The following is a 69,171-nucleotide window of genomic DNA, read 5'->3' as shown; positions in this document are numbered from 1 at the left end:
AGTTACTTTTTGGCTTCATACTGCCCCCGAAGGATCAGCCAGACTCAAAGTCATTGCTCTGTGCAACGTGACAGAGATTCCATCCACTGCCAGGCGTTTGGCTGCGAGGCTCATCCCCTTTTCTGGAGAGGTTGCTCTGACCTGGCACCAGCTCTTGCTGGCCATTTTGCCAGGGACATCAAAGGAAATCTTCTCTTCCACCTGAGGCCCTGCAGATGGCATCCAGGAGGCCCACAAGGGTGTCTCGTGGTGCAGGCATTCCTGTGCACATGTAACCTGAACACAGAGGTGCAGGACTCATCTAGGGTGATGGGATCCTGGGAAGCTCGTGCTCTACCTCCCCATTTGAGCTCTAATCCCTTCATTAGCAATGCCTTTCACCTGGTCTATTTCTAATGCTGGTCATTCTCTGCCTGTCTTTGGAATTCAACAGCCTTCAACCTGGGTGCCTGTTGATGAAGCAAGTTAAGTTTGTCTTGGAGCCTTTGAAGGAGGAGAAAGGTGTGGTACAAATGAAAGAACAAGTTCAAATCCTTTCTCATGTCAGAGGGATTTTCTACAAACAGATCCTGAAATTTCACATTGTCCCTAGGAGGATGAGGATACACGTGGATTCCTAACAGGACAAAGGAGTCATGTAACTCTCTTTTCTTTGCTTTTAATGTGCTAGTATGATCCATGTGTTTTGCCCTCCCAGGGACCAATGCACCCACCCTGTTCTGAAAGCGAAGCTGATTGAATGGCATGACCTTGGCCAGCCTGTGCAGTTGGGCTCAGGTTCAGGACTTCAGTTAGCTAATGCAGTTTGTTGCCCGTGAGACTGTTTGGTTTTCCTTCGGTTGATGTAGGAACACTGCAGGTAAGATTATTCATGGAAAATGTAGCACAGTAGCTCAAAAAGAACAAATGATACTTTTTGTCACGAAGGAAGCCTACAGTGATATTTTAGTCATTAGCTATTCACTCCTAGATGTGGGTTTCTTGATGCCTGAGGCTCCAACCTGCACGCATACTTGTTGAACACAGACAGCGTGCCTGCAGAGGCTGAGGACAGCTCCATGAAGACTCACTGACAGAAGCTCTGTTTCTGCTGTCCCTCTCTCGCACGTGAACATGCAGGATAACACATGGTTAATGCCAGTAAAGCTTTGATATTTTCTGTAATTATTTTGTTCCATTGCTCAAGTTCCCGTGGCACAGCCCGGGAGCGGCCCCCCGGGTCCCCAGTGGCCACCTGAGCAGTTGGCTGCGGTAGCCACCAGGTGTCAACGTTCTTCTGCAGAGCCTGCGCCTCCCTCCGCCGGGCGAGCTGCGGGCTCCTTCCTCTGTGAGAGGATGCAAAACTTCCAGTGTGGGGCTAGTGAGGCTGTGCTGTGGAGGGAGTGTTTCTGCAAACGTCGATTACACTCAGAAGCTGTGTAAAGGAGGTCCTGCTGTGGGACCAGGACCTTGGAGGGGGACGAGGAGGCAATGTTGGGACAGCAGCAGCTCCCCCAGACCCCAGGCACAACGAAGCCCTGGGCTGTGGGCAGGTGCTGGTGGGAGCAGCGGCTGCGTGGGAGCGTAACTTCTGAGGCAGCAGTTTCTGAGAGAACGGACAAAGAGGCAAGATACTCCAGGTCTGAAGCAGTGGATTAGGCCCACAGACAATGCGTGCACGTGCTGGAGGAGCCGATGCCCACAAACTGCTCATAATCTCCCCAAACAGCCTGACATTAAACACAATCTAATCGGGGCCACAGCAGGTGCAGTCAGACCGAGTATTGTCACCAGTGACAGCAAGGGATGCCTCACCGACGGATAACGCTCGGCCATCCTGCTGCATGGAAAAACGCTCATTCGAGTGGGAGGCAGCTGGGCTGGGGGCACGCAGCCGGCCCCCTCGCCATCCCACGGGAACGTGCTGTCACCTGGGGACCCCTTCCAGCGAGATAACTGCCCTGCATTTGTTTCTTTTGTGTGAAACAAACTGAAATGGCCTCACCACCTGCCACTCCGCACAAAGAAGGGAGAGCCACCAGGGACTGCTGATCCATCTCAAAGAAGGCTGATAAAGTGATGAGTACGGGCTGCCCTGGGTACCAAAACCTCTGGGCTGGGTCTGTGTTTGGGGTCCTCTGGCTCATCCCCTCCCTCTTCTGTGGGCCTTGATCCCTCTGCCTCTTCTGCCCCCTTTATGTCAAATGAGAGAAGGGCATTTCCAGTGCTGGGCACATAAATTAGTGGTGTGACATGCTATGAGGTGACATGTTATGAAAGCAGAAGTGTTTCCCTACCCCAGATGTGTTTTACAATATTTTTGGTGATTTAGGTTATTGGGTATTTTTAAGACTGCTGTAGGACTGCACGCCACTCAGCAGGCAGGAAGCAGGCGTTTCCGGCAGAGAACAACCTCCCTCCCTCTCATCGTGCTAACACAGGCAAAGTTACCTAGGACAGTGCGTGCACATGCGGGTAATGCCAAAGCCCAGCAATGAGTTAACTGCTAAGACAGCAGGTGTTGCTTGAGCTAGAGGAATGTGTGCAGCAGACCTTGGACTCATGGTGGTGGAAGAAAGCCAAAGAGCTATTAATACTATTGGTTTCCTGTTGTTTAATTGTACAAACCTGCAACCTTCCTTAATGTCCCTCTAGATGATGGCTACAGACTTTTCATTTTCCTTGGAAATTTTTACAAAAAGAAATTTGCCTTGTTTTCAATCGTAGCTGACCAGTTAGCTCTGATATGGACTTCTAAAACCCTCAACAGGACGGTGTTTGGGGACAGGGTTGCTCCCTGGCCCATCCTTTTGCTCCAGCAAACTCCTCGGAAGAAGGCTCAGGACCTTGAAATGGGTATGTACAGTGTAGAGCTAGCAAACCTAAGATTTTAGGTTTCTATTAGTGAGCATGCAGCGTGAGACACGCTACATAAGTGTGCATACATACGTGTTTGTGTCTATGTGTGTGTGCAGCTTGCACACGCGTGTTGTCAGCGTGCAGCCCAGGCAGCTGTGCAGCACTGCCAGGGTGTCGCAGTGCACTGTGCGTCCCTGCGCATGGGGATGCTGATGGCTTGAGCTTGCATGAGCTCAGCATCATGCGTGCACTGGCAGGCTTGGGCAGGGCTGGGGAGCACCCATGAGGAGCTCAGAGGGGCAGGAGTACGACCATGCCGTGCCCATGGCCCCAGGCTCATGAGGGATGCAAGAACAGCCGCATCCTTCCAGGGGTGCTGGGCTGCACCATGCCACAGGCCAGAAGGGTCCCAGGGCGCTGGCACCATCCAAGGAAGCACCGAGGGCAAGGGAATTGCCCTGGCCAGAGGCCACCCGAGTGAGCAAGCAGTCAGATGGCGGTACTGAGGTGCTGCCCCACAGCTGCGTATATTTTGCTGTTTGTTTGCACACACACTGGGCTTGGCATCGCCCTGTGGCACTCCACGAGCATTCTTCAGCTCCCACCTCACACTGTGACAGAAACACTAAACAGTGCACAGTGCAGACGCATGAATTATTTCCCACAATGAGCTCACCAGTGGTGTAAGGGTGACCCTACAGAGAGGCTGTAAGTCTTCCTTGTAACCTCCTGGTGTCCGTAACTCAGGACAAAGCAGGTGTCATTGCAATTGCTAGGGTTACGCTTGCTCACGATGTGTTTCCCGTGAGACCTGGCACAGGAGTCAGCTCAGCTGCCATGTGTGCAAGTTATTCAGTACCGTCAGGTAGCAGACTCACAGAAGAGGTAGCAAAAGTTGGAACATTAGGGAAATGGAAATGGTGATAATAGTAACTGTCTTTCCTAGGGAGGGATGATTTTCCAACCTTGTGCCATGGGTGGTAAATTAAACAGAGCTCTCGACAGCCAGTACATTTCAAGGAATTTATGTCTCCTAACCATCTGTAAAAATAACGTTTCCTTAAAATGATTCCTAAAGAAAAAGGATGTGTAAAAGAGAAAAGCTTGTAAGAGGTCTAGGGGATTTATTTGAATTTGTTTTTTATTAGCTGTTTATCATAAATATGAGTTTGCCAGTATTTTAAATATTCTGGGTTGAGTTTTATATCAATGCAGGCTGAGTTTAATGTGAAGTGCACATGCACTTCTCCCATATCTTATCAAAAATTTTGATCAAAGTTATTTCTGCTTTTTATTTCACTCATCATAGGGTTTGGGTGTCCATCATCACTGCTCTTGGAAGGCTTTTCACACATCCTGATAAGCCCAAGACATTTTTCTGACAATGTGTTTCTGTTCTGTTTCCTCATCAGCCCTGTTCCCTCTGCTGCACGCTGCCCCAGGGCTGAGACCCCCCGAACACCAATAAATAGGCTGCACAAGCACTGCAGCCCCAGTCTGGGTGATAGACTGCTCGTTGCTGTGTGGCTAGGGTTTTGTTCAGTGGCGATCTTTATGGCAACAGAAAAGGATGTCTTCAGCACAGCAAGTAGTGTTATTATACAAGCTAAATGGAATTTGTATAACCTTGACTCATCTTCTGTAGGCTTTGGTGGTGATGAATCAGATGTCCTTCCTCCAGCAGGAGATAGCAGGCACCAGCAGTGAAAGTTTGGGGTTGCTTGAAAGGCTCACAGGCTGTGCAGGCTGCAAATCAGCAAGCCTCCTTTATTTTTGCTTTTATTTTTGCTTCAGTTGTAGGAAGAACATAACAAGCTGTTTAAAATCAGCAACCACAGCCAGCCTAAGCAGCTGGTGGCATCCTCGTCCACAAAGACAGTAGAGAGCAGTGTGGAAACAGCCATAGCCGTGGTGGCATTGCAGTCTGCAGGGCTTAGACACAGGGGTGAACACACCCAGCGCTGCTAAGCCTGCCCAGACCCACAGGACAGCGGCCAGGTCCCCTGAGCATGCTGTTAGCAGGGCAACAGCAAGGAGGGCGAGCCGGGGAGTGCTGTACCTGACACTTTACTACTGCTACAGTAACACTCTCTCTTGCCCTGTGTTAAGCTCCAGCCTTTTCCTCACAGGGCTGGGTAAATGCAGGTGAACATACAGCATTCAAATAGCTGTTGATAGCACCATCTGCAAAAGGCTAATGGCTCATTCATTAAGCAGTGGGAGCCAGCACAGCCACAGTCTAATCAGATATTGTATGATGAATAATTCAGAAATAATCCTCGTATACTTGAATAAATATCAGGAGAAGGGAGGAAAAAAAACCATACATATGGCACGTTAAGGGAACAAAACAGACATTTTTCAATGTCCTATGCTGATGAGCTTCGTTATACTGGATGTTAATCATGCAGGTGGCTAATGCCTGAAGAGAAAGCTGACTGAGGGGTTTCTGGCCCAGCATTTGGAAGGTGTTAGTAAGCGGAAAAAACCATGGTGCTCATGGGAAAATCCATTAGTCTTGCATTTTGTAATTTGCATGTGGTCCCGTTGTGTAATTTGCTGGTAACACAGGTGGAGAATTGAGTCTGTGAGGCGATAGCTGGGAAAACCCGGGCCTGGCCTTCTGCAGTGCTCTCCTGTGCTGCTGGCAAATCACTTGGATCACCCAGCTCCTGCACACACACAGGCACCCCCACCCCTTTCACTGTAATGTTTTACCCTTAAATGACTGTTTTTTTATTGTTGTTATTTTGTTGGGGTTTGTTGTTGTTGTTGTTTGTTTTGTTTTGTTTTTTGGTCACTGTATATGTGCAATAGGGGTTCTTAGATATGTGTGTATCTTGAGCAAAATCCTTTTTTCTGGCTGAGAAGATGCTTGAGACTGCACACTATAGTGCGCATCTATTTGCAGGAAAACTACTCATGTTTGCTGTGAATAAAACTCACTTCAGCCCTGGAACTGGACAGCAGACACGAGGCAGCCTGGGCACCGGGTCAGGACTCAGAAGAGCCCTGGGGCTGGCCGGTGGCCTCCTCCTGGTAGCTCCGGGAGCCTGGAGGGAGGGCGAGGTGAGACTGAGCCTCAGCCCTGCATCAGTGCAGCAGCCTCCAAGGCAGACAGGTGCCATGGCACCCGACAGACGTGGCACATGGCAATTTTGGCTTTTACGGTGCCCAAAGCTAGCCAAACAGAGTCATAGAATCATAGAATATCCCAAGTCAGAAGGGACCCATAAGGACCATCAAGCCCAAGTCCTGGCTCCATGCAGGACCGCCCAAAAACCAGACCCTGTGTCTGAGAGCGCTGTCCAAACGCTCCTGGAGCTCCGGCAGCTTGGTGCCACCACCACTGCCCCAGGGAGCCTGTGCCAGAGTCTACAGATGTGGCTGCAGGTTTGTGCCTTTCTGTTGTGCATTGTCTGTTCACTAGAGTGAGAGGCATTTTCCATTGAAAATCGTCCTAGATTTTAATTTTTACTTAACTCCAGCATTAGCTAAGATGCATTTTGAGCCTGGCTATAGATTTCTCCTTTCCAAAGTCCTTCATCTTACATTGTATGAGATCACTTTCTTTTAATAAATCTGATCTTCCCAAAAGCAATCCTCGACCTTTTAGTCCAAAACATAACAGGAGACTTGTTTTAATAAGCAGTGAATGAAATTGAATTCTTTGCCCAGAAAATATGTAAAGAATTGTAATATGAGCATCTGAAAAAGAAAAGTTTAGTTGCAACATTTATGCTTTTAATACTAAATGTTTAAGTATAGTCCTTAATGAAAAGTAGTGCCATTGCATTCTAAGAAGTGACAAAAGGAAACTCTATGTATCACAGAACAAGAAATGTACATTTTTGCTGTGCTCTTGGGGATAATATGCTACAGGAAAACTTTAAGCTGGAAACCTAAAGAAACAACTCAAGTGACAGATAGTATTATGTTTTTGCCAAATGTTGTAGAACTATTAGAAAGAAAATAAATTTAGGATTTAGGATTTAGGATTGAAAATGTGGAGTTTATATTCTACCCTTCTTGGTTAAAGTAAGAATGTTTCACTAGCCAGGAGGGAAACGTTTTGTTACTGACTAAAATAACAAACAAAGCTGGGAGAGCACAAGAAAAAGGCATCATTTATTCTGACATTTAAAAAAATGCAAATTGACTTTGTCTTTATTGTGTAAATCCACCTGCAAAATCATCTTTGGACCCATTACATTTGTGATGTACAAAAGCTATACTTCATGCTATTTATATATGATAAAATTAAAACTGCTTCCAATACAGAAAGTGGAAATAATACTCCAGGTTTTGGAGTTATGGATTTCAAGAGCCCTACAACTTTTACAAAGTTAGGTAATAAAGAAGTTGTTATTGCACACACCATCAGCATTCACTGCAGCATCAAGAGAAAATAGAATTTCTTCCACCACTGGTTCCAAGGATTCTGTGGTATGGTGTCTGCGGGGGAAGAGAACAGGACCTCTGCTCCAGACACTCATCACCTGAAGCAGAAGATCAAGTCTTACTCTAATCTAGATGTCAATGCTGCCTGCAGCCAGAGCCCCTCGCCACTGATGGCATGGGCTCTCGCAGCCCCTCTCCCTCCTCTGAGCCGTGCCGTGATGGGGGCCTTCTCCTTCCTTCCCCATCGCAGAGGGACTGTGGCACTGCACCATTGCAGGATAATAAAGGGCAGCGAGAGGAAGGACTTTGGGGTGGAAGCTTCAAGGTAGGAACTGCGCAAAGTGGGGAACCGAGCCTCTCCTCTCTGACTGCCCAGGTGATGTCCCTGTACAGACCAGCTGCAGAGGCAGGACAGAGGGGCTCCAGGTACCACCTCTGGAAATGCCACTGTAACCTAAAATCACCCGCTGTCCCCGACAGCCAACTGAAAAAGCTTTTCCTGCAGAGGCATCATGTTCTTGAGGTGAGCTGGGGACTCTCCCTCAGATCTACGATGCATGGTCAACATGCTGAAAAAAGTGCTGAAGCCTCACAAAACAAAACGGTACTGTGGGGACACTTGCATTGCAGTTTTCTCTTATTTTGTCTGCTTGAACAAAAAGGCTACTGGAGAAGGGCTGTCAGCTTGGCACCGCTTGTAAGTGATACTTTAAATTCTCTTAATTTTATTATTTGAGAGTTAAATATTTTGGGTGCCACACTTTTTCTTCCACGGAGATGTCAAAGACACCTGGTTGGAAAGAAAACAAGTAGATCTGTCTGAAAGACAGCACACACGGGGACCTTTATGCCATGTATAAACTGTGAAAGCAATTAACGTTTTAGGTATTAATATAAAAGTAGTAGTAGCAGCTGCCTTCTTCTTTATACTATTATGCAAGCAGACCACAGAAATCCAGTGTAAGAAAACAGACTGTGTTTTTCACCTCTTTATCAGTTTATTGGTTAATCAGGGGGAAAAAATGTTAGAAGTATTACAGCCTGGTTCTACACGTCACTTGCAGAATGAGCCCTAGGCTTGTGCGAGCTGAATTTTGTGGCCCTTCCTGAACATTATAACTAGTGCAGAACACAAATCTATTTATTTTTAATATAATTTATCAATTTATGATATTCAAATCCTACAAACTTGTTGGACTCGCCAATTGCCACAGCTGGTAATGTAGCAGTTTGCTGGGATTTGGTTAAGACTGAAAACAAGTTAGAACTGGTATGTGATGAAGTCCCACCTGCTGGGGCGCGAGCGGCCCGGCCAACAATGCCTGCACACAGAGCTTCTGGCAGGGCATCTGCCCATGAGAGGCTGCTTTAGGAACAGTGCGGTAGCTCTTGGTGACTTGCTGCGTTACCAACGGCCTTATAAGAGGTCTTAATACAACACCATTGTTTCAAATAGGATATGTTGTTATTCATATACTCTATGAAAAGTCAATTTATATCATAAACTGGATATGGGTGTTGCTGATTCCCTGCACTTACAGCCATTGCTATCACCCAACAAAGGGATTCACACGGGACACTTTAAATTCCAGGAATCGTGCTGCGCACTTGTGAAAACGACAGAAAGAGGGGAAATTTCATTTCGACGAAAATTTCATTTAAATTAAAAATTGCAACAATGGAGTGACGTCAGGCTGCCTTGCAGCAAACGAAAAGCAGCTTGTCACAGAGATGGCAGCCGAAAAGCGCAGGCCGTCTTCAGGAGGGGCTGCGAAAACTCGTGTTAATCTTGGTTACCGTGAGACGCAGCAGCTGCGCCACGGGAGAGCCGCGGGCTGCGCTCCGCTCCCTGCAGCAGCGCGCACCAATGGCTCCCCGGCGCCAGCAGGCGGGGGGCCCGCAGGTGCCGCGCGCTCCGCCGGGCACGGGGCCGGCGTGCGAGGGGCGCCCGCGGCGTGCGGCCGGGCAGGGCGCGCTCCGCAGCCCCGCGGGCACGAGGCCCGAGCGGCCGGGCCGGGCCGCGCCGCTCCTTCGCCCCGGGCCGCGCGCCAGCCGCAGGCGGGGGACGCGGGGGCAGCGCAGCCCCGTTGGCAGCCGCTGAGGGCGCCGCGGCCCGGCCCGGCCCGGCCCGGTCCAACTCCGCGGCTCCAGGCCGGCGGCTGCGGCGGTGCGGGCGCGCCCGGAGCCGCCCGCGGGCACGGCGGGGCCCGGGCCTGCCCCGTCCCGGCCGCGGCCTTAGCGCGGGGAGGGCTCGGCCCCGGCCCCGTCGCCGTCGCCGTCGCCGCCCGGGGCGGGCTCCGTGACCGCCTCGCCTCGGCGCGTGCCGGCGGCGGGAGGCCGCGACCTGCCCCGCGCCTCCCGCCCGGCCTCGGCCCCGGCCCCGGCCCCGGCCCCGGCCCCGGCCCGGAGCCTGCCCGCGGAGCGCCGGGGGCCGCGGCAGCCCTCCCCGCCCCCGGCACGCTCCAGGGAGCCGTAGCACAGGAATCACACGGGAGCGTCTCCCCCATCTGTGCGAGCCGAGGCACCCCCACCCCCGCCTTCCCGCAGTCCCGCAGAGCCTCTCTGCCATTATGCTCCGCCGTCTCCCGGCCAGGCCCCTCCGCAGGCGGCCGGGGCGGCGCGGACCCTAGCCATGCCCGCCTGAGGCCCCCCCGGCCGGGGCAGCCGCGGGCCGCAGCAGGTGTGTTTGCATGGGGTGCGGAGTTTGCATGCGGGGGGGTCGCCTCCTCCCGGCCCGGCTCCCGCACCGCCTGCGCGCAGGCCCCGCCGCGCCGCGGGCAGGCTGCGGGGAGCGGCCCGCGGGGCCTGCCCGGCTCGGCTCGGCTCGGCGCGGCCCGGCCCGGCCCGGCCCGGCCCTGCCCCGCCGGGGCGCCGCCAGGACGGCGGCGGCCGGAGCCCCGCGGCCACCCGAGCGGCGGCTTCGTCTGTCCCGGCGGCCGCCCCGCCGGCGCCTCGCCCCCCCCCGCCGTCCCCGTCCCCGTCCCCGTCGCCGTCGCCGTCCCCGCCCGGCCGCCCGAGGGGCCGCGGCCTCCCCTCCCCGGGCTGCCCCGCCGCGGGGTCGGTCGGTGCAGCCGGCGGGCCCGGCGAGGGGCGGGGGGCGGCGGCGCGGGGAGGGGATGGGAGGGGAGGGGGCCGCGGGCCGTGTGCGAGGTGCCCGGGGCCGCGGCGGCCGCGGAGGCCGCAGAGGCGGGGGCAGCCCGCCCGGGCTGCGGGGCCGAGGGAGGGCCGCCTGGGGCCGCCTGTGCGGAGCGGAGGGGCCGAGGCGGCGGCAGAACAGGGCAGCGGTCCCCGGGGTGGGGTGGGGTGAGGGATGCGGGGAAGGTGCCGGCTCTCGGCGCTCTCCGCAGGGGAAGGGGGGTGCGGGTTGTGCCCGGGGCCTCTGCTAACAGTTGCAGGTGCAGCCTGGAGAGAGGCAGGGGCTAGGTGCTGTAGCCTGGCGTGGCAGCTCCTTGGAGGAAAAAGCCTCGCCGAAGAGCCATCCCGCGGCACATCCCGGCGAGGATGGGGCTTGGCACGTAGCAGGAGGTAGTTACGGGTTGTGCCAGTGCGAGGGTGAGTAGCCAAACAGGAGCGGGGCGAACAATGCCTGGGCCTGGGGCAGCTGTCAGCCTCGCAGGAGGAAAGGCCCCGGGTGGCAGAGCAAGCGGGGGGCACGGGCCACGAGCAGCGCTGCGCCGGGCCAAGGCAGGCGCAGGGCCCTCCTCTGGAAGGGGGCTGGCAGCGTGGGGAGCCGTGCCACGGCGAGGCGTGGGCCCAGTGCAGCCGTGGGACGCAGCGCAGGGCTGCGGCCAGCAGCCATCTTTGCGGGGTGGGCCCCGGCCTCCCACGGCTGCGGCTGTGGGAGCCGGGGGGTGCTGGGGCGTGGGTCCGCAGCCTTCGTTTCGGTGCCTCAAGGAGAAGCTGAAGAGCAAAGGAAAAAAAATCGGCTGAGCAGCCAACTCGGTGCTGCTCGGAGGGGGCAAAGGAACTGTTTTGCAGGCATCTCGCTGCTGCGGAAATGGATTTCTTGAGGGGAGGGAGGTGCGCGTGTGGGTAATCTTTGTAGTTAATGCAGCACGGAGCAGGGAGAATGCCACTCGAGCGGCCCCAGATGCAGCGAGCAGTGGGGCGGGTGGGCGCAGACCCCCATCAGCCCTGGGCATGAGGGGGCAGCTGTGCCGCCGAGCTGCGGCCACCCGTGTGCCGTGGGGAGCGGGGAGGGGGAGCAGCCCTTGGTTAGCAGCCCGTCTCCCAGTGCTGTGGCCGAGCCTGCCTGGTGCTGCAAGAGAGATCCTGTGAGGATTTTTATTGCGGTCTCTTTGTTAGCTACAGACAGGCACGCACACACTCACAGCTTTCAGCCAGGTTGTGGGAGGTAAGTGGGGGAGGAGAGGAAGGGGCGCGTGGGGCGGCACTGGGGAGCAAGGGGCTGCGCGGGCCGGCCGGGCACGGGCTCGGGCACGGCGGGAGCAGGGGGACCGGCTGCTGTCGGCCCCACCGCCACAGAAAGCAGAGCCCCTGCAATTCCAGGGACTTGTTGGCAACTCAGCGAGGGTTGCCATAGCTTTTTATGTAGGGTGACCAGAACCGGCTGGAACTGGTTTGAGGCAGATCAGCTCCTGAACACAATGCAGTCACTGAGCTGCTACAGTGGGATAGCTTCCTCCCTTCATGGCAGCCAAAAGCAGAGGAGCTTGCAGAAAGATACCATCCCAAAACAGTATGTGAATGCACACTTTAGACACACAGCACTGGTATGTGGCTAATGTAGTCATAAAGGATTCTGTATATAAATGTACATATTTGCAGTAACTGAGATTACTTTGGCTTTTCGTGCCTTTTTATGCTTAAGGAATGGGCAAGAGCTGAGATTTATGACCCTTATTAAAATATTTTTGCTTTGCAAGGGTGGGACACTGGTTATGCAGTCTATTTTAAAACTAAACTAAATAAAATTGATTGAATGATTTGTAATTGTAGTTGTGCTTGTGACTGAAGAATGCTGCTTTGCATGCTGTTTTATTTACAGGGTGCTGTCTTGTGGTTTTCTTCTTTAGGAGACGTTGGGGGGGGGTCCGTGCCTTTCTGAAAGGCCAAAAGGAAACGATATTGTTGTAGAATTGTGCATAAAAGCATTGCAAAGATGCTGTAAGGCATACTCGTTTCTCCCTTTTTTTTTTCTCCTTGTAGGCCTATTGATTGGGGCTGCCTTTAACCCTTTCATATTTGCAGAGGTAATGCATCTGTGGCAGTAACTGAGCATTGGCTAAAAAATTCTTTCAAAGGTCAAGGTTCACAAGGTGAGATGCGGTGTTGTGGGTATGAATATAACAATAGTACAAAGGTACATGTATATGAAAAGTAAATCTGGCTCCTGATTGCACACTTGGCACATTAGTAAAAGAGACAATGGTTTAAGTGTTAGTAAAGAAATACTATTAACCTCCAGGTTTAATAGGATTAAAGCTATTGTTTGTAAAGTCTTACCGATACCTTAGCTAAATACAGTATTTTCATTTGAATATCTTATATCCAGCTAGACGTTTTTCACAATGTAGTGATAAAGCATAGGCCTCTGAGTGACAATCATAAATTGTGGACCACATGGCAGTGAACCGTTCTGTGCTGCTTTGCAGCATTGCACATTCAGATTTTGCCGTCTAATTATTTAAAGGTTGCTTGTGTGGCCATATGTGAGTAACCTGATGTTTATTTCTGAATCGAGGTCTTCGGTGTTAAACATGTACTTAATATATCTGACATAGAAAAAAAAAAAAAAAAACATAAAAAATAGATTGTAAGCATGGTGTTTCTTAAACTGTTGTAACCCAGGGAGAATTTTGCAGCAGCCAAGTGGAAAGATGTATTTTAGAGATCTGATGGAGCTCCAGTGGATTATTAGTTGCATGAATTATAATATTGTGCAGTAATGAAATAAGAATGGGAAACCGGATGGGCAGTGCATCAGCTCCTGAGGGATGACTACTTTTAACTCAAAGCAATGGATAATGGATAGGATTATTTATTTATTTATTTATTTTTAATCTAAAAAATAAATGTGTACTTAGGTTTGAGCTGGCGTTTGCATCTTACAGTGAAAGCTGGAGGATTCAGAGAGAGGGAGAGGGGGAGAGAGAAGAAAGCAGTAATGAATATAGCAAAGGGAAGAACAAAGGCTGTTAGAGCTTGCACATTGGAACACTAAACATTTTGCTTTGGGGATTCTTTTGCCAGAGCTGTTACTTCCTATAGCAGGAAATCAGCAGCTCTAGACTCTTATGCAGTGTGATTTAAAAAAAATCTGACCAGCCTTGGCTATGTTAGCTGGTTTGGTAATCTACAATCAAGATAAATATGGAGGCAAAATGGTGAAAATGTTCTGGTCTAGGGTGAAATGATGCTTTTTTCCTCTGTTCAGCAGAATAAAGTAGACAGTCTTAAAAGCCTTGAGAGATTGTGGATATTGGGTAAGTTTTATGGTGGCTGATGATAGGCAGGGTGCCTGCATCAGAGTGTGACAAATACAGGAGAACCTTTTTTGTTTCTGACTGCAGCGGATTACATAAGATACTTAGATATTAACTGTAGAAAAGTGGAAGTAGAATGCCGATGTTTAGCTTGAAATTAATGTTTTTGTGGTTTTTAATGCAGCTGCAATGTATTGTTTCTCAGATTTGATAGGGCAGTAAGTAGCTTGTGTGGTGGAGCAAAATGCCTAACAACACTGCGCTGATTTGTGTCCATCTTTTTCTGTAATTTGTATGCAGAGGTTCTATATATATTTGACTGTAGACATCTGTAGCAGAATTATGCTTACAAACATGAATTCTTGTTTCATGATAGGAATAGTATCTGTCGCTGCCCTTAATGCATGCTTTTTCCAAGTGTCAGCTAAAATGCATGTAACATGAGAGCACCTTTTAGATTTTTTTTCCCCTCAACCAGAATAGAAAGGTCCGTAAAGTTTTAAGTACTTGAATGGTCACCAAATTCAACATATCTGTTTTATTTGGATTTTTGAACAAGATCTGTGCTATGAATTTTTATTTTTAGCAAAGGATTTGAATTTGCGGGGACTTAGCAGGCTCTAAGATAAGAAACCTGAATAGATGCTGGAGTCTGCAGTATTCTTGGTGAGTTGTTGTTTGTTTGTTTGTTTTTTCTTTAGACTAAAAGTGTTTGCAAATGCTCTTCACCGGGTGATTTTGATTTTGCACATAGGCCAGCTTCTCAGCAGAAAATGCTGCTTAATGTTTGAGGGTTGGTCCTCTGTCTCAGCAATCATGAGCTCATCTTCCGTTGAGGCTTGTCTCAGGAATTTAATCTTGAGAACAGGGGTAATGACTTATCAAATTCCAAGTCTCTTTTGAATTAATTAACTAGGTTTGTTTTTCTTGGAAGTATGAACGTGTGATAAAATATAAATATGCACACAGATTGCTGGGAATGGCTGTTTTTAAAAAAAATGTTGACCCTAACGTTTTAGGGCCTGTTTGTTGCTAGTGTTGCACAGGCAGGAGCACTCTCACTGGGGTCGTCTGGAGCTGCTTCATGCAGTTCTCAAGCAGAAATTGACATCCACTTAAAAAATTGAAGGAAATGGACAGGAAGCAAGTGTAATTTGGAACGTGGTTCAGAGTTGATTAAATGACGTGATTTAGTGATGGGACTCAGTAGGTCAGGTTGATGGTTGGAGTTCATGAACTTGAAGGTCTTTTCCAACCTAGATGATTCTGTGATTCCAGACTGCGAATCTCTGAATTCACACTAGTGTTGTACATCCACACTAGTCACATTACTGTACCAGCCCACTTCACATATAGAATTATAAAACTAAACCATTTTTAAATGGGGTGCAAAAATAATGGTTTGAGGACCTACCTGCTTTTTATTAATTCATCTTATTTTTAAAAGAAATCAGGAAGTTACAAGGCCCAAAACTTTAACAGGATCTCTTTGCAAATGTAGGTTGTTTTTATTTGGACAGCTGTAGATAGAGATGGTATGTTCGGCTCCCTGTGGTGTGAGAAAAGAGATAACCTGCCTCCGTGTTGAAATACTCCCTTTATTTTTGCCAGCCAGAGGCTGGTAATAGTGAACTTTGAACCCATTGCATGTGGTTCTCTTCAGACTCTGCTAGAGGTGTTTCAGTGGCAGTGTGTGAGGAGACATTGACTAGACTTCAGAAGATGGCTCTTCTCTTTCCCTTCCTGTACTGTCCTACTCAAAGAGGAGAACTTGAGATAACCCGTTTTGAAAGAAAAAAAAAAAAGTTCAAAAAATTAGTAGTTAGACTGCAAGATGAGGCTTCCAAGGAGCTGTAAATTACAAGGGATTTTATTTTGGCTGTGGAAAAAAAAAAAAAAAAAGTGGGATTTTGCATAAGAAAGTGAATAAAAACTCTAAAGCCTGTCTTTACTTAATTATACCTATTGGGGGAAAAAGGACTAGAATTTTAAAAGGTAAGATAAATAGGATCTGTATTCAGGTACAGGATAGAGTAGAAAAGAGGACAAAGTCAATTAGCCACTCTTAGATAGCCAGTTATAGGAATGGATATGTTTTGAAAGAATGTGATAACATTCAAAGCAACTCAGGCTGCTTTTGAGAATAAATACTTGACTTGTTGGCTTGACAAGGCTTTGCCATACCTCATGTTAAAGACTGAATAAGAGACTCTTCTGCAGAGATCTTGTATTCGTAGAAGTTCTACCTGCACGAATCAACAACAAATGGCAGTGTAAGTTTTCAAACTTCATTCTGGCTGCAAGTGCATCTGCATTCTGTATGTGGAGATAAGTATCATCCTCATGGCCTCTGGGGACTCCCACATAATTCTGTTTACTGGGAAAAGACAATGTGTATACACATGCAATGTAGGTCTGTCTATGCCAGGTTTTTAGCAATATGCTGTGAACATTGTGCAATTGCACAAGTGCAATTCAGGATTTTTTTGTGTGTGATTTTTCCATAACTTCATGTTCTGCTATCCCAACTGTAATTTGTTACGGTTGCTTTCATTTCTGCTGTCTGTGATGTTGAACTTCCACATTTTTTGTGAAAGACACTCCAGAATTGAAAAGTTAAAAATATTGTAAACAATTGTAACCAAACTGAACTTTTGTACAAACCAACAGAATATGCTTGGTGATACATTGACTTTAGTGCTTTGCAACTTGTTTGCTTTCAGTATTGGCCAGTTTAACACAGCTCTTGCAGCCTGTGTGCAGATTAACAGGCCTCAGTGATAGTCTAGAACTAGGCAAACAAAAGTAGAGTGAATGGAGGAATCTTTTTTTTTTTTTTTTTTTAATCCTTTTTTAAGTATTTTAGCAGTTATTACAAATTGACGTCTTTTGCATACAGTACTGGACAATATTTTCCTCCTTTAGACATCCAGATTTGTTTAAAGTGTCTTTATTGAACAACTTGCATGAAATTAAATCAAATCAAATGTGAACTGGTACCGTCTGTTGTGGTAGCATTTTCTTTCTGCACTTCAAATTTCAGAATTTTCCATTAAAATACTGAATCTGACTTCCTCCTGTTACACTGTATACATTCGCAAATTGTGCCCAAAGTTTTGAGAAACAAAATCAAGAAGCCTGAACTAGCTCCAGTGCTGCTAAGTAAGGCTTCCATAGCCAGCGATGGTCTTTGCTTGAAACCACATGCCTGCAGTTGCTCAGAGGTTGGGGATAAAAGAGAGGAGAATGTGGACATTTCCCCAAAGTTATTTTGGTTAGGACCTGACTGCGTATAGCTAATTATGGTTTCAGAAAACTAAAGAAAAACCATTATGTATACAGAGTTTTGCCATCTGCTTCTGTCTGTATGCTTTTGGCAATGTATGGTAACATCTACATTTGTCTAAGTTGGTAGAAATAACTTCTGTTGAAAACCAAAATGCTACATTTAATCATTTTACTGTAGTGAAGTTGTGCCTTTGACTAGTGGATACACGTGCTTGAATGGTCGTATTTTATAGGGGCAGAGCAGTTTATTGTGAAGGGTGCAGAGACAGATGTATAAATCACAGGTACTGGCTGGGCGTTGTGTAGCATCATACCTTGTGCCAGTTCCAAAATGTTCTAAGTGATAGTGCTGGGAGCTGGGATTGTGCTCCAGATCAACAGTTTGTGGGCAGTGTTTCAAAAAGCTTCCGTAACTTGCTTCCATTTGATAGAGGACCCTAAAGATGCATTCAGATACTGTTATGATTGGGTAATAGGGCAAGGTAGGTCTGGATGCTCATTACTGGTTTAAAACTTTTATGATGAGAGTGGTCAGTCCCTGGAACATGTTGCCCTGAGAGGTTTTGGAGTCTCCATCTTCAGAAATATTGACAGCCTGACTGGACAATGTCTTGAGCATCCTACTGTAGCTGACTCTGATTTGAGCAGAAAAGTTGGAGTTCCAGAGGTCCCTTTCAACCTCAGTTATTCTGTGCTTCTATGAAATGGCTGTTGGAAACTTCTAGGGGCTAGTAAAGAATAAATCTTTAAATCCTTCTGAAACTATCGACAGTTGCTGTTGATAAATTAAAAAAAAAAAAAAAGTTAATACTTGAAATATGTCGATACTACTTGCCTTCCCAAGCTTTTTTGAAGAGGTGGAAGAGGAAGTAATAAAATTGGTAGACTGTTCTCTTAAAAAAATAGAAGTGCAAATTCAAACTTGTCTTACTCATTGAAGGTTGTATGTGGAGACAAGTAGGATTTTCCTTTTTTAAGGGAGCTACTGTGTATAATGTTGAAATATCAGATTGCTTGGTATAAATGTTGACTGTAAAACGCACTAGTACTTCAAAAAGATGGTCAAAAAGCTAAGGACTGGTACAACAGCTGCCTGTCATGAAGGTTTTATTTTTGGAAGCAAGAATCTGCCTGATTTTTTTCAATACTAACAAGTCATGGGATCCTTGATAAACCAAAAGGAGCCTGTATTTTATGTGAATATGATCAGCATTGCTGATTGTGGTTAAAGTGGCCTCTTGCATATCCTTCTTGCCTGCTGAGTATTTCAAACCACACTGAGTCATGATTTGAGATGTGGTTCTCATTTCCTGGAAAAGTTTTGGTGGTTGAACTAGCATATTGCTTTTGTCTCTCCTTAGATACTTAGCTTTCAAACTAAATAGTCAGAAGTGTTAGTCAATCATCATTGCTAATATGCAAGATAACTAATCAGCTGCTTATAATTTGTGTGTCAGGCTAATATTTGCCTAAGGTTGGGATATATTACTGTAAGTCTGGTTGAATCACTTACTTCTTCTCTGTATGATGAAATTTCTTGGCATAATGATACAAAAATAAAAAATATATATTTTCGTGCAGGTGAGGCTGGTATTACTCTCTGTGTATGCATTTTGTTCCAGAGTGAACTTGTTGCTATATAGGTGTCATTACTTGCATTTGAAAGCAGAATAATTACACCAGATTATCAGATATTTGTTCTGGAATACCACGTCTAACTGGGAATTTATAAATATTTTGCTGTTGCTGTTCCATAAATCTTCTTATAGAGACTAGGCATTACCATGTACTAGACACCAAAAAATGCTTTCTCAGTGCTGTTGTTTCTTGGTACTGAAAAGGATGCTAATTTTCTTTAAAGAATGTACAAAAGAAAATGTGTCTGCCCTAGAGAGAGCACAGTCCACAACTGTATATTGTATAGAAGTAAAAACAGTAGGAAGTGTTTAGGGAAATTAAAGGAATGTAGTCACAATAACATGAGTGCCATAGGTAGATGAAAATTAACTTCTTTTTTTTTTTTTTCCCTTAAATAGTGAACAGATTTGCTGCTGAAAGGAAACTTAAGTTGCATATTTGAGCAGGAACATGGAGACATACAGCCAGTGTAGATGGTCATGTGGGATTTGAAGACAAAAGTTGGGAATTTAATACAGCAGAAAGGACAAGGCTGATACAGGCAGTTAAAACAATTGTGTGGTGCCATTGGATTTGTGGTTGAGAAATGAAGAGTTGGATGGGCAAGAGCGTGTGTCAAGAAGGAAAACTTGTTCAGTTTTTTACAGATTAATGATGAATAAAAGAATAAAAATTGAATATGTTAGACCATGCTTGTGATTAAGAATACGTTGTTAGAAATATTAATGCAAAGAGAGTGTTCACTGGGTAAGTACTGGAAAGGCAGTTGGATTATTTGTCAGTGCCGGGTCTGAAAAGCTTAAATTGTTCTCGTACCTGACAGACAAAATCAATGTTATGCGCAGTTTGGATGTATGTGGGAGCTGGCAGATCACTCTGTTTTTTGCCTTCATTACGGTGGTAACTTCCCCCAAAAGTCTGACTGCTTGCAGTTGCTTAGCTTTACACCAAAAAGTACCTTTTAATTTCTGCAGTAATTTAAAGACAGCTTGGTCTGTCTTGTGGAGAATAATGTGCCCCATCTGCAGCAGTCCTAAAGCCCAACTGTAAGATGGATCATACTTAGTAACTGAGTAAAAGTATTTTCTTCTGTGTTTTTTCCCCTTGGCAGAGTGCGTGAAAAGGTAGGTTTGTTTGTTTTTTCTCATATGGCTAGAATCCCTCCACCTGGAACCAGCACAGATACAGGGCTTGAGGAGGAGCGACAAAAATTCCCTGTAGTAAAACAAAACTGCCTTTAATCCTTCAGAAGCAGCTATTTGCTTCTAAGCCCTAATGTTTCTTCAGTTGCTATTTATGTCATCACATGTTTGAGCCTTCCCCACATCTCTGCAAACAATCACTGTAAGAAAGCTGTGTTTCAAAATGGTATCTTGAATCTGTGACAGTAGAATAGGAGCTTTCAGATGTACTCTGTCTTGCACATGTTCTGCCGTTTTTCTGGAATCAGCCTTAGAAAACCCTTGCATGCATCTTTAGGTTTTCCATTTTAACAGGTAGGATACGACAGCGCCAAAAGGTTTACAAGAATGTAACTATTCCTTATGGGTAAGGCAGCAGATTCTTGTCCTGCTCGCTTACTGCCTCACTGATGGCAGAGCGTTCTCACAGAGGGGTTCTTGTTTTGACATAATTACCAAGCGAGTGCTTCACTGGAATGTGTTACCAGATGAGTGAAAAGGCTAACTGGGAGAATAAGACAGTGGAACAGCAAAGCAGTATCTTCCTTTGGCTGAAACCTGGACCGTTTTCTCCATGCTGTTCATAGGAAGCCCTTATTCAGGAGATGCATTTCCAAAGAAAGAAAAAATTAGCATCGTGAACAAATGCTTTGAACGGGGAAACAAAATGATCTTTATGTCTCCTCCAGCATTTAATTCAGACCTTACATTTCATCAAGATAATGATGTGCATGTAACAGTGGACTTTATCCCCAGAGAGACTGATGTAAACCATGAAGCAAGGATATCCTTACAACTCTCAGAGTCCTTTATCTTCTGGACTTAAGACTCACTGGTAGTCTTACCAGGAGTCCAGTCACCCACCGTCAAAAAACAGAACCCAAAAGCATCGTTTCTCGCTGCACTGTGGCTTTCTAGCTGTACAATTCCTGCTGGACATATCCTTTTTTTTTTTTTTTTTCCTTTTTGCTTTTATCACTGAATAATCGGGAAAGTAATGCTTAAATTTTTAAAGACCCTTTTAAAATTATTATTTTTCATAAAGTAATTCGAATTCCATTGCAAATGTGGCAGGCCTTCCGTGACATTCTCCTGGTAACAATCAGCAGACAGCTGGGAGGAGAGGCAGGAAATGGAGTTAGTCCAAGGGAAGTAAAAGGAGTTTACAAAGTGCAACCACCATCTGAAAATGAAATGGTACTGTGGACAGAGAGAGAACATCTAAGAACTGTCTCTTTATATAAGTGCACCCCAGATTAGGGATATTTAATTCATGGTATAATCTATCCAGTGTGTTTTGTAATATATGCTTCAAGTTAGTAGTCCCATGTATTGATGTGCATTTCATTTCTGTTATTTAGAAAATAAAAATAGAAAGTATTTCAGACAAAGATGTTTGAGGAGGTGGATGTCTTGCAGGTTGTTTCTTTAAATATTTTCTTTTTGCTTATCCTTGGTTAGACGTGTTGCAGACTGCTTCTCTGTTTAATTCTGAAGATCTTCCTTTGTTAAGTGCACTTGAAAGTCATTAGCAATAAAAGAGATAATTTTAATGGCAGCCTTTTGATGCAAGGTGGTTTTTTTTTTCATCTTTGTATGTCTCTTGGGAGATGTTGAGCTTTGCTCACAGCAATTCTCAAAGAAAGCAGCTGTCAAAGAAATTCCAGTTCCTGGAAAATCACCATTTCCTAGGGAACCAGGAACTTGCCTCATTTCCCATTCTGAAGTATTTACAGGCTTCGGGTCGGCCCAGAGAAGGAATAGACCAACAACTTGTCTGGCAGCCAAGGCGACAGTCAATTTCAATCTGAGATAAAAGGCAAAGTTTCATCTTTAAGGGGAAGGGTTATTGAAAGATGTCTGTAGAAGCCACCTTCCTCTTTTTTTACTGAGTCCTGACAATTGTGAAGTGAACATAGTTCATATACTGAGTCTTAAATTGATACTCTAGAATAACAAGGAAAAAATTAATAAAATGTCAAGGTTACAACTTTGTTTAGTTGTTTAGCAAGACTTGCCATGCCTTTTCTCCCTTCTTGTTTAATTTAAATTGCTTTACAGGTTTGAAGGATGGCAGAGATCCTCTGCAAGGTCAAGAGCAGTTCTGGGTGCCCTATGCAGACGAAACCACTCCGTTCTTGTGCTCTGGTAGAGTGCGGGAATCGGTCTGGATGCCTGAAAGACAGTTGTAGCTTTATGCAGAGTGCTCTCTATGGATAAATGTATGATCTCAGCTTAAAGCTTCAGACCTCTGAATTCTTTTGAGATATTTTCCCATTTTGGAATTAGCCTTAATGAAGTTTCTTGGTAAAGAACAAATGCGTCTCCTCCTCTGTTACGTAGTTTTGCTCTTAAAGATACATGGATAAAATACTGTGTGAGTGGCCTTTACTTAATTCATTGCTATTGTTAAATGTTAATGAAACTCCATTACATATAATTGGAGGAAGTTTTAGACAAGGAATATTTTAAGGTTCTTTTTAGTATGTTTAGTAACTGCAAAAAGACATCCATAGATAGATGTACAGTTGGAGTGCAAGTTAGTATATCAAATCATTAAAAACTGTCAATTAAGGCTTTGTTATTGTGGGTTTGTGTGGATTTGCATGCTGTGGTCTCTAGAAACTTCTTCACTTAAATCTTATAACAACTTTCTTTGTAATGTTAACATTACATGTGTATGTGATTCTTCCTCTTTGTTAAATAAATAAAAAGAAGTAAAGTAATTCATAAAGATGTTAACAAGTACCTTGCAACCCAGCAACCTCTGCTCAGTAATTTGTAAGCAGGGTGTTAAAGTTGCAGTTCAGTCAAGGTGAACTGTTACTTAAATATCCACTGTCTATTTTATTTTTTTTTTACCAGCCTAGGTAGCGACTTAACTCTGAATTGTTGTCGTGCCTGGGTTATGTTACCACAGTTGTGATTATTTGCATTGTGAATAAAACATAACTGGGGCAGAAAAAAAAGGTCATTTTAGACATTTGTCTTTCAGGTTACATTCGTTATGGTACATCCAGTGTGTTTTCTTAATTCGTGCTTCATTTATGATAAGGTATGCATCCACATGGAAACAAGGGATAAAATCAGACTGGCAGCTCTAGATAGTCTTTTGTCCTTGTCTGCCGTGCCAGATTCTGTCACCAAAGACAGAAATGTTTTGATCTGTGGTGTTCACTGTAGCTTAGTATTCAAACTAGCAAAGTGGTTTTTCTTACATTTTAACTATTGAAGGAGTATCTTGGTAGAGCTCCTCTTCCAATGTCTACGACAGCTGAAAAGAGGAAGCAGGCAGCAGGACAGCATCTTTCCGAAGCTGTGCTGTGGCCAGGCTCCTTTTGAGTGGGCCCACTTTCTGGTTGTCAGTTCTGTCCTTTGCAAGTTACTCCTAGTGAGTGTCATGTAATAAATGTGTCTGGTCTCCTGGGATCTACTCTGGGTAAGGGCTGATGACACAGTGGTACACAGATACCTAAGCCAGTTTTAGGCTGAGTAGTTTAAAGTCCCAAGAACAAAGCAGTCATGACTGTGCATTCAGGCTAACTTACTCTTTGGGGACATCTGTGCAGGGTGGAGTTTTTCCCCTATTGTGCTTTGTTAGACAATTAGAGAAGGCATTCTGGAAAGGTTTCAATTTCTTGTTCTTTTCTGTTAATACCTTCACTGATGTAGAGTAAGTGATTATTGCAGTCTTCATCCATGGATTATATAAAAGTCTTTGCACTTCGGGAATGCTCATTTGTCTCTTTGTCTTGCAGGGAATAACTTAATGGCTTTTAAATCTAGAAGGGACCATTATGTTTATGTAGTGTGAACTTCTGCAAAGCTTGGACCAAAGAATGTTCCTCAGTAACTTTTGTATCAAACCTGTGTGTGTTCTGTATATGGAGCTTTTTGAAATAAATCAATAATAGACTTAAAAACATAAACAGATTAAAAAGGAAATTATGCCAGTGCAGGATTCCTTTTATCACAAAATCACAGAATGTTTGAGGTTAGAAGGGACCTGTGGAGGTCATCTGTCCCCCCCATCCCCTCCCCCTTCTGTAATTCGTCTTTTTAGACCTCTGTAAGTGATTTGTTTTGCACACCTTTGCAAATTCTTGAAACATATGTGGAAAAAGGCAAATACCGTAGTGGGATTTATGAAGGAAAAGTACACTCAAAGTTAGCTTTCCTTTTACACAGCATTTGCAAAGTTTCAGTTTTTAGTTATCTGTTGGGTTTTGGAATGGAAAGGAAAAAACAGTGATAGTGTCCAGTGCTGGACAGAAAGAATGGGATCTGGAAATTGTTATCAGTAAAGGGGAAAAACAAACAACAACAAAAGAAACCCCTAAGGATCTGGTATTGTTTACCCTAAAAAGTAGACTGAAGGGAGGTAATGGTCTCAGCATAAAGTGCTGTTGCAAAGAGTATAGGTGAATAGAACCACACGTAGTTGCATCAAGAGAGATTCAGATTATTCAGTAGGAAATACAATGGTGAAATTGTGAACAACTGGAATAAATTGCACTGGAGGTTGTAGAATGGGAGGTCTGTAAAGTTGATGAGACACCTGGAAAGCAATGCAGATATAGCAGATCCTTTGTGGGAGTTACTGGAGAAAAAAAAAATGCATTGAGGATACTGGGAGACAGATATTCCATAATTCATATAAAGCAATTTAGCTTATAGAAAACAGTGCATTAGTCTTGAACTGTTAGTAGCAATACATCTGTTTTGCTCACTTTGAGAAGGTTCATGAGGTTGATAGTGCAAATATCAAGTCAAAACTAGACTTAGGAGGAATTGCAAATACCTAATTTTTCTGAAAGTCTAGGTATCTTGCTGTAATCGTAGCATGGGTGGGAGATGGTAGCAGGGAGTGTAGGAGAGTGGGCAGGAAGAAAGCTACTTGAAGAGAAAATTTGCTCCTAGAATAAAAATACTAGGTTACAGTCTGTGAACGTGATGGATTGCTGTAGCTCTTGGCATTGTAATCCAACTGTACCTCTGCACTGGATACTATTCTGTAATGTGTAATTTCTGAAAATACTACTTCAGAGGTGAAATAACTTTTTGCATGGCATATGTGAACATATGCTTATTTCGTATGTGTGCTATTAGAACGTAAAATTCTGAGATGATGATTTTCTGCTTATTTTACAGACTTGCTTACAATCAAATACATGACCATGGGGGATATGAAGACCCCAGATTTTGACGACCTTCTTGCAGCCTTTGACATACCAGACATGGTTGACCCAAAAGCAGCTATTGAATCTGGACATGATGACCATGAAAGCCACATAAAACAAAATGCTCATACAGATGAAGATTCTCATGCACCATCATCATCTGATGTTGGTGTGAGTGTCATTGTGAAAAATGTACGTACAATTGATTCTTCTGAAGGAGTGGACAAGGATGGCCACCATTCCACAGGCAATGGCTTGCATAATGGCTTTCTAACATCATCAGCTCTCGATAGTTACAGTAAAGATGAAGGCAAGTCATTTAAAGATGATGGGTCAACTTCCGAGAGTACATTGAAGGATTCAGCTTTCAACCAGTTTAGCCCAATTTCAAGTGCTGAAGAATTTGATGATGATGAAAAAATTGAGGTGGATGACCCTCCAGATAAAGAAGAGATGCGTGCAAATTTCAGGGCAAATGTCTTGACAGGATCTGTATCTCAGCAGGAATATGACAAACTAAAAGCACTTGGAGGGGAGAACTTGATTAAATCTGGTATCCCTGTTTCAAGCAGTATAGATAAAAATAAAGTAGCTAAACGAGAGACAGAGACAAACTCTGTGAATTTAAGTGTTTATGAGCCTTTCAAAGCTCGGAAAGCAGAGGACAAATTGCTAAAAGACAATTCTGAGAAGCTTCTTGAAAACAGGGTACTTGATGGAAAACTGAGCACAGAAAAAAGTGAAACGAGTCTTGCCAGCATTTCACAGTCCAAAGCAAAGTCATCAGCAAAGCTTTCTTCGTGCATTGCTGCGATTGCAGCACTGAGTGCTAAAAAGGCAGCTACAGATACCAGTAAGGATTTACAGTCTAATTCAGGAGAGTCTTCTCCATTACCAAAAGACATGAGCGAAAGTCCCCGGGCTATGGAAAAGTCACCCGAATCTCAGAGTCTTATTGATGGTGCTAAAAAGCCGTCTGTTAAGCCACCTGATAGTCCCAGGAGTGTATCAAGTGAAAACAGTAGCAAAGGGTCTCCATCTTCTCCTGCAGGGTCAACACCAGCAATTCCTAAAGTTCGCATAAAAACCATCAAGACTTCCTCTGGGGAGATAAAGAGAACTGTTACTAGAGTGTTGCCGGAAGTTGACTTGGACTCTGGTAAAAAGACAGAGCAGAGTGCTTCCATGGTAACTTCCATGACATCTCTCCTGTCCTCTCCAACTTCTGCTGTTCTTTCCTCTCCTCCTAGAGCTCCTCTCCAGTCCGCAGTTGTCACCAATGCAGTTGCATCTGCAGAACTTGCACCAAAGCAGGTCACCATCAAACCTGTGGCTACTGCCTTTCTCCCAGTTTCAGCAGTTAAAACAGCAGGTTCACAAGTTATTAATTTGAAGCTTGCTAACAATACTACAGTGAAAGCCACTGTAATATCTGCTGCTTCAGTGCAGAGTGCCAGTAGCGCCATTATAAAAGCTGCCAATGCTATACAGCAGCAGACTGTTGTGGTGCCAGCATCCAGCCTTGCCAGTGCTAAACTTGTGCCAAAGACAGTCCATCTTGCCAACCTTAATCTTCTGCCTCAAGGTGCTCAAACCACCTCTGAACTCCGCCAAGTGCTAACGAAACCTCAGCAGCAAATAAAGCAGGCAATAATTTCTGCAGCAGCCTCACAGCCTTCTAAAAAGGTGTCTCGAGTCCAGGTGGTGTCATCTCTACAGAGTTCTGTAGTGGAAGCGTTCAACAAGGTGCTGAGTAGTGTCAATCCTGTCCCGGTTTACATCCCAAACCTTAGTCCCCCTGCCAATGCCGGAATAACGTTACCAACACGAGGTTACAAGTGCTTGGAGTGTGGCGACTCGTTTGCTCTTGAGAAGAGCCTGACACAGCATTATGACAGGAGGAGCGTGCGAATTGAAGTGACATGTAATCATTGTACAAAGAATTTAGTTTTCTACAACAAGTGCAGCCTTCTTTCCCATGCTCGTGGACACAAGGAAAAAGGAGTTGTAATGCAGTGTTCCCATCTGATTTTAAAACCAGTCCCAGCAGATCAGATGATAGCATCTCCTTCAAGCAATACTGCTACATCTATGCTTCAAAGCCCTGTGGGAGTCGGCACGCATACTGTGACAAAGATACAGTCTGGCATAACGGGGACAGTAATATCAGCTCCAGCAAGTACTCCCATCATTCCAGCTATGCCACTAGATGAAGATCCATCAAAACTCTGTAGACATGGTCTAAAGTGTTTGGAGTGTAATGAAGTTTTCCAAGATGAGACATCTCTTGCTACACATTTCCAGCAGGCTGCAGACACAAGTGGACAAGTAGAGTATCATATGTTTAAATTCCAATGTTTCACTTATAAGCCTAGGAGACTTTGGATATGTTTTTCTTTCGTTTAGATGTTAATTACCTGAATCTCCATGATGAAAAACAAACTAAAACCACAAAAAAATCTTGCACGCACCTTTATAGTGAACGTCAACATTTTTAAATAAGACTTTTCTTAGAATTTTTTAGGTCATTGAAGTCTAAAATTTCCACTGTCTATTTTTAACTAGAATTTAGCATTAGCTTTTTTACAGGTGAACATTATAATACTGCAATTGATAATGGCCTTTACTATCTTTGTGCTTTGAAATTTGATTATCCCATGGAATCCACTTAATTGGCACCCTCATTAACAGCATGCTTTTTAGTCTGAGAAGTATTTTTAAGTGATTCATTCTTGAGCCATCCGTGGGTTTTGTTATTTTCATGTAACACTATAAGTGAGGTTGGCATTCCTGTTACCTACAGGGACTCTAGCCAGCGAATAAATGGCACACTGTCCTGAAAGGGTACACGTGCTGTGTTCTTCAGGTCTTTCTTGAACAGAAAGTGGTGTTCACTAGCATACGTTACTTGCTATGTGACCATTTGCATATTTGCATTGGTTTTACTTTCCTCTCATGATTGCTAATGAATTAAACTTACTTTAGTAAAGAATTCTAAAATGGTTTGCGTGTGGCCTAATCTGAAACACCTCATTCAATAAAAGTTACTATTAATCAGTGTGCCATGTATTTTATAACCCTGTAAGAATTAAGATCATTAATTAAATGATATAGCTGAATTTCCATCGGAGTGTGCCAATTAAAAGGGATTCTGGCACGTTTCAAAGCATTCAGTTGATGTTGCGGTTTGTTCCTGCGCATCAGCAACAAAGCTGAAAGCCTGCAAACAGGCTCTGACTGATTAAGTCAGGGATGCCCTGGGAATATTCCTGGGACTCTCACAGTAAAGTGCAGAGTAAAGGATTACATCCTGCAGCTAGGAAGAAGTCCGCTAGAAACAGAAGTGCAGAGAGGTTCCCGCTGGAATCTCTTCACTGATCTTAAGACCTGTTATGTGGCCATGAAGCAGGTACACTGTTCCCACCAGTACAAGCAGAGATGCAAAGAGATATGAATGTGGAGATAATCTTGATTATATGGATTATGTGGCTCTGCCTCAGCTCCTACTTCACCAACTGGTTAGCAGACTTAGGCTGAAATTGCCTGGATTCACAGTGAAATGCAATGTGAGCAAGTTTGTGTTTGTAATGTACTACAGACAGGCCTACCTAAAGTCAGTTTATTTAAGCCTTATGTCAGAAAGAAGTTAGCAGAATATATTCTGTCCTTAGATCTTGCTGCAGTTTTGAACATTTTCTAATAGCTGACCAAGAGCATGTTCTGCACCAGCTCTCAAGTTGGGCAATACACAGTAATTGTTTTTAGCCAACTCCTCTGTTGGTGCACGTTAAGTTTATCTTTTTTTTTTTTTTTTTTTTCCTAATAGGTCCATTAATTATCATTTGTGGTATGGTAAGATGCAGTAGTCCTTGGGAAACCCCTGTTGTGTTTGGTACTATGAAAATGAGTAATTAAGATGGTAGTTCATAAGCAGAAAGCCTCCAAAACAACCAAGTGAATAAGACAGAGAAAATAGGTTGGGAGGATGAGGCAAGGACAAAATGGAAAAAATAGAGAACAACAAATATTAAAAAAAAAAAAAAAGTATTGTACTTGCTTTTTGTGGGGGCCTTTTTTTGGTATGGACAGGTAAACAGGTTTGTAGAAACACCTTTGGCCTTTCTTGCTACCTCTTATCGGTGCTTGTGCTCTGTTGCTGCTGAGTATGCTCTGTATGCATGTCCTCTTAGATACTGTTTACCTTGGTGAATTTACTGTGGAAAAGCAATGAGATCTTCACACAGCATCAAAATGTAGCGTCAGTTAAGCAGAAAGATAAGTATGGGTACACAGATACTGCTGTTTAAGGAGGAAAGCTTACGAAGATACGGAAAATAGCATTGCCTACAACCTACCGATGTGTTTTTATCTCTTGTTGGAAAGCCACTGTCTTTTAAGAGCTGAGGTATGAATAAGGCATTAGTACCTGCTTACTAGGCCATGCTTTTCCAGATTTCAAAAAATAAAAAAATAAATAAAATAAAAGCCTTGTGCTGCAAAACAGAAAGGAAAAGAAGCAATTTTCATGTTGTTCCATTTTAAAAGAACACAATCAACATTGTTTAAATGTTTGTTGAACTACCTCTTAAAAACGACTTAAATATTTTTTATGGTCCTTTTAATACATCAAGCAGCAGTTTTCAATTGTGTGCTTTTTTTATGTTGTGCTATATTGCATACTGTAATGATGTCGCGCTACTGCTACATCATGGAAGCTGCCTCACTGAACAGTTGCTTTACAGTGAGAGCAATGCCTCCGGCTTTCTTGACAGGTTAGCTTCTTGTCCCCTCTTCAGTTACCATGAGCATCACTGCAAGAGTAGTGCTTGCTGAAGAAAGTCTGTGTATAGGTGTTTATTAATAAAAAATAGTATGTTACCTCTTTAAAAGCTTGAAAAAGAGCTTTATTTGACTTCTTTTAGCGCTTGGCACTGGGTTTTTGTTCTGAAACTACAATTAATATGGGGGGAAGGAGACATGAAAGTTATATAAAATAGATATTTTCACTTGAGGAGGAAGGAAGGAAAAAATATTTGGATGTAAAAAAAAAATAGAAAAAATAGTTATTATTGGCAACTTATCATTCTTTCTAGTGCCTACCTCCTTACTCTTGAAAAGGAAATTGCATACTGCTTTGTGGTAAAAGTAGAAAGTAGCTGTTACTTCTTTTTAAACTCCGGCTATAAAGGTAGAATGTTTCTTTTAGAATAATTAAAAAATAAAAAATAAAGTGAAACATCAATTAAATGAACAGCAATTGAACAGCAATTAAAAAATGTTCCCTATAAAGTTTTTACTTTTCTGTAGCATCTTTTTTCTGTTAGTAGTCCCATTGAAAGGAACCAGACCACTCACTGGTAGATTTCATGGTTGAATGTAACCCTCACCTACTTGGTGGGGAAACAGAAGTAGCAGACCCAGACTAATGCATGTTAATGTTTGTCTTACTTATAGCTAGCTATAAGTGTATTGCTCTCGGGGATACTACATAGTTCATTTACCTTCATGCTCATAGTTCTTGTGTATCTTTATTTTCCACCTCCACCATTTTTTCTTCTAACCGTTTTTTTTTCTGGAACTTTGACTTCAAATGCAGGCAGGTGATGATTTTCACAAACTGTTTTATTTTGGTATGGGTTGGAATGAGAGAACTGGAAGTTAATGCCACCTTAAGCCCAGAATAAAATGGTAAGCAAAAGTGCTGAATTTCAGAATTTTGCAGTAGATTATTCTTGATCTACTCTAATCAGTTACAATTAAATATTTTCCAAGTCAACATAGCAAACCAGTAGCCTTAACAAATAGCATTATTGGCATTTCTCGTCAGTCTGAATTACTGGCATTGCAGATGAATCTTGAAGACTGCTTGTTGCAAAATCACCATCTGGGATACACTTAGCTGGGGTTGGAAAGTTGCATGGCTCTTACGTGGCATAACACCAGGTTTCCTTTTGCAGTGCTGCAGACAAAATGCTTGGGAAGGGCTGTGAAAACCCAGTATGTTTCTGTGATTGGAGTAAGAAGTTTTGTTTTGTTGGTTTCTTACATAATCGAATAACATTCCAGGCCCTCCAGTGTTATATTGCTACTTGTTAATACATATATGACAGAAGATAAATTTTAGGAATGGTGCAGAAGGCAAGTAAATGTGGCAAGCACATTTTAAGTAGAGTTATGGTTAGTCAGGCGTTTGCAGCCCGTCAGCCTGAGCTGAATACAAAATTCACATCCCAGACCAGTTCTGTTCAGTGTCGACAGGCATGAGTCAGTGGTTCAGACCATGGTTGTTTGGTCAACTGAGGACAAACTCTGACATTTCAGAGTGGATAATATGACTATATTTAGTCATGTTTGTATGACTGTAAAGCCTTTTTGCTTCCGGCACTGGGGTTAGTATTTGTCTCGCATTGATTAAATGGATACAGGTGATTTTTTGTACTGGCAAAGTTGCCGATAGTAATAAGGCAAACTCATTTGAAACCTATTTGTAACACTGTAGTATTTCTTCTGCAATGGTAGCTTTGATTCTGCTGTTATGTGCTCTGAAACTACTGTTTTTTAAAAGACACAGGTTACTGGCCTAAACTGGAAGAAGGGGGGTGTCTCTTTGTGAAGCCCCTGTCTTTCAGTAAGAAACTGTTTTATCATGAGGGAAAGGATTATTTCTTAATTATTTGAGGATTTCTTTATACGTAGGTTAGTAAATCATTTTTAACACAACTTTGGAGATCTTGTTTTTTCTATATTCTTGCAAAATGTACACATTACTCCATCTGCAAGACTCTTACGGATAACATTTCTAAAAATATGTAAATATCTTGTTCAAAAATACCCATACCATGAAGAAGTCTTAGTTTTGCTTTTAAATCTTCACAAGTCACTGATGACATTCATAATTTCCAGGTCATAAGAGAGAACCATAATCTAAAAGGTCTTACAAAGCAAAGTTGTACAAAATGAAGTCGTTCTTCAAAGAATTTTATTTGTGCTTGAGTTTTAGCCAGTGTTTCTGTTAAAGTCAATGAAGCAGTAGCTTCTGTGATAAAACTTAACCAGAAGCATTGCTCCATAGAGACTGTCAACCACCTGATTAGAGATCTTTGTGATGTAATACTCTAAATGAAACATTTTCACAAATGGTTTTACAGGTGCTGCTCTTTGTTCTCTCCAGTAATGGAAAGCAACTGTGAGCAGAAGTGAAGCGTGTTTCCAGCTCAGTTGCATCATTTACATTTCACCCCAAGAATGACACACAGTACCCAAAGAATTCCATGATTCTGATTTGGCAAATGGTCAACATGTAGTTGAAATTGTGTGGTTTTTTTGTTTGTTTGTTTTTTTAATTATTTTTGTGTAACAAAATACTAGAAAAGAATTGGTACAGGAAGTAGTTCCTGCACTAAGATTGCCCTTCAAAGAAAAGCTTCTGAAGTATTTAGTATATCTGCAGTTTTTACTCAAATGCACAATATTTTGATATTTTACAAAGCAGATGCTGTGGTCTAGCCTGAGAAATATATTTTGAAATTATTTATAGACTATTTGATTGATAATACTCTGTTTTGTTGGTATTAAGGATATTGCCAATAAAATACATCAAGAGCAAGTATCAAAGAAAGTGAAGATAATATATATATATCTTTTTTTTTTTTTTCTGTGTTTATTTTTTATTTCTTGTCACGGTACTTTTAGATAAAGCTGCTATGTTTGTTTCTCAAGTTTTACATAGACTCCTTGCACTATTAAGGTAATCTTTTGAGGCACGTAATAAAATTTAAATAATCTGACATGCATCTTCTATGGTCAATGGTATGTGAAAGAGCTTTGTTTTGTCAGAATCTGGCCCAAAATGCCAGTATATCCTGTGGCCAATATTCTTCCCTCCGTCCCATGAGGTTAGTCAACAGAGTCCAGAATTTAGTCCTTGGCTACTTCTTTTGATTCACATCACAGTCACAACATTTAACCTTTTGTTTGTATTGCAGTGTTTGACACGAGAAATTATGTCTAGCTGAACCAAACCTTTTGTTTCATCTATTTTGGTTTATCGTTTAGAAGACATGCAATATCTGCCAGATGCTGCTTCCTAACCAGTGCAGTTTTGCATCACACCAGAGAATTCATCAGCATAAATCTCCATACACGTGTCCTGAATGTGGAGCAATCTGCAGATCTGTCCACTTCCAGACTCATGTTACTAAGAACTGCCTGCATTATACCCGAAGAGTTGGTTTTCGGTCAGTATAATGATTACTTTCTTGTCAATTTATATGTAATTTATGCTTTCAAAAGTAATTTTCCATTTTCATAAACATTGTTTGTAGAATACAGCTTCATGGGTTTAAGGTTGTCATGGAAACAATGCTATTAGTACTACAAATTTTGGAATAAATACTGCATTAAAATTCAGCTTTGTTTTGGGCATCCGCTTTTGTATGTTATTAAATCAGAATATTAGCTAATCTCATTCAACCATAAAATGTCAGATTCAGGACTTCACAGTTTCTAAGGTCTAGAAAATTCAGATGTATTTTCTTAATTTCAGGTTCATAACAGACTTCTTGAGTTTTTTCAGGACATTGAATTTTAGGCTGTTCTTTCTGGTAGAACAGTCATTTTCAGTAGTTATTATCAAGAGAATTTATTATCAAGATGTGGATGGGCATACTGCACCGGTCTGGTAGCATAATAAAAACAACTTTTTAAAGTCCTTTTTGCTCTATTTGCTGTGGGAAGTCAAGATTTGTCTCTTTATACTGCTTGAAAATTATCTTCCTCATTCAAACAGCCTGCTCTTCTGGTTGTTCATTGTTACTCTTCAGTTTTCCTTTTATTCTTTCGTTTCCCTGTAATGGCAACTCACTGAGAAAATGGGGATCAGAGGCATTTCATGAAAATGTTAACTTTTGAAAGGCTTGAAAATTGTTTTATTGTCAGAATTTTACTGACTCTGAGTGGCAGGCAGCACAGCGAGAGATCGGAAGAGCAACCTGTACAGCTGCTCTTTGCTCAGCAGTCCTCAAGCATTTCCATTTCATCCTATCTGACTGGGGAAGGGTGATTTAAAGTCCTGCCTACTAGAAAGCTTCTTCCCCTTCATGGTACCACAGTTCATTTACTAGGATGGCTGTGACGTCCTTCCACAAAGGGAAGAAAGCATTTTTCCTCCATCAAGGCAGCTGCTGTGGCAATCAGTTTTCAGACTGAACCTATGGCCTGACACAACTCTCAAATCTTCATGTTTCTTTGGATTCTTTTCTTTTATCCTTTCCTCCCTATCCTTAGGTCTTTCTTGTCCTAAGTTTCTTACATCTGCTTCCTCCACTCTACTGCCCTTCCCAGTAGTCTGTACCTCTTTGTATCATCTTCAGGGACTCTTGGCCTGCACCAGTAACACCAGAAGATTCATAAATCCTTCACAGTGAATCATGATAATGTTCCTAAGCTTTCTGAGATTTATCATAAACATCTCATGTCACACTAAGTCAGAATTTATTTGGTGAGAAGAAACCAAAAGTACTTAGGCAAGGAAAAGCAGCATCTGGGAAAGTTTAACTCCTCAGCATCTCTTTATCACCACGACACATGTGCTGGTGAAATGCATGGTATGTCTTGCCTCCCCAATGGACCTTGTAAGGCCAGTTTGGTTTCAGTGGTTTAGGCTAACTTCTGAACTAAATAAGCTAAAAGTGTCAACCTGAAGTTTGATTGCATCCTAGTGTGTTGAGAACATGAAAGGTGATGCTACAGTCGAAGAAAGGAAGGCTTGGGCCTTAGGAGTTGTTTTAATATGCAACAGTGGATGCTGAGGATCATTTATGATTTTGCATCACTAGAGAATAAATTCCAGGCAGAATGGGATGGAGGGGGAGAGGGGGGATGCGCCCCAGCTCTATTGAGGTGACGCCATAGGAGTAGAGCTATTGAGGATTCACTGCAATGAGAGGGTCACACTTTCTACTGCTATGAAGAAATGTTCATCTCTATATAAACAGAGAACAGCTTAACAGAACCCAAAAAGGTGAGGACCATTTACTTTAGAAAATGTACCGGCAAGTGGAGACTAGATAGCTATGGACTTATTAGGATTTACTAGTTATTTACTTATTTACTAGTATTAGGGATGTAAATTAAGTGCTTAAGAAAGAAAGGGTGACATTTCATAAAATTCCATGAAGATGCATTTTAAAAGGAAAGCAGGATTGTTAAGTGTAATTTATAACTATCTAATGCTTTATTGGTATCATTAAGACGTTAAAACAGTATCCAAAAATCGAAATCCAATATCCATTTGATGTTTATACAAAAATGATCATGCTAATGTGATAGATGCCAGAATTATTATTTCAGAAGCAGGGGCCTTCCAAGTTGAAACTAAAACTCTTACTGCAAAACACGGATCACTAAGAAATCTGTTGATTTGACAGGTTATGTTTTAATTGCTTATTGCAGTATATTCGCAGACTTCCTGGGTATATATACTAAGACTGGACTGGAGGTGCATGGCACTATAAAAGAGGCCATTGTGGGTAGAAATTCTCATGTGCTAATTTTAATTCAATTTTTTAATCATTTTGTTTTAGAATAGATGCGGAAAGGTCACAAATTTTCGACATTGCAGAAGTACGTTTTTGAAAAATATTTTCAGAATTCCAATCTGATATATTGACGTGATTGTAGAGATTCAGTTTAGTTGTTCTGAATTTAAATTTACTTTTTGTTTGTTTGTTTTAATCCAAGCATTGATTTGATTACTAGCACAGAAAATCATTACCATTATGTTTTCATTAAGTCTAAACAAGGGAAGTGGTGAAAATGTTTTGCTTACTGGTTTTTCATTTTGGTGGTAGCTCCTAAATTACTGTGGTGTACCTTACATAATCCACTGCATGTGAAAAAAAAATGCATTTTATAAAAGCTCTTTACAAATTTGCAGAGGATTGAAGCGTTCTTTTTATAATCAATAGAATATTTGTCTGACTCTTCTGTCTATTCTGTTGTAATATCATAAAACATGCTCTGACTTCATCTCTCTTAGATTTTACAAGTTAAAATTGGGAAAATCCTTTTTTTTCTCCTTTTTGATATGCAAATCTCTGCTTATAGTGATTCTTATTCTGTTGTTTGTACTTTTAAATTGACAGTGTAATGTAGTTTTAACTGGTTATATGCATATGCTTAACTCTTCCACTTGCTTGAAAATCAGTGTTGATTCCATTTCTTTCAATACTGCTTTATGCTAGGCTGAACTGACTCTTTTCCACTCTTTTTGCAGCTGCGTGCATTGCAATGTTGTATACTCTGATGTGGCGGCACTCAAGTCTCATATTCAAGGTTCTCATTGTGAAGTCTTTTACAAATGTCCTATCTGTCCCATGGCATTTAAATCTGCTCCCAGCACACATTCCCATGCCTATACACAACACCCGGGTATCAAGATAGGCGAACCAAAGTAAGCAAAATTACTGTTTTTACTGTACTTGCTTGCATTCTAATAACCTTTGAAATTGCATTCTGTCCTGTACTTACAATCTTAAGTCAAGTACTGAACAATCAACAGTTTGTCATCCATTTGGTAATACGTGTCATTCTTCTAATATTTTCAGGAGGTTTTAGCTAGGAATTTATTAGGCAAAGGTTAAATTTCCATGAACATAGCCATAGCAGTTCTTTAAACACAGCACTCCAATAAAGTGATGCAGTAATTATAAAAACAATTCAGCCTGCTAGTGTGCTGCTTCTTGATTTCTAATCCACTTACCTCACATGCATTTTTACTGTGAATTAAATGTAATGTGATTCCAAAAACAGCTGCTAAGACTCGCCAGTGCTTTTATAGTGATTTTCTTAATGTCTGGTTGAAAAGGCAGAAAAAAGTGATTTTATTTTTTTCTGTTATGTGTTTACAAATAGTTGTCTAGGTGAATTTGGGAAATTGGTTCTTCTGGTGCCATCAGCCCTCAAGGGTTGGGGTGCACACTTGTGGCTGGGGCGTTAGATGCAGCTGCAGTTGTCTCTGGGCAGACCTTAGGCGGCTCTCATGGGCTGCAGCCTCCTGCGGTGCCACAGAGGTGGTTCTGATCAGGCAGCTGCTCCCTTGTCAGGCTGCTATCTGCTAGATGTGTCCTCGTGAAAGCTGTAAGTTTGGGAATGGTGAGCTAGGTTTTAGCTTCACTAAAACTGTCATGTCTAAAGGACAACAATCCCCATCTGATAAGTGAGAGGTGCCAGCCTTTAAACCTTTTCCAGCCTTGCCCTGAAATTCAAAATATATATATATACAGAGCTATTTTTATATAAGACTTTTTCTGATACAAAATCTTTTCTGGATTAAGGCAGAAGTGTTTCCATTCTTCACCTAGGTTGGTTGTATATAAACACAGTAAGTGGTTTACTGAAGGCAGTAAGAAGGAGCATAATTCAGGGTCTTCATTGTGAAAATGTTGAATATTCAAGGCAGGGGGAGCTGCAGGTGTCGACACATATGAAAATCAGACTTCAAACTGCATAGGCCTTAAGCCCAATGCCTTCTAATCACAGGCCTTTTTCTTCTCTCTTCTTCCTCTGCTGGTATGAATGCAGAACAGAGTAGATACTCAAATGTTTAACTCTGTTTTGTTCCGTTGAACTGCTTGGACCACGCAAGTACATTTTAACAAATTTCAGAGTCGAAAAAATATAGAGCAGATGAAAGAAATAAGGTATCCTGTATTGTAATAACCAGATTTCACAAGAATCTGGCATAACACTTTTATTTCTAGCCTATTAAAAGGAGATCTGTTTGTTGGTTTTGTTGTTGTTTTTTTTTTTCTTTAGCAAAATAGCAACAGACTTACTGTGTCTGATACTAAATTCAGACATTTCCACCAGTGATAAATTATACCTTGTTTTAATTCAGGATAATATCTGAGTGACAGACTTTGACATACCAGCATTTAATCTAAAACTTGTTTAAGGTTCCCATAATTTCCATTACAGAAAACTGAAAGATTAAGATCACCAATTGTGTAAGATACTCCACATATGAAAAGTAGAGAAGATTTACTGAGTTGTGCTTGGATCTGTTGAATTCCTCATAAATTTGGTGAATTAAGTATTTTGCATTAGTTTCCTTTCCATATAAGAAGGTGTGTTTTCTTTAAATTTGGCCATTTAAATCAAGATGCTGTCTCACATGCTTGCGGAATGACTAGTAAGGTTTTCCCAGTCTTTGCAATGTTTGGAGTTACTTGTTTCTGTTTCACAAGCACCTGTAGGTAGTACAGTGTCAGCACCAGGGCACAAGATGCTCATTGATTACTGTCTGACCATTTAATGAGGTCTATTTCAGGCTATCAGGACCTGTGGTTTTCCTCAGAATTAACTTAATGTATTTATGCTGTTCAGCAGCAATGTAAAATGGAAAGTATTTTCTTGTTTGGATTAATTGTTTGCTGAGGATATTTCTCACATATCTTAGTCAAGTGACATCAAGTTTTCATAGCTCAAAGTCTTTTTTATCTACTGTAGTGTGCCATATTGTACTAGAAGAAATTTTATTCTTGCTTGATGAATATGCCAGTGCCACTGCTGGTTTACCTGTCTTGTGTTACCTGCTATCTGTGCTGCACAAGGCCTGCATACATTCTGAAAGCTTGACAATTTGTTGTAAAGAAGGAAGATAATAAATACAGTATTATAATACTAGAGATATTACCATGAAAGTTCAATTGTTTATTGTTACGAAGTAAGCGTTTTAAAATAAATGAAAAGCAGTGTACAGTACCCTTTTGTGTTTTAAAACAAGAAGCTTTCAGGCTTTTATGTAGTGTTTGAAGGTCATTTAACCCAGATTTTTAAATGGGAGTTTCAAACCTTATGCTGATAGGCAAATGTTTTTGAACTCCTGTCTGACCACAGAGCCTGGTTTCTAGAGGCCCTGGTCACGGCGGTGCTGCGGGAAATCAGGCTGTGTGTGTGAACAAATCAGGGGAGCTGGGAAGGATTTATTAGTTCTCCCTCGTAAATGGGCCGAGACCAGCTCAGGCTCTGTTTACTTGTTCACACAATTTTTGTTTACAGGAATTAGGCTTAGCGGGTAAATGGCTGTGTGCCTCTGGCATTTACTGGAATTGTATGATTTATAATTATATTAAAAATGGTTGTTTCAGAACAGATATAGTAAACTATTTGCTGCATGAAAAATAAAGTCTATATGCAGTGATTCTCTTACAGTTGAAATTAGATTATCTTAATATAGGGAAATGGATGGCTTTCAACTTTGTCAGCTCTCTCCTGTAACATATCTAGGATGTTTTGATGTGAAACCTAAGCTTATATGTGATTTAGTTTTTTCAGTAAATATTGGAAGTCCATAGAAACAGCATTAAGGTATTTTTCATGGCTGATCTCTTTTTGGATATTGGAGAAATTCTTGTTTATGAAGCCAGATTATGAATATATACTGTACTCTCAGAACAAAATATATTATCCCACAAGTAGTGTTTTTTTTTGCGGAAAAAAAGTGCAGGAAGGAGAAATACCATGCTCTGCAAAATTTTTCAAAATGCTAGACATCTTTAACGCAATATGAAAGTATTTTTCTGTGATATACATGTGTTCATTCAAAGATAATATATGAATATTTATTACCCAGATTTTTGAAAAATGAAGAAGTGTACGTATCATGCCTATTTTGGTGTGTACTGTGGAGCAGGAGTAGTTGTGCAGTGGCAGTACAACTGGCTGCCCTTCTCAAGGATCTTGTTGAACTTAAGCTGTTGTAAATTATGTCCTGAAGAAGCATAACAGCCTTTAAACTTTGGGCAGGGCTTTAAGCTGATGTATGTTAAATACCAATTACCTCAAATTTAAAGCAAATCAGCACACTCAGTTGCATGTGTTTAGGATTGAAAGTCATGCTTTCAAATGTGAGTCAAAGTAAAACTTGGTGGAGGATATAGTCACAACACGTACTGTTAGGTATCTTGGTATGAATTTGAATTAAGACAGAGGCCTGAGTTTTAAAGTTCAATCTATACCAGATAGTTCCTGTGCTTTTGTGAAAACAGAGTAATGTCATTTAGCTTTCATAGAAAATGTAAGTATTCAGCTCCTGGTGTTTTTAGAGAGAGATTTTTTTTTATATACGATGAATTCACAAATAAGTGATTTTTTTTGTAGCAGATTCACTTTCTGGTGCCAGTAGCACCTGTAAGTGTTAGTGAGTGGTGCATTACTCAAGGTGCACTTTAAGGTCTTTAAGGGACTGGGAAGAGCATTGGCAGCAAATCAAGGGAAGTGATCCTTCTCTTATCTCTTCAGTGCTGATGAGACACATCTGGAGTACTGGGTCCAGATCTGGCCTCCCTGGTAGAAGGGAGACGTGGACATAGTGGAGTGAGTTCAGCACAGCACGACTAAGGTGATGCAGGGCCTGGTGCATCTCACATGTGAGGAGAAGGTGAGAGAGCTGGGACTGTTCAGCCTGGAGAAGAGAAGGCTCAGGGAGACCTTATCAATGTGTATCAATGCCCACCTGATGGGAAGGAATGAAGAGGAAGATGAACACCTTTTATCAGCACCCACTCACAGGACAAGAGGCAATGGGCAGAAATTAAACCACTAGAAATTCCATCTGAACACAATAAATTACAGGTTAGTGAGGTTGGAAGTCAAACACTTGCACAGATTGCCCAGAGAGGCTGTGGAGTCTCCACCTGTGGAGATGGTCAAAACCTCACTGGACATGGTCCTAGGCAGCTGCTCTGGCTGACCCTGCTTGAGGCAGGGCTGGACCAAATGACCTCAAGAACTCCCTTCCAACCTCAGTCATTCTGTAGTCTTGTGTTACTTTAGGTACATTATGAATCTGAGGCATACAATAGGTCATAGTTTATTTGATTGAATTACATAATCCTGCAATAACAAATTTATGTTCTACAGACTTGAAATTGTTCCAACTCGGATGACTGTCTAGTTCCACAACAGATGATAAAGCAGGTTTTCCAACTTTTCTTTTGCCTCGTTTTATTTCCAAGATATTGTTCGAATAAAGATGTCATGAAATACACAGGCAATAATTTTTAATTCTGCCAGTCCTTATTTACATCTCATTAATCCAGAACACTGTAATTTTACTCATCTTTCATTAGCACTTAGCAGTGGCATTGAGTACTCAGTAAGAGGCACCAAAATTCTGGAATTGTGGTTGTTATCAGTGGTCCATGAGCAAGGAACCAGGAGGGTGACAATCTCCCTCCCAGGGGCAAGGCTTTGATACAGTCTCGTGCCTCGGGTTGTTTGCCTTGTTAGTTAGTGATCAGGTTTTGACATTTCATTACTTTTGGACAAAGTTGTTGAGGAAGATGTAAAACAGTATTATAGAAGACAGGACTTAAAGGATGGAATAAAAGTATTTGGTACCCCAGAACCAGGAAATATCATCAGGCAGTTAGTATCTGCTCTCAGCTTGTGGTCTGAGATATTATCTACAGAATTGTAGCAAGTACTTCTCTGAGGAAATTACATTTTTTCTTGGGTGTAGCGAAGGCAGCTGGCAGTAAAATTTTTGCTTCAGATTATCTTGAACTGTTCCGATGAGAAAAGACCAAGATGTTGGTTTAGCGTGCTGAGATACTCAGCAGCTGTGTGCTGAGGGAGATGATCTATTGCATAGTAAATCTTTACGCTCTTGCTTTTCTGTTTCCCTTAAACAGTGCATCCCATAGCGAGTGGGTGTCTGTAATAGTGCCCTGTGCCTGGGCAGATTCACGTTCTCTCCATTTCAGTCTGCATTCACTTCAGTTTGTCTGCCAGGGTGGTAATCTGCTGATTTATTTCCCCAGGAGTTGTCTCTTATAATCTCAGTTTAAACTGTTAGTAAGATAAGTGAGGTTTTATTGATGTGAGATATATGAGGTGAAACTGCATTTTAGAAACCTTTTTTTTTTCCTTACCAATTAATATCAAGAAACATTTTCTATTCCTGGCAAGCTCTTTAACACCTTCCTTACAGGAACTTACGTGGGCAATGAGAAAACTTAGCATGCTAACAAGCAGGGGTTTTGTTTGTTTGATTGTTTTTTAATGGAAATCCATTTTTTAGGACAGAGATCAACCTCTAAGTGATGGGATTAGGAAGACTGCTTTCACAGAGGAAGTGCCTGTCTTGGTACTCAGCACTTGTGCTTGAGTTTCCTTTATCTTATCTGAAGTTTCTCTGAAGTACCACTACAGATGGATAATGGATTTGATTTATCTCTCATCTGATGATCTATGGCAAATTTCTGTATTCCTTTTCTTTCACATGTCATTTCCTTTCATTCATTTTCCAAGTTAAAAAATGCATATGCTTTGAGAGAGGAAGTTGCGGTTTTGGTGGTATCTCTACATTGCTGTGATAGACAGATTCTTAAAGGCCTGTAATTGCAAAACAGGGAAATATCACCCTGTGAAGTCTCAGTTTCAGGACATTAACAGAGTCTAGATTTGTCATTCAAGAGGTTGAAAGCCATATACATTGACAAAAAATAAGTGCATCCTGAAGTGTAGTACTGATTATGATCAAATCAGTAACTCCCTTAAAATACATTGCCTTTGCAACCTGAAACAGGTGTATTCTTTGTCCTTCAGTTACAACATGGGTTCAGGAGCTGAAGACCTGTTACTTCAGAGTACTGTAAGCAGATGTTGGTGTTATATATGTAACTGGCATATGCTATTGTTTTCTGGCTTAGTCATTTTTTTCTATTTTTCTGCTTTTTCTACTGCTCCTTTATTTTGATTTTGGAAGATGTTCTGAATTAGTTTCATTTTACCTTTTTTCAGGCAGTGCAAAATAATTGCTTAAACGTGTCAGATCTTGTATCTGCTGAGAAAAAAGTTAACATCATGATTCTTGCTGATAGATCATAAACATGACTGACACTGTTTATTGTACTTCTGTTTTTAGAATAATATATAAATGCTCTATGTGTGACACTGTGTTTACTCTACAACCTTTGCTCTATCGCCACTTTGATCAGCATATTGAAAACCAGAAGGTGTCTGTTTTCAAGTGTCCAGACTGCTCTCTTCTGTATGCACAGAAACAGCTTATGATGGATCATATCAAGGTGTGTAGGCATCTCTTGTTTTATTCTTAGATACTATTTATCATGCGATATGTGTTTTGAGAAAATGCTGTAAAAAAGGCTCAAAATAACAAGAAAGCTGCTGGAAGAAAGAGATGTTAATAATTCCAAAAGATTAAATTGTGAATATTGTTTTCAGATGTTAGTCTTATATTTCATATGGTTTTCAGCATCTGTGATGTAACCACTTACTATTTCTACGTGATTGTTTATTTTGATATGCTAGGAATATCTTAGTACATTGCATTCAATATGTTATTTTATGAAAATTAAATGAGGAGATAATAATGTATAATAATAATATTAGAGTACATTGATCCAATCCTAATAACTGTTGAGCCTTATTTACAGTATTTAAAGTATTATTCCCGTTGTTAGTAGTTGAGAATGCTGAGCACGTCACAAAATGGAACCTTTAATATTCAGAACTAACTGGGGGGAACCCGTACGTTTCTCAAATGTAGAAATTTTGTGTGTGGTGTCTGTGTGTGTGTGTGTGTGCACATGAACACATGCACACTTCAAAAAAAAGAACCTGAAGTGGATTTTTCATCAATATCCTTATAACTGCTTGAAGAATTTGACTAGAAAAGACTTATTGCCATCCTTGCAAATCATGTTATTAAGAATCAGCAGTCCCCTGGCTCTAACTTGCTAGCTATACACTTTAAGTACTCCGTTACCTTGTTTTAAATACACCAAGTCTGTTAGCAGTGCTGAAATTTCTTATACATTATTATCATTATCTGGTGCCTGGCAACTGTTGAAGTGATTTAAATAGTAAAATTTATATACAGAGTAGTGAAAAATCAGTTATCTTTCTTGCCTGCTAAAACTATCATTTTGCATTTTAGCCTCAACTATGGTACTTATAACCTTAGAAATCACTGAAGTTGCATTGAAAACAAGATCAGAATTCTTGCAAAAACAGCTGGTTTTAAAGCCAGTTTTAAACATGAGTTGGAGATAGGGAAATGTCCCAAGATGTTCAGAAATGCAAGGACAATGTATTTTCTTTGTTTCTGAACTAGTTTATAAATATAAACAGTAAGAATCATTTTAGACTTATGTCAGATACCTTAAATGGTCCTCTAATGCAGCAATGCAAAGTCATATTTCCTAATTCCTTCAATCTACATGTATCGCTTCTTTTCTAACTAGTTAGGCAAATTCCATACATTGGAGTGTATGTCTTAATTACATAATTAGTTTTTCTTGAATCAGGTATTTTTGTGGAAGTGATGTTACATACGTATTTCTTTAAGATCTGAAAACCACTTTGGGACATGATGTTACTGTAGTTAGAGATAGGAGCTATTCTTATATGTTAGGGTTGCTCAGCATCTCTCATAAAGTTACACTTAGTTACCTATGTTTTGGATACTTTTTTACATTTTGGCTGTAGTTTTCCATGCCAGTATTTGTACTTTTGTCCAGTATATTCTTAGCATGTTACACTACAAATGATGCAGACAATTCTGAGAACAAAACTAGTGAATTAGAACACAGGCTTTCAGTAACAGCATTACAGCTTTTGTTCAGAATTGCTAGTGCTTTTACATTTAGGATGTGTGTATGGTATTAGGAACAACAGCAGAAAAGTGTAAATTGGACTTGACTCTAGGGGGAAAGAAAAAGACAGTAACAGGGTATAGATAAAAGCAGAAAAGGACACAGGGAGAGGAAGAGTGCTCAACAAGGGCAGAGCTCATCCCAGCTGCAACAAACATAATTGTTTGATATGGCTAGACATAAAGCAGCAAGGCAGAGAAGACTTGGATGAAAATAGAACAGAAAGGGTTAGAAAGAGGCTCAGAAGGAGGTTATTTAAAGCTACAAAAATAACCTAGAGTAATTCCTGCAGATGGGAAGGTATCTTGTTGGCAAAATGTATGTCTTATTTTCCTCTAATGGCTTGCTACAAAAAAAAAAAAAAAAAAAAAAAGGAACAGCCAGTGATAACAGATAGTGAAGGTCTGGACTGGAGGCATAACACTTAAGTCTAGTGGTGGTATATACTGTCACTGTGACTTCAGGTTACGCTTTAATGCTTTGGGATTATTTTTAAGAAACTAAATTTCAGATACTACATTTAAAAGACATAAAGAAAGTTGAGCACTAATGCCTTACATGCTGATAAGTTAAGATGGGATGGAATCTCCAGATCGATCTCCAGTTGCCTGAAACTAGAGGACCCTCCTTCCCCGCACTCAATGCTTGTACTTCATCTCCTAGTGCAGTGGGATACCCCAGAAAACTTCTTCCTTTACTACACAATTTTAATTTATTCTTAGAAGCTGTCAGTCAATCCTGTGCACTTTGCTTTTTAATAATGTCTTAGCTTTTAAACGTACTGGCTTTCTTTTCCAGTCGACTATTCAAATAGAACGTGTTCTACAGATCAGGTTGATATTTGCAGTACAACATGCAGGTAGTCCCAAAAGCCACACGATTCACAAAGAACTTGGTACTATAGTGTTACACTGGAGAAGCAGATTGGTATACTTACATTGTCCAAATCAAGAATATATTAGATGCTTTTTGTTTCTGAAGTTACCTGCATGTTTAGGGTGGCCAGACACATTGTCCACAATAGCTATAATGCAGATCAATATATGAGATGATTAGAATGCTGTCAATGTAAAGGGCAAGTCTTTTGGATATGAAAGAGACCTTGACAGTGGATCCATGTTCAACAATACGTTAAGCCTGGTTTGCACTCATCTTTGTTGGCCCAGAACCCTGCTAATTCATTCCTGTTGAGTCCATGGTCATATATGAAACAGACACACAGCTGAGGTCCAGGTCTTCCTGAAACAGTCATCTTCTCTGTGGGCTGAGGTATCACGCCACCATGCGACACTGGCTCCATAAACAGGGGAGCTGCAGAAGTTTTCCCATCATACTAATCAATTACCTAATCTTAAAGGCTAGAAATACATCAGTGAGGAAGGATCACTACCTAAGAGCTGCAGGGTGCTGAGCAGCTTGTAAGGCACTTAGCTGTTCCCGCCAGTCCTGCACACCTTTGATTCCAAGAACCGATAGCAGTGTGTAGCCCTAAGCAGTTATAACCTGAGCATGCAGTAAGACGGGGCTTAGCACAGGCTTAACATAAAACACTAATATATCCTAAAAAACATAATTGCCTGATCTTTCCAGAGTTACCTTTTCTTGTCTTATTTACCGATGCTCCAAGTCAAAACTTGTCAGTAAAAACCCTGCCTTCTTGGAAATCTCTCTTTAGACACACAGTTTGAAATGAGGATGTTCAATAAACTACATTAGGTAAGTAAAGCAAGAAACTGAACTTAACCTAATGTACTTCTTGAGCCCTTTTTTTCTCTTTATTCAACAGCAATTTATACTTAACCTACATAGTCTCATTTTTTGTGAAAATATCCAGCCACTGAATGAAAATTACTACTTTAGCTATGGCTGGTGTCAGTGTTGTTGGCTAGTTTCTGCCTGTGCTAGACATTGTCTATATTTAATCATTGTTTCTTTAAGTTAAAAATGTGATCTGATGAAGTATGACAAAGAAGTAAATGGAGACTCATGTTTCAGTAGGTCTTCTGCATTTTGTCAGTACAATTGTACACAACTGTGTTAGTTGTTTGCTTATATATATATATATTTTTATTTTATTGTAGTCAATGCATGGAACTTTGAAAAGTGTGGAAGGGCCACCAAACCTGGGGATAAATTTGCCTCTCAGTACGAAACCTACAAATCAGAACTCAACCAGTCACAACAAAGAGGACACAAAATCTGTCAACGGAACAGAAAAGTTAGAGAAGAAATCTCCTTCTCCTATGAAGAAGGGAGAGCCTAAAAAAGTCACTAGTCGTGGCTGGACATGTTGGGAATGTGATAGGTTCTTCACTCAGAGGGATGTTTACATTTCCCACATGAGGAAAGAACATGGAAAGGTAAATGAATAATACCTAATTACAAAAAGTGAGTTAAACCTGAAATATTGTCTTCTTTTTTTTTTTTTCAAATTGTTGTGGTTTTGTAATTAATTCCTTTAAGTTCCATCATTATTTTCCTCTGTTCTTACATGTATGTCATCTTTCTCTCTTTTGCTTCTTGGTTTTTGTCATTTTCTACATAGTTCTTTTGAGAAAATCTACACATGCTTAGTTAATTGTAGGCTTGTTCATCCAGTACCAACATTTCTTGAAGATGGAAAGAATGAAAGATGTTCCACTATTTCATCCAAGTCTTCTAATCTGATCCAGATTATTTTTTCCTTTGTGATTTCACAGTTCCTTCTGTCTTGAAAATTCATTAGCTGTTAAACTTAGGGAATGGAATCTCAATTTGCTGGTCCAATGAGCACCAAACAGCATTTCATTTTAAAGCTAGACTCACTCTAACATCAAATCATTGCTCTAATCTTACACTTGCGGGCTCAGGCAACAAGTCAGCAGAGTTGAGCAAGGTGGCATTTTTTATTTAAGGCAGCTAGATGTGAGACAGCTTACTTAAAACTGACTGAAAGTGAAATATGGAAACGCTGTAGTCTCAAGTCAGCAGAAAGACAGGCTGATGTCCTTGATGCATTCTATAACGTTTCCACTTAAATTAAAAGGACTGGCAGGTGGACAGTGGTGAAACTGAACAACTTTCTTCTGCTACTGCTTTCAGGGAAGAGAGCAACAAAACTGACTTTTTAAATTTAGCTTAAAAAGGAAAAGAATAGTGAAAAACATAACTTCACAGTGCAGTTTGAGGAGTCTATCTTCATACATTGCAGTGCTGCAAGCTAGAGTAAAGCAAAAAAGCAAAAAGTTTTGTTATTTAAGATGAATTTTCCATTTTCAGTTCAGACTTCATTCTTCCACATAGTATCACATTGTGGATTTGGCTACCAAGCTCAGTGAAGTCAGTGAAATTCTTTGGGTTGATTCAGTTTGAATCAGACCCTGTGCTACTGCTTGTAGCAAACACATAAGTAGTGAGTGATTCGTATATGTAGCACTTATGATTTGTATGAGGTTACTCAAGTGCATGAGTATTTACAGAAGTGAGGTCAAAGTGCTAATTGTCAAGCACAGAACCAAAAGGGGAAAAGTAAATTTCGGTTCCTTTATTGGTTTGGTTTGTTGTTTTTTGTTGTTGTTGTTTTGCTGCAATAGTGTCTGTGTCCCTTGTTGCCTTGCCTGCATTAGCTCTCCTGATGGTACTAAAACTGTTGTACCCACCTATAGCAAGGGTTGAAACCAGAAGGCGGTTATCAAAGTCAAAGTGAGCCAAGACTGGGAGACACAAAAGCTGAAGATTACACTGACCCAAACATCAAAAATGAGCAGGGGCTGCATGGGAGGAAAAGATGCCAGGGAGCTGGGCTTGTAGGCAGGATTCAGGGCAAGGAGAGCATGGAACTGAAGGAAAACCAGGCGAGTAGGAATTAAAGGCCAGTTCCACAGAGTCTGGACAAAGGAGCAAGGAGTAGCAGGGCAGCATTAACCCAGTGTCATGAACAGCCAGGAGCGGTGGTGCCGGGAGCAGTGCAGTTCCTCACCCCCCAGCGGGCTGGGCGCTCTGCCGGGGTCCTCTGCTGGACCCTGCGTAGCTGTGGGTGGGACTGGCCAGGGCAAGGTGCAGCCCGATACTGCAGCACCACGGTCGTCTGCTGTCCAGTCCTGGCCTTTGCTGTGTGCCAGGAGCAATGGCCTGATTCTTCCTTCAACAGAGAAGCAAGGAATTAAACTAAAGTACTGTGCTGCACTGAAGAGAGAGAGCAGGGCTGGAAGGGACAGCAGATTTATTTTGTCTAAGTGATGAAGAATCATCCAGAGTGGAAAAATCTGTAGTTTTCAGGATGCTGATATGCTACAATAAATGATAGCACATTTTCAGAGGTTTCTGTGTCTCTTCAAATTTCAGTGCTTATCTCTGAAGCTGTGTTGTGCAAATTGTTTTATTCTGTTTCTAAACATTTTATGGAAAGGCTGAAAATGCCAGACTGCTGAGTGTCATCTCTAATTTTCTTATGACAGCTTCAAGCAAATAGCTCCCAAGCCTGACTGAAAGACCATTTTCATGCTCATCCTTGCCTTCGGTAACTCCCACTCTGTTCTTTCAGCCACGTCTGAGAGATATTGCCTTCCTGCTGTAAAGAATGCCGTATTCAGGCTGCATAGCTACATTTCCAGTAACCCTTGGAACAAAACACACAAAAACAAATGATTATGATTCACAGAACTACATTTTCTTTTACCTGGTTCTCCTTTTACAGTTTGAGGGCGTGAAAGTTGGACAAACATCTCTGTTTGGTTTCTCCTGTTGCTTTAGAAGCCCATTTTTGCATTTCTGTCTGTTGAAGTCACTAAGGAATTAGTGTTAATTGCTTCAGTTTCAAGCCTAGCAAGTATATTTGTGACACTTATGCTACGGAGCGTCTATAAAGAAACTCCGTAAAATATGTTACAGTCCCTGTAGTATGACTGAACTAATTACTTACTCCTGATCCTGTAACACTCATACAATCATAGTTTAGTTTTCTTTCAAAATCAGTCCCTTTAGCAGCATGTAAAACGTTTTGCCCATTAGTGCAAATACTAACTCATCAATGCTTTTAGTGGCAAACAGAAGTAGGTTCAAGCTCAGATACACTTACATTTTACACTGATACAATTCTTTAAAACAACACAAAGCAACACACCTCCCCATAATACTGTCACTTCTGAATGAGCTGGGGAATCACATCCAGTCTAATCAAAGCTACCTCAGAGTGACAGAAGGCAAGTAAAAAAATATTAGTACCATATAGATAATGCTTGTTCAATTAATTACAGTTTCTACAGTATAGGCCAGGGCTATTTTTTGATTGAATCCTTAATATGCCTTCACATTCTGCTTTAAGCATCCGTAAATTCTTCTCAGAGTACTGCAGTCAAAAGCATACTGCAAAACCATACTGCAGAATGTACTGATTAATGCATTTAATTAATTTGTTTGGGAATATTTCAGTTTCCTTGCTACAACTACTTGGGCTGGTAAGACAGGCCATTTGGACTGAGTTCTAGGATTGACGATGTGCTAGTAAATTTAAAGGATAGGACCATGTCATTCGTTCTTGGATCTTTTATAGCTGACAGTTTTGGAGATGTTATTTCTTCAGATACTATAGCTCCTGTGGCTGTGTTCAGCTGCAATGACATGGGTGGAGACCACTCCATCATTTTTAACTTTTCTTTCTCCTTACACTAAACTAATAGTAATATAAGATCCATAGAACTCCCCAAGTAAATGTTCCTCAAGCTGACATCAGACCATCTCTCCTCATGACTTTTTTGAGCCCTATTATCACATCAGTATTCATGACGTTTTGCTATGGTCACTATTTAGTATGTGCCCTTCGCCTCTTTTCTTGTGGGTGATTGGTAATCTCTCCCTGTCAGCAGCTGCAGAAGCAATTTGGTGACGGGAACGGTGAGATTACTTTATAGTGAAAGCAGATCTTTGACCATGCTACCTTTACTGGTCCAGAAATAATCCACTGATTTTCTGTGCTTCTTTGATGGAAGAACTTCACTTCACCCACAGTTTGTGGTACCAGTTTACAATTTTGGTAGGTGCATGTGTAATTCATGCTGGTCACATTGTTTTGAAAGAGCTTTAATTCCTCTGACTCCTACAGTGTTGCTGTAGGAATGGTGTATAGTTGAAGATGCAGTGCCAGACACTAGTAAGTATGTTTCTTTCCTATTGTTAAAGGATTTAATGCATGCACTACTTTTACATAGCTTTATTTAGTTAATGCATTTTTCTTCTTTTAAAGCAAATGAAGAAACACCCTTGTCGACAATGTGACAAATCTTTCAGTTCGTCCCATAGTTTATGTCGTCACAATCGTATCAAGCACAAAGGCATTAGGAAGGTTTATACATGCTCGTAAGTTCTATTTATTTATTAAACATACTAGAGACAGACTATAAGCCAACAAAAACATTGTTAATTGAATTTATCTTCTTAACTGTATAAAAGCAAGTGTCTTGTTCATTAAAATGAATCATTTATTTAAATACATTTTAATTGCATTATATTAAATACTATATTAAATATGTAAATATTTAAAAACAGTCCAAACTATTTGAGCTGTTCTGCCTGCATGAAACATAACAAACTACTCAGAACACATGTACGTAAAGTATGCAGCTTTTCAGGAGCTTTAGCAAGCAAGTCAGGAGTTCTACTGAGCTGAGAGTTTCCGTGGCTGATAGTTTTACAGTGGTGAATTTGGTGTTTAGTAGTCTCTGAAATATACAAACCACTCTTCTAATCTGCAAAAGTCAATATTAGTAGTATTTTTCTCATGCATAAAACAGTGTGTAATGTCAAAAAGTCCTCAGTGATATTTAAGTGGCTGGAGAGAGAACACATAATGTAATAAAAAGATCCATGTCAATCAGATAAAACATATAATAAGAAACTTTCTGCTCTATCTTTATGTGTATGTATACATATATTTGTATTTGCATACTGTGGAGCTAAATTCGATGTTATGATAAGGATGATATGCTCACAAGTTTTATTCTGACCCATGCTTCCTACCATTTTGGATATTATCTTCAGAGAACTTCTTTCTCATTTTCTGTGAATACAAGTTGCTCAAACATTTGTAGTTTTATTTTGTAGTTGTTCTCCTTTTCTTATAATACTTACCCATATGATTGATTGGAAAAGTATTGTCACTGTAATAGATTGTCCTGTTGTCTGGATTTATTTACTAGTTCTGTTCTCATTCTTCAGAATATTACATCTTTTTTTTTAAACATGATATTTGAATCTCTGCATGTCTGCTTTGTGTTTGTATAGACACTGCCCAGATTCAAGGCGTACTTTTACCAAGCGGTTGATGTTGGAAAAACATATTCAGTTGATGCATGGCATTAAAGACCCTGATGTAAAAGAAATGACTGAATCGACCAATATGGAAGAAAGGGAAGTAAAAGAAGATACAAAGGTAATTTCTTGGATTTCACTGAAAGTGAGATTTTTTTGTGAGTATACATTCAGGATCTTTAAATAGATGCAGATATTTTGATCCCATAAGATTTTGATCTGTGAAGTAGAGCCCCCAAAATGTCTCAACAGTTACTGCAACAAATTCTATCCTGCTTGTTTTGTAACATGTTTTTTGAAAGACTTTCAGTCTAATTTAATCACTAAATCATAGAGAATGTAACTCTACTTTTGGTGGTTTGTTTCATGAGCACCTTTCAAAACTTCTGCAACTAAGTCCTCTCATAGCTGTAGAAAAGCTAAAGGTTGCATAGAAGCATTATGAGCTTATTCCAGGTATCCAGCCTTGAGCTTATTTGACATAAATTTTAGAGTGAAACTGCTTTCAGTCTGATGATGAGCGTTAGGAGGAAAGCAAAAATAAGAAGACAGCGCTGTCAAAAGACTTGTTACGTGCAGAGTTTAACAGCTTTATATATATATATTTTTTTTAAGTGTTAGGGGCGCTGTATGATGAAGAATTTCACATGTGATAGCACAACCAGAGCTGATAGTAGATACACAAACATACATGTTTTTTTAAATTTATTCTTGTCTTTTACATGACTCTTTTTCAGCCCAACATACTGCCTTTTTATTTAAGTGTTAAAAATGTGGCAGCTATATACATTGTCTTCTGAAATATCATGGAGTGTATCCAAGCTACGTAGGATGTAGAGGATTGTAAAGAAATATTCATGTCAGAAAAGTAACAACAAGAATTAAAAAAAAAAAAAAAAAAAGATATGTTTAAATAGTTTTAAAAAAAACAAAACCTTGCAATATTAGTTCATCCTTTGCCATTGTGTTCTTTTGGCTACTAACAGCCAGTAGATAATCCATCCTGTCAAATTTCAGTTATGAAATATTAAGTGCAATTAAAATACAGTTTCAGAAGGTGGTGCTAAAAAGTTCTTAGACTGATACTCCATGCACAACTGTAGTCACATTGATGTGTACTTGGATGCAGTTACACTGGCAAGTATTTAATCATGTTAACACAGTGCATTAGATACTGTTGCTTTATCAGAGCTGACAAAATCTACGTGAAATTTATAGTAAAGAAAACCCTTACTTTTCTAACATGTGCAACATATATTTGCACGTATTATTTCAAATACCGTATTTTTCAAAGTTGTACAGGAATCTACCACTGGAAAGTTTTTGCAGTTTGCAGTCACAGTCATGGAAGTCACTGCATATTTATGCTTACACAAAATGCTCTTTATGGCTTTTTTTTAGGTTCCTAGTCCAAAGCGTAAATTGGAAGAACCTATACTGGAATTCAGGCCTCCACGAGGTGCAATCACGCAACCACTGAAGAAGCTAAAAATAAATGTTTTTAAGGTTCACAAGTGTGCTGTCTGTGGCTTTACAACAGAAAATCTTCTCCAGTTTCATGAACATATTCCTCAGCATAAATCTGATGGCTCTTCATACCAATGCAGGGAATGCGGACTCTGCTACACATCTCACGTGTCTCTCTCCAGACATCTCTTCATTGTACATAAGCTGAAGGAGCCTCAGCCAGTGTCAAAACAAAATGGGTCTGGGGAAGATAATCAGCAAGAAAACAAGCCCAATCATGAGGACGAGTCATCTGACAATACGGTATCAGACAGAAGATGCAAAGTGTGTGCAAAGACTTTTGAAACTGAAGCGGCCTTAAATACTCACATGAGAACACATGGCATGGCCTTCATTAAGTCAAAAAGAATGAGTTCAGCAGAAAAATGATCAGATTATTTGGGACACAGAAATTTCTCTCCACATTGGAATACTAATGACATTTTTGTTACAGAAAGTTCAAGGTATAATAGTGTTAACAGTACTGTTCAGGCTGTTGCAATATATTCTGCATAAAAATGTCCCCTTCACCTCATTGTCTATACCCTCAAAACCATTGAAGCAGTATTTGAGTTGAAAAGAGTTTGTATATATTTAAACTAATAACTTTTATACTCTTTGTTACGTGTTTGTATTGGTATCTAGTGGAAAATTGTTTTTTGTTTTGTTTCTGTTTTTTGTAGTAAGTTTCTCTAAAACAGAGTTCTTAATGCTGGGGCAGTTTCTCGGGTTTCTTAAATGAATGGTTCTGAAAGAAAGTTTAGCTAATAGGAGTGCATCAGAAGGCAGTGCTTGGAGGGGAAAAAATGAAGAAAGAAAACAAGCCAAGGAGAGATTTTAAATTCTACAGGACTAGTGTTTCTAAATGAGTAAGGAAGCTTTTAAACCTTCTCTCTACAAAGGAAAGAAAAAAAGAAAAAAAAAAAAAAGAAAAAAAAAAAGAAAAAAGAAAAAGAAAAAAAATTATCACTGCGTGTGTAAAGTGCAGTGCTGGTTTTAGGTGTCAACACCAAAACAGGTGCAGACCCCCTAGAATGATAAAGTACTTCTGAAAAGTATAATTGCACAACTATATATGTATCATGAAGTAATTTTTAGACCATCAGGTGCTTGTGATCAAAGCTAAAATAGTTATAAAAGGGCTGGGCTGCTCTGGATTAAATAAATAAGGTGTAATTAGAGGAATAGGTTTATAATTATGATGTTTTTTGTCATGTAATTTATTAAACATATAGAAGCGAGTACACAGCATTATGTATTTTCCTTAATTTCTGGTTATCAAAATAAAATAGTTAACCCTTGCTGCAGGGGTTGGTGTTTCCCAGCTCTGTATGCTAATGCCAAATGTTCTGGTGCTCAGTGTTACATACAGCCACAACTGTCAAGAAGCTAACACACCAGCCTATGTAAGTATTACTGGGGCTTTCAACTTTAGCACAGATCTTACGATGCTAGTTCAGCCATTTCAAAAGTGTATCTAATATCACTAGTTATGCTTTCACAAAGTACAAAGAGGTACCATACTGTCCCTTTCATATATTGGTCTCTGTGAGAGTTATATTTTTGGTTTGTTTTTGCATTTTATACCTTGTATGTATCCCTATAAAATTTTTTGTACTTTTTTTTAAAACAAATCATGTATATATAGATAGCTGCATGATATATGGTAGTAATTGTTTGGTTCCTTAAAAGTCTTGCTGCTGTCAGATGTTACTATACACTATGTCCATTACAACTGTATTAAACACATTTCATATGTAAATAAATGTGGAGCATTTTGCCCCTAAAGATTTGTGAGATTCTGTTATTTATCATTAAATTTTAACAATTTTAACAATTTTAAAGATTGAAGTGTTTGAAAAAATACGGATCCTTCTCAGCCACCTCTGTAAACCTTCTTAATCATTCTGGAAATTGTGTATCAGATACGTTAATTCTGCTTTGTCTCTTCATCCTCATTCTTAAATTGATTCATTGGTAAATGCTTATCCCATTTATATGACTCACCCATTGAGTGGTTATGAGGCACTCCATCCTAAAACAGCTGGCAATGCAGGATCTTAGTGTGTAATGTACACTGGCCATCACTGCCCTTCTCATTAAGTGTATACCTCTTTAATACTTGTTTGTTGATGTGCACTGTCAACTGTACAACAAATGAGTTATCACTATGCAGAATGGTGTTTTGTACACAGTGAACAGATAATAAAAGTTAAATTTTCACAGCCATTATTAATACTTCTGTTTGTTTTACCACATCATAGTGCTGCACCTCCACGGGATGCTGTGAACCAATAACTTATGTCATTGTCACTGTGAGAAGCAAAAGTCACTGACAAGCCAGTAGTGCTCGAGCCATCTGAAAGTTGTTGGGGACTATGTGAAACCATTCAGTGGTCACAGGCCTCTTCCTGGGTCAGACGTGTGGTGTAAGGTCCCACGCTGCCTGCTCCTTGTAATTGGCACCAAATGGGCACGTGGGATTTCTTTTTGCCTGGGCAGTTGAGTGGAGTTCAGCTTCTTGGCAGTGGGCTCTGTTCAATCCTTTCTAAGTGGAAGAAGGATTTAACTCTAAGTAATCTTGTGAAAGGTTCAATGGAAGGTAGGTTTTGAACTGCTTGATAATCTCTAGGCATGTTTCTTCTGTGTCAGAGTTTTTACCCACTTGGGTACACCGGGAAAGTACAGCTTTTTCCTCCAGGCCAGCAGTCCACTCTTCTAACTGTCTCCTTTTGACAGACAGAAATCCTCTCAGCTAGATAAGGGGATAGGAGTTCCTTAGAGAAATGTTGCTTCTTTAAACAAACAGTAAAAAAGACCTAAATAATAATAATGATTTAAAAATAAAGGAAATAAAAGGTTTAGCAGGACAACTAATTTCATGATGTTGATCACCTGTATTTCTTACCTAGTCCCACAGAGTCTGGGAATTTTCAGTCTCTATCTTCTGAGTAATTCAAGATTCATCAAGATTCATAGGTATTAGTAATTAAAAAGGCCTGTTAGGTACTTCTCTCTCTTTCCAGGGTAGATGGAAATCCAATCCCATTTCCAACACTTCTCAAGACAGTTTCTGTCTGTTCCTGTTGTGGCTCTACTGCTTGGAAGTTGATCTTGTCCAAGGGAAGATTTCCTGGTAAAGACCAACCTGTTTCGTATTTAGCTTGATCTTGGGCAAAGCAAATTTTCATGTTTTATTTGGCCTGACCCTTTTCAAAAGTTATGGCTCCTCTGCTGTTGAAACCACACAATACAAGATTGTCACGGTCCTGTGCATGCTGGTCTCATCTTTGCTCCAGCCCTCAGGAGTCACGCTTGCTTACAGAGGGAAAAGCAAAAGCAAGTAGTGCCCAAATAGTGTCCAAAATGCAGGCACATTGGAAGCAAAGTGGCTTATTAATGAAATATGTTTTTACTGAGTTGGAGTGTGGCTGGTCCCCTGTCCCCTACCAGCAGCTGCTTGGGTGAAGGTTTCACTCTCTCTGCTGGATGAGAGGCTGAGCAGAGCCCTGCTGCAGAGCAGGGGACAGTGCCACCATCCTTGCTGTGGTGTGTGGCTTTCAAACAGAAAGCATTTTAAGGGACAATGGCGCTATGTAGCCAGCAAGGACAGCACAAGGAAGAAAATGCATAAGAGAAGGTGTCCGCATTTCCATGCCAAGGAACCAGTAGCAATCAGCTAGGTGCAGCCACAGCACTCTGGGAACCTGGGGAGAGCTGCTGGAGGGCTATGGTAAGGGAAGGGGGTGAAAAGAAAGGAAATGACTTTGTGCCCTCTTCCCCTCTTCTGTACTCTCTGTTTGGTTGTCCAGTTGGTACTTTGAAAAGCATGGACTAGCCTCCAAGGCTTCTGCTGGCGTGCAAACCGAGCAATGACATGCACTGGGGGTTCAAATTGAAGTCACTTGGCCTGGTGTATGTGTGTTGTGAGTTTATGGTGCTTCCCTCAAGACAAGGAAGCAAATCCCAAGTTACAACTTCTCCATAGAGAAAACATGGGAACGCCAGGATGGACAGGAGTGGCAAGACGTCTTTCAGAGCACGCAGGGGGGCCCCGCCGAGGGCAACTTGTTGCAGCCAGTCCCCTGGGGTGGTCAAGCAGCCCTCAGGCCTGCGGCCCTGCAGTGAGCCTCGGGTGCAGAAGCCAGGCCCCAGCAGAATGCAAACGGAGCCCCAGAGCCCTGCCAGGTCTTCCTAGGGAAGATGATTTCATGAGACCAGGCAGTGAACAATACTTCCTAGAGCAACGTGAGGCATAAATGGAATGGTAAAAAAACTCATTTTGCATGGCTAGGAGAATAATTTACTCTTGTAAACTATACAGAAGATATTTAAACATATTTTTACTTGAGTTCTGACATCTGAATTGTTTGTTTTTAATTAATGTTGTGACACTGACAGTCAATTATAATGATGACATTAGTACACCTCTTTGCTACATCTGCTTCCCTCTGAGGACTTAACAGTAATGAATAAAACCTCCTAGAGCCTCTCTGTGAGGTAGGAAAGGGATCATTTAGCTTCCAGTGTTTTGCAGCCACTCTTTTGGTTGAACACAAAGGTACTTAGCATTGTGCATCAACTCTCCAAGCAAATTAGAATGGAAATACTAATTAAGGCTTCAGGGAGCATTTAGGCAGGCAGAACAAAGGGTTAGTGTCAGGTCGGGGGTTAGCATTTGGCTGATTCACTCAATTCATCTAGTAAAAAGGCAGGAATTTCCTATTTCAGCAGGGGCAGTGCCTGTCCAGGGGTGGGTAGGGTAGTGGGGTGTGTGGGGGGCTGTATCCTCCCACTTGCTATGTGCATTCCCAGTCAATCCCTTCTGCTCTTCAGCAAGGTAGGAATTTCACTAGGACCTCTTCCTACGTATCCACCACCAACTGGAGCTGTGGCCCAGCAGTGTGCGCCTGTTCCACCTCTTCCATTCAGGTTCAGAGCAGGGCAGCAGCCACATGCCCACCGCCCAGCCTTGGCAGAGGCGCGCAGGCATGGCCGGTGCTGGTGCCTCCAGTCCCAGCGGTGGGCCACTGCAGGCCGTCCCTTGGGCAGGTCTGTCCTACGCCACTGGCCGTGGAGTGCCAAAGAAGGTGATGTCCTGGCTCAGCGCTCTCTGTGTGATGAACGGCCAAACACACTGGCAAACAATCGGAGCAAGGACTGGAGAAGCTGGTGTGTTTTGGGCTAGGGAAAGTCTCATTACAGTGTTGGTGCAAGTGCTCCTGATTCCTATGATGAACTTGTTACAGCATTGGTGGTATTTAGTAGGAAAAACACGTATTTCCCTCAGGGGTAAGATAGAAACGATGAAGTTCAGCTTATCACACTGCACCACTCAAAAGGCAGCAAAGCTTCTGGGCTGCCTCTGCCAAGGCTGGGAAGTCCCCATCCTGTCCAGCCACTGGCTTCTTCTGCCTCCTGAACATTTATCTCAGCCCCCAAAATTTTCCAACCGAGGCTCAGAGTCAGTAGTAGAGACTCCAAGGGAGCATGACAGAGTTCATGAAAGATGTTAAGAGAATTGTTTTTATGCTAACATTAGCAACTGTGTTGGTTAAGAAAAATCAGCACAAATATGTTGTTGTTGTCAAGCTATTTTGGGAGCTCTGGATCTCTGGTCCATTCACCAGTTCCTTCATTTTCCCTCAGACTGTAACATCATGCAGCACAGCATGCTAAAGAAAAAAAAAAAAAAAAAAAAAAAAAAAAAGGAAAAACAAAACAAAACAAAACAAAAGCCTCCACCCTAAAACACTGTGAGCATTACATTTTGAATCACAAGAAATGTGATGCTGTTGTCATTGTCCATTTCAATAAAGAAATCGCAGGATCCATGGCAAAAGTGAGAGCCAGGGGCTGCACGTGGACACAGGGCAGGGCCCAGGTGCTGCCATGCCCCAGGGCTGCCCTGTCCAAGCGGGCTCTGCTGAGCAGTGGTCAAACTCATTCTCCACCTCACACCCCTTTGGCCCACCAAACCATGCTTTAGTGGTCAAAAGCAAAGCTTTCAAAAGTGAAACTCTCCCCCGCTCTTGCAGTTCATAGTACGTACACACTTTGATGCCTGGTTTGCAGGTTTGAATGGGCACGAGGCTTTCCCAGGGCCGTGGGTGTGTGGGCAGTGCCCAGCAGGTCTTCGGGCAACAGCACAGAAGCAGGCCAGCAAGGATATAGTACACATTAAGCGAAAAGAAAGATCAGGGGAAGTTTTGAATGCAAACAGCTTCATGGAGACGCTCATCCAGTTACCAGTGGGAAAGTGATAGAAAATGACAGCATGTGAGTTTACAATAGCACAGCGTGGAGCTGGCCCTTCGCATTGTGCATGGGGCCACACTGAGACATCAAAATGTTCAATTTTCCAGCAACAAAATGCCCTTGAGAAAGGCTGTGAGAAAGGCAGGACAGAACAATGGGCAATGGGAAGTGGGACACTGGGTCAGCCAGAGCCACCGCATCCAGGGCAATCAGCCCCCACTGGAAGCAACACCCCGTGCTGGATAACAGCCATGGTGGGCCCCGTGCTTCAGGGCACCATGGGCACTGCGGGCGTGCGAATGGTGTGAGGAGGCGATGAAGCCTCCAGCTGGTGATGGCTTCTCTGCCCAGCCACCCTGCTTGCGTGCAGCACCGGTATGGGCTGAGACCGACAGAGGCAGCGCAGTGAGAAAGAGCGGGCTGAAAGCACGGCTCAGTGCGCGGTGCAGAGGACACCTCAGGATGCGACAAGGGGAACCATGGCCCGCAAAAAGCAGAACAGCCAAAACTAATAAAAGCTGTAATTCTAACTCTGTTAAACAGTAAAAGTGTGGAACTCAATGCTACAGGGAAAAAAAAAAAAAAAAAAAAAGAAAAGAAAAAAAAAGTTTAGCAAGGTTCAAAAATGTATTTATATGAAATACAAACATTTTGGAAGGAATCCTCAATCTCTTATTCTGATATAATTATGCCTTTCCAAGAAACCAGATTACTGCATGTCTGCCCTGTAGGTTTTCTTCATTCACATTGCAAGAACATGGACTAACACAACCTGGAGACAGATGGGGTGGGGTCTGGTAGCAGTTTCTACACTAGGGGTAACTGATCTACTAATTTAATCCAGCTGATCTAAGCCTTTGAAGCCTTTGATTTCCATGCAGGTGGAAACCTGCTTTTCAGCTGCACACATACAAAGTCACAAAGTTTAATTTTTCTGCTGGGCCTCAAACAAGGTTTGGCTGGACTGTTGGCACTGCTTAGTTGCTCAACTGAAACAAGATTTGACTTAGTCATAAAAACACAAGAAGAGAACAAAGCTCTTCAGTGTCAAGGCACGCCTGCTTACATCCAAAGTATCACACAGCAATGACACTTCTATCCATGCAGGTTAGTTGTGAATTAGTCCCCAGAGGCATCTGGGTTGAAGGCTGTCCTGTTCATAAACAGTCTGAAAAAGGGAGCAGTAGCAAAGTCACAAGATTGCTAATGAGACAAAGTTACGTAGGATCTTATAAATGAAGAATGATTGCAAAGCAAAGCATTGCATAAGAATATCACAGTAATGAAAAAGGTGAAAAAGTGGCAGTGGAGAGTCAGTGTGGAAAAAAAAAAAGTGACATGATTCAGAAGTGAACCAACAGGACCAACTTTATGTACCAAGTGACAGATCCTGAACCAGCAGTTGCTAATCAGGAGAGAAGACTTGGAGCAGGGACTAATAATGCTATGAGGTTGTCCTCCTGGCACTCAGTAACGATTAAGAAAGCAAACAGGTTAGTAGCACAGGAATACAGACATAATTATAAAACATAGTTGTGCCATTGAATAAATCCATGAACACCTGTCCAGGGAATTCAAGCCTTATACAGCTTAAATTCCCCAGCAGCACTCAAAAGACAGAGCAGACCCATGCAGCACAGGGAAGGGTTGGAAGAGGCGATGGACACAAGATGGACTTCTGTACAGGGGACATCACAATGGGGTAAGGGATGGGCAAAGCAGGTGTGACAGAGGTTACCAAAGCCACAGTGATAATGAACAGGGAATGACATCTCCCTTCATAAGATGCAGTGGCATCTAAACGAGGCGTGGAGTTCCTACAGGAGTGCTACATCCTGTGCATAGTGAAGCTGGGAAACTGCAACAGGATGTTGCAGATCTTGACAGTTCATATGCACCAAAAAGTAATTAGACAAATTTCTGGAAGAAAGACCCAATCAGTGATCTTCAAATGCAAAGAGAGCTTCTCTGACTTGGGCAGCACCTGTCCTTAGAGCCTCCTCCAGGCAGACGGTGGTCTAGGCTTTGTCAGAGACAAGGCTGGAGCTGGACAAACCTCCGCTCTGATCTGGGCAGGTTGGCTTTAGACTCCTTCCGATCCTAGCTGTAGTTTTCTCTTGGAGGCTGTGATGCTGTCACGACCTCCTCCTGCTGTGCTGCCAGGCTTGGCTGCTTCCTGCCTCTGGGGGATATTTGCAGACGCAGAACTCAAGCTGCCGAAGGCCCAGATGCTCTCAGTTCTTAACCGCTGCTTATCCACAGGGAATCCAGCATGCCAGGCCTATTTAGTTTTTAAAGGATTTTTATATAACTCTGACCTTTTCATTCTGTTAATATTACCTTTCTCAGTGCGCCTGGCATGCATGCACAGCTGCCAGGCTAATAATGGGACACAGAAAAGCCTATTTTATTTTAAAACCTTTCTCAAATATTAGGGCAGTTCAGGAGCAAACTCCTCATATTTGAATTTCAGATTATCACCAAAAGGTTACCTGTCCAGGCTCCCAGAAGGGCAAAGACTGAGTAATGGAGTGAAAAGAGAAACGAGGCCAGAAGGCGGCAAACAGCAAGCGGGCAGCACCCGACCCGCAGTGGGGCGCTGCAGCTGGGGCTGGGCACGGGTGCACGTGAAGCCATGCGTCTCCGTCCTCTGAAACGGTTGCATTTCCACAACGGTTTGGTTTCCACAACAGCGGCCACACAAAAGCTGTTTCATCAGTATTAATTTTTGAGCTTTGCAGGCCACCAGCAGGCAGGGAGACGTGCGGAGGATGCTGGGCACAGTGAGCACACCCACAGCGGCGCAGGGAGCTCTGCAGCAGGGTGAAGGCGCTGCCTGTGCGAAGCACCGCACTTGCCTCTGCTGCGACAGGGCACGTGAAAGGCCCAGGGAGAGCAGGGTGCTGGAAATGACTTGGATTCCTCTGGAAGATGAACTGGAGGCACTACTGTTGTCTTTTCTGACACCCTGGTTCCTTCGCTGAAGGGAAAAAATGTATTTGGAACAGTAAAGTGACTATTAGCAAAATAATCTGAATGTTGTCTCCCTCACAGATGTGTCCTGTAATGTGATTTGACAGAAGCCTTTATCCAGTTTGTTTATTTTATATTCTCAAATTCTGCCGTTTTGTATCCACAGATTCTAATGTGATAGTGGTGATATGAACGCGCTGCATTGTAAGCAGTGCCCCGAGTGTGCCTGCTAATGCCACCACAGCACTGTGAGCCAGATTGATATTTGAGGTCAAGGACAACGATATTTCCTACTTTAAGTGACTGTCACTTTCCCAGTTAAAATGCAGAGCAGTTCTTGATGGAATCAGACTGCAACTGGAGGAGCTGCTTGCCCAAAATACCACTTGACCATTACATTTACATACTGTTGCTGTTAGCAAAACGAGCAGGGCCCTTTATGTGCAGAGAAATGTCTCTTCATCAGGCAGCTCCAGCACTAGATGGTTTACCTCACCGAGATGTTTCCCACACATGCTGTGCTCCAGTCATGTAATGTCAAGTGCTTTCTAAATGCTCATAAAAGTCAAGGCAAAATCAAATATCAGGCTCTGTGGCCGGAGGCCAAATTCATCTCCAGTGAAGTCAGTTACCATGGATCAGATCAGTTTATGTGCTGCTATGACTGAGGCCTCCAGGAGCCATCACACGTATAATTTCTTTTCTGTTTTCTTGGACAGTGCTTTAGCCTCTGTCCTTCAGCACAGGTTAAGCAAATAGCAAAGTAAATGGGTATCATTATCAGCCTGAAACACTGCTGATCTTCCCAACTGTTTTACAACAGTTACAGAAGGGAGAAGAGATCATGGAAGAGGCACTGATAGTTCAAGACGTGGTGACAAGAAATTAAGAGCTGCAAATGAGATTCGCCAAAGAAGTCAAAACCATTTAGGAATGAAAATGCACTGTGACGGCCCAGAAGTGCCACGAACTTTGCTCCACACAAACGCTGCCGTCAGCCTCCCAGCTCTGCAGCAGCCCCCAGCTGCGGCTCACAGCGCACCAGAGCCGCATCTCCCCGGCAGCAGAGGGGCTTTGAGGTGCCCCCACGCCTCCAGCTGCCCTCAGCCCTGCACCCAGCTGCCCGGGGCCTGGGCAGCGGCTGCAAGCGCCTGCACCGGCCACTCTCATCACATCCCTGACACGCAGGGACGTCAGAGCATCAGTGCCTGGGCACACGGCACCCCAAAAACATCAATCCTTACTGCTACTGCTTTATTGCTAATGCTTTCTTTTTTGTGAGAAAAAGAAACAAAAAATCCCATAAGCCAGCTCAGCACCCTCCCCTTCCCCAGCAGTAAAATGAAACCTAACACGTTGCACACATCTCAGGCTCACCAGGAGATTGCTGCTGGAAAATGGAAAAGGATGAAATACCTCATTTTTTTGTTGTTGTTGTTGTTTTTTGTTTGTTTGTTTGTTTTGTTTTTGTTTTGTTGTGTTTTGTTTTGGAACTTTGTTACTGCCCCCTTATTTACTCTTGGGTAGTTTTAACAATTAATAACTCTTTTCACATGAAAAATTCTAAACAATTTTTTCAAGTTATTCCTGATTTTTGTCTAGTTCTTGGAGGAAGGGGAAGGAAAAGAGGGTATTATTATCTGCTAAATTCAATCAAATGTTCAGATAGTTTGATTCCTCGCTATTCTCTGCCTCCCCCCCACCCAGCAAAAACAAAACAATCTGAAACACATCCACACAGCTGTAACCACGTTAGCTATCCAGATAATGGGTTGCAGAGCAGAATGAAAATGTTGACTTATACATTTAGAAATACAACCTTGCAAAGTGACGTTTTGCTTGAAAACTGTGCTTATCAGTAGATCCTTGACAACTATCGAGACAGATAGCAAGATTCATGACAGAAGGTACACAAGCCAGATGCCGTATGTGCTCTGAAGCAGGCAGGCTCCAAAGCAAGGTGCACACAAGAATCCATTGGGGTTCAGGGGAGAACAGAGGAGAGGAGAACAGAGGAGAGGAGAACAGAGGAGAACAGAGGAGAGGAGAGGAGTTCTCAAAGACTATTTAAAAAGGAATTGTTGCTGAGATATTTTAAATTTTAAAAAAAAAAAAAAGTTGCTGTCCACCTAGCATTTATTCTAAAAGCAAAGAAAGGAATTTTATTGAGATAAAGGGCAGATAAATTTAAATGCAATACAAAACCAAAATAAGACTCTATGGCAAAATAAGAATGCCCCTCGGAGGCATGCACTGAAAATAATAGATAATCAGGACCTACACCAAGCCCCAGGGAAATGTCTATACTTAGATTTTCAGCCACTGAAAGAAAACCCTCTCAGAAGAGTGAGACTTAATCCGGAAAGGCCCATTAATAACCGAAACATGAAGGTCTACATTTCCAACAATGACAGGTCATTTTGCACGTCTTGCCTGTCGGGTGTCCAATTTTAAGGAACTTTAATGGGATTTCAAAGGAAAGACATGCAGCATTTCCTGAGACTACTTGATGTGGCATCTTTAATGACTTCAAAATCACCTCTGAAAGTAAAGATGTATACGTGGAGTCATATTATACCGTACCATTTCTCATATACAGAAAAACAGCCCTTCAGTGTGTCCATGGATATTGTGCATGTGAAAATGAATGAAAGATAACAAAGCCAATAAACCACACGCCAGCAGCAATGGGTACCGAAGGCTCCTGGATGCTGACGCAGGGGAGCAGGTAGCATCCCTGTCTTTGTCAGAAATGTGTTTTTATGCAGATGGAGGCACCTGAGGCACGCTTACATTCCAGCAACCTGTCCAGCCCATCCCCTGTCATCACCTCGGCTTTGTGCCTCAGAGAATGGTACAGTGACCAGTGACTGATTGTACTGAGAAGCTGAAGAGAAGTACACACTGGGGCTGATGTGGAATCCTCCAGGGCTTGGCTCAAGTATGTAAAGTTGGATGAAAAGATCTGAACACAGAGACACCTGGTCTTGTGTAGCTCCTCTGACAGCAAACCAAAGGTAATGGGTAAAAGTAATCATGGTCCTGCTTATGGACATAGCAAAAGAAAATCAAACTGAGGCTGGCCAAGCAGGTGATGAACAGTATTGTCTGCAGCATAAACACGAGCTAGTGTTACTTCCAAAGCACAGGTTCAAGGGAGATTTGTTTAGTGCATACACAAGCTGCTTGTTGACGTTCACAGTTCAATCCCTTCCTTCTGAAATACAGCCTTTCTCTGGTATGCATCTTTTCCCTTTCAGAGTTGTTCCTGGGCAGATATAGCGGAAGCTTCTTTCATAGCAAAGGTGGCTTTCCACTTAATTGCACTGCGATGCTGCTACTGCTCTGGGCAACTTAGTGCTCCAAGGATGAGGAGCCAGAGAGGAGCCAGAAGAGAGTGTGAACCAGAAGAGATTGGTGTGAGTGGCATCCCGTTGCTTTTGGACAGCTCTGCGTGCATTACTGGCTGCTCTAATAGCCTGTTCAGTGAGAGGAACAGAAAGGAGGCAAGTCCAAATGTATGCTGAAAAAAAAAAAAAAAAAAAAAAAGAGCTCACTCAGGAAGTCAGTTATTGCTTTTTTGTGTGTGTGCTTTACCCTGAGTGGCTGCAAATGGACTTCTGCAGCTTTCTCTATTAACCTACATTTTTCAGCTCAGGTGCAAGGTGCTAGTTATTTGCCCATGAACAATCTCTTTGAAAACAAAGAGCTGTAACTCAAATATTATACATATATATATATAGGTAGCACTAATGCCTGGATGTTTGAAAAGGTCTGGCAAAACAGACAGAATGTCAAGAGCTACATTTTTCTGTGGACTAAAAAAATTAGCATAATTTTCCAGCCGCTGAGCTTCAGAAGATCTGCTGTACAAATATTGAAGTCAAACATCTGGAGAATGGAAAGATTCAAAAACACGTGTAACCTTTGATAATCAAAACCATTCAGACAGTAAAATAACAAAGCCACCAGCAGAAGTGTGGGTGAATCCTAGCATCTGTGAAAAAGTGTGATCCTGAGATGGTTCCCTTGACTCATTGAGAACAATGGGTGCCCAAAAGTGTCTTCTGAGCTTTGGAAGGCTAAGCAACGGCAAGTTGTTTCCCAAAGGTACTGTCAAATGTACTCTGGTCTCAGAATTAAGTGTAGATTTGTGCTTTAGAGAAAAGAATGTAGCATCTTCTGTGACAAACAAAAAACAGACAAACAAACAACAACAACTAAGGGGCTTCAGTCCTCCTGGGTCACTCAAAGTTGCATTTTCTTTTCTTAATTCTCTAGAGACTAGCTCTGCTTTGTCTTTCTACTTGTTGCCAAATTAGAATTTACCACATGAATTTCCTTTTTTATTTTCTTCACCAAGAATGACTGCAAAGAACCATTCTAACACTGCCCAGTCTCTGGGCATTTATTTCCTCTAAGATGCTGCCATTTCCTTGCTAGATAGCTTGTCCTTAAACGCAAGAATTCATGCATTCCTAATTCACAACAGGCAACAATATTTTTTGTGCTTTGTGAATGTTTTGTGAATTAAAGCACTACCTACAAACAACAACAGAGATCATTCTCCTGTCAGCCATTTGGCTTCATGCTGCGTATTGCAGCATTGCAACTCTAGTCTCGGATGCAAAGTCATCCATGTACTTTCAGCCATTCATTTTGTGACCTCTTAACTGCAGCGAGACTGTACAGAGCTACATTTGCAGGGAGATGTAAGAGCACAATAGCCTCCTAAGCCTTGCTGTCATCTTTGCACTAGTGAATTCCTGAAAGAAATCAAAAAAGAAATCAAAACTTCAAAAGTCTCACGATTTATTCTGGATTGCAGCAACTACAAGAGCACTGCAAAACATCAGCTAGCCCATGGCTTATCGGCCATGCTTTCTTGTATCTGTGCAGTCCATTTTTCATATTGCAGCAGCAATATTTGAGGATTGCAGAGTTTGTTTACAGTTGGCCAGCTAGGTTTCAATCATGCATCACAGCAGTGCACTGTTCAGTTGTTGAACCAGTCTGAAACGGCTTATTGGAAGAGATGTGGTTAACCAACCTGAATGGCTCTCAAAATCACAGCCAGTATAACTTTGCAAATAAGGTTTTAAACTTGCTTAGAGGAGATGGGTAACAGAAAAGTGCAAAATTCTCACAATTATATATAAACAGATAATTAAATGCAAAGTAAAGCTTTAAGTTTATTCTACTTTAATAGGAATTTGGGAGTGGTACACAGGATTTTGGAACAAAAGCTCTTATATATATATATACATATTTAAAGCAAATATAATATTCTGCATTAATACCATGAATTAATAGCTGAAGTGAAAAGTCCCTCTATAACCACAAGAAATACTGTAAAGATTTCATTCCAATCACACAGTAAATTTAACAGACTTAACTGTCAGATGATTTCTCATTGCCTATGACTTATGATGCTAAACTCAATTCTGCTGCCTCAGTGTAAATTAACGTATATTCAAAGAAATTTTCAGATGTACTCCAGGTACAAATGCTTTTGGTGTAAACAAGTATAACTTGGACTTACTTTCCTTGAAAGGAACAATTTTCTGGGAGAGAAATGCAACTAGACAGTAAGTAGCTTGTGTGTTATATTTTAATTAGTAGCTTTGTGATCATCATCTCTCAGTTGTATAACTATCAGTCTTCTGGGAAATGCATTTATGGGAGCAGTCAGCTATTGAGAAGGAGGACAGGCTCATAAATAGGCATGGATTATAAATCATCATCACAGTATGCATCTAACAACAAGTCAGAAGCCGTGACTGACAGTTTACTCATCATGAAGAGACTCATTTCAAAAAGGAGAATGTGTGAGACACCACGAGCTCTTTTAGGAGAATCAGTAATTAACTGTTTTTAATTAGAGGAGCAAATGAAAAACCCCAAACCCATATGACCACCCTCTCACAGTAACAATTCTCATGGTTTCATCGTGGGCAGAAGGTAACCAACAGGTGTTTGAACTCTTCATAAAGCTTCACTGAACTATTACCTTATCTTTCATTGCCTCTGTCTTACATGGACACCTCTGCAAAAGGACTCAATACACCATAGAATATGCCCAAAAACCTATACGCAGCTACGGATTTTGTGGGTAGCAGAATCACCTGCAAGAGACTGTGACTTGCTAATCCTCCTTACGCTGATTGCAATCTATGATCACGTTGTCTGAATCACCATTTTAAATCTTTGTTTAAAAAAAAAATAAAAATCCAAGCAGATTCATACCCGGAAAAACGCTATTGTTATTTTTTAAATCAGTCTAAGTAAGTACCACGTTATGAAAACCTGCTCCAGGGGTATTAAAAAAACTTTTTGCTAGGCAAGAATCTATCAAGCGTTACAGCGGGCAGATCAGCCGTTTAAAAATTAAATACCTCTGTTCCACAGTGTTTTAATTCAGGTCTTAATTAAACAGAGAAAATTTGGAAACCTTCTAGCCACCTTTGGGTTTGCTCTTGTGCGGTTTCCTTCC

At 41.7% G+C, this 69,171-nt stretch overlaps 1 protein-coding gene across 11 annotated transcripts; it reads left to right on the top strand.

Moving 5' to 3' along the window:
* Nucleotides 1–8,585: 8,585 nt before the first annotated feature.
* LOC311426536 (zinc finger protein 532) lies at nucleotides 8,586–55,676 on the top strand. Of its 11 annotated transcripts, none has more exons than XM_084502959.1 (10): nucleotides 9,790–9,919; nucleotides 12,409–12,518; nucleotides 24,944–27,300; nucleotides 33,028–33,209; nucleotides 36,248–36,424; nucleotides 42,905–43,067; nucleotides 46,739–47,017; nucleotides 50,878–50,990; nucleotides 51,915–52,062; nucleotides 53,343–55,676. In XM_084502959.1, exons 3-10 carry the CDS (start codon nucleotides 24,964–24,966, stop codon nucleotides 53,835–53,837), a joined length of 3,894 nt encoding a protein of 1,297 aa, XP_084359085.1. In that variant the 5' UTR covers nucleotides 9,790–9,919; nucleotides 12,409–12,518; nucleotides 24,944–24,963; the 3' UTR covers nucleotides 53,838–55,676. The 11 variants fall into 11 exon arrangements, with proteins under 11 accessions (XP_084359081.1, XP_084359078.1, XP_084359085.1 ...); XM_084502956.1 differs by lacking the exon at nucleotides 9,790–9,919 and adding an exon at nucleotides 10,572–10,791; XM_084502960.1 differs by lacking the exon at nucleotides 9,790–9,919 and adding an exon at nucleotides 10,818–11,259.
* The last annotated feature ends 13,495 nt before the right edge of the window (nucleotides 55,677–69,171 follow it).

This window comes from Aythya ferina (genome assembly GCF_964211825.1).
Source record: "Aythya ferina genome assembly, chromosome: W".
NCBI lineage: Eukaryota > Metazoa > Chordata > Aves > Anseriformes > Anatidae > Aythya > Aythya ferina.
Note: the sequence above shows the minus strand (reverse complement) of the source record. Positions and strands in the feature narration are given on the sequence as shown.

What these genes read in the sequence shown, in the direction of transcription:
- LOC311426536 (XM_084502952.1), top strand. Translation starts at nt 8,971, where the DNA reads ATGGCAGCCGAAAAGCGCAGGCCGTCTTCAGGAGGGGCTGCGAAAACT. An exon ending in GCAGCCGCGGGCCGCAGCAG is followed by an intron (nt 9,920 to 24,943) that starts GTGTGTTTGCAT and finishes CTTATTTTACAG; the next exon opens with ACTTGCTTACAATCAAATAC. An exon ending in ACCCGAAGAGTTGGTTTTCG is followed by an intron (nt 33,210 to 36,247) that starts GTCAGTATAATG and finishes CTCTTTTTGCAG; the next exon opens with CTGCGTGCATTGCAATGTTG.